The following is a 53,267-nucleotide window of genomic DNA, read 5'->3' on the forward strand; positions in this document are numbered from 1 at the left end:
TCACCGGGGCTGACAGGAGAGGCCAATATTCCTGACCAAGCACCCCCTGAACCACGATCTTGTCCTGTGATACTGACTGTTAGAAGAGGTCATTGTCTTACTGATTTGATCAGTGCCTTTAAGGACTCAAACATTATTTCATCTGAGGTCAATATCAAAATGTTGTTACCAAATGGAGAGCTTGAACAGGGGGAAGGAAGTGGTGTTTTGCGGGACTGCCTGACAGAATTTTGGATGGATTTCTATGACAGCTGCACATTGGGAGTTGAGGTGAAAGTCCCATTCATCCGGCATGACTTTCAGTGTGAAGAATGGCAGGCTATAGCTAGAGTGTTTGTTGTAGGGTGGAAACAAGCTGGTTACTTCCCAGTGAAGCTTGCAATACCCTTTCTGGAGGATATATTGTACGGCTCGACAACCAGTAGTTTAAAAGATTCCTTTCTTTTGTACGTCTCACAAGAAGAGCGATCTGTTCTCCTGAAGGCTTTGGATGACTTCAATTCAGTGGATACAGATGAATTGCTGGAAGTACTTGATGCACATGAGTGCAAGCAGGTTCCTACCAAGGACACACTGCTCCCTGTTTTGGCACAGATAGGACACAAAGTACTTATTCAGGCCCCAATGTTTGTAATCAAGTGCTGGCGTCCCGTTGTGGGTTCTGTAGCTGGTTTACTCCCACCAGAAGGACTGCATCATTTCATTGCAGAAAAAAGCCAACTGTAAAAAAAAGTGAAGGAGCTTCTAATCTTTCCAGAGGAGATGACAGCTGCCCAGTCAACAGTTTCTCGTTACCTGAAAAGGTACATTGGAGAAATTGATTTCAATTATCTTCAGCTTTTCCTGCGGTTCTGTACAGGATCCAATCTGTTGGATAAAGCCATACTAATTGAGTTCATAGAAACTACAGATTTCCTCGCAGACCACAATCCCACACATGTGGATGTGTACTAAAGCTGCCCTTGGTTATCACAGCTATCCAGACTTTCGCAGTGAATTTAACAGCATTCTCGCAAGCTCTATGTGGGTGATGGATGTGGTGTAGGTCAGTGTTACCCAACCTTGGTCCTCAAGGCACTCTGCCCTACACGTTTTAGGTTTTCCACCCTAACAGTTCATAGAAACACGGGTGTAGTTAACAGTAACATGAAGAAATGATTGTGAATGTTCAATAGACTGGGTGGTTAAGTTCTCTTAACAGTGCAGCCCGTTGTGCAACCTTTTTTCATCTGGTCAGTATGTGCTTTCTTAGTTTCTCCCCCCAATTAAAATAGTAAGCTAAAGGGAATGTTCAGGTTTTTTGAAGTGGAGTTACCTGTAGTAGACAGCACTTAGCACTCTGACTTTGCAGAAGCAGCAGTGAGTGTTGGGGACAAAATAAGGCAACAAATTGCTTGATGAATGAGAAAAATACCTATACATATTTAAATAATATTTTCAGTGCTTCACCTGGTGGGAATCCGTACACTAAACGTAGAAGTGCATCTGTTCCTGCTGCACACATTGTTACTGTGTTTTTGGCTAGTGCCAAAATCAATTACTAATTTTAACATTCTAATACTTTTTTACTACAGGAAGAGAAACAAATATTTCCAATATAGCATACAGTAACAGTTCTACAAGCTGGAAGATTGCTGAGTGCTGTCTACTGTATATGAAAAGATAAGTACAACACCATTAAAAATACCATATTCCAACTGATTAAGCATGTTCTATATTAAAGTATTTCAGACGTTTGCAGAAATCTTAATAGAAACAAGAATGTGAACCTTTATGTTCCTAATGGGTTTAGAAGAAAAGTTGTCAATTACAGAGACTGATTGTAAAGAGGTTTGTATAACATTTTAGAAATAACTGTTATTTTATCCTGTTATTATATGCAAAATACAACCGGTTTTTGAGTATGGTGTATTTTGAAAGACACCAGTAAACCATTCTCATTTGTACAAAACATTGTCCTCTCTGTTACATTCTATACATCTTTATACATGAACATGTCTAATGACACCCCTGAAAGTTATTTAACTATTCATTCTTTAATGTCATACACGTGCTGTGATTTTTAAGAAAAGAAGTCGTTCTTTATCAAACATGGGATTGCTTTAATCTATTCCACAATAACAAAATTATAGGCTCAAGAAACATTTGGAGCATTGGTGACACAACTATGATTCTACACTTTAGCCTACTTGGTCTTCTTGTCTAATTGATCACAACATTAGATATATTGCCAGTCTATGTGGTTGTTATCCAAGGTGCTCTTGTTTTTGTTAGAAATGAACACATTTTTGCTACCAAAAAAATATTATGAACAACTTTTGATGCTTTAACAGTGTGATAAGTTTAACTCAATCCCAAAAGGATTTATTTTTTTCTAACCTGTATCATATTTTAGTTTAATACTCCACGCTTTCTAGCTACCAAGAGCAAGCAACAGTTCATGATGAGTTCATTTACTGACATGGATAACATGAAAATTATGTTATACAGTCTTTTCTGATAATTTTGATACAAAGACAAGATAAATACACACTGGAGAAAAATAATTACTTAATAATAAGTACATTAAGCTGTAGGAATACGTACTAAAGTACAAAATGTACTACATTTGTATGTTTGTGTCCATTTAAGTAGCCTCAAATAACTGTGAACGAACTGTATCCCTGAGATGAAAATATAAATCAAGGGCCTGGGACATGGTAGATGGGAATTCCAAGCTTGATTCCTCCATTATTATTGTGCACAAATCAAACACTTGCACATCACATGGGACGGAACTAACAAAAGTGCAGCTATTTTTACACAAGGTCAAATCTTCTGTCAGTGGAACGAGACAGTCTTCTGCACCCCAAAGGTGAGGGGCCATGTGCATGACATCAGGTATCCCACAGGGCACGTTGTTATTCTTTGAGGGCCTTATACAGTGAGCATTCCAAACACTCCGGATGTCATTCAATACCTCCTGATGAAGAAACAAGAATTAGGTCAGAGCTGTAATGCAAGGCCTTTTTAAAATGTCATTATGGCATAAAATAAGTGTACTGCATCCTTAAATGAATTGTAAAGCAGCAATGTTTGGATGCAGTTTAATGAAAACCAAAGGAAGAGGGAGTGATGGCAAAAAAAGAAAAGAAAGAACCACACCAGACAAACCACTGAGTTGTGGGATCTGGGCTTTATACTAATACTAATACTAATCTTGGGGCGGATGCGCAAAGCTTTTCAACTTTATGCGCATAATACAGGTGACAAAATCAATATTTTTCAATCCCATGAGGGCGTCCAATATCATCTCAGACCTGAATGTACCAATGATAGAGCGCTGAAGAGTTACTGATGCGTGAAGCCTCTGACTGCTTTTAACAGACTGGCAGTGACAGATCGGTAGCTGCAGCATAACTGCTGATGCAGAATGAGCGCAGACAAGCCCCCCCCCACAACATTTAAGTTGTGCTGACTTCTGATCAGTTCAATTGACGAAGTGTTCCCTGATTTCAAAACTTTGGCTGGGTTGATGCTTCAGCCTCCATTACGCACATACAGAGCGCAGTTGACATACTTCCACAACGTTAGGAATACTTTGCATTTACAGTTCGATAAAGGTAACGTCGTTTTAACAATGTAAACGGTAATTTTGTTACCCTTTCTGCTAAAACAGCGTAATTTAATGTAATTAATTACCACCACTGGTTATCATAATATGGGCCATTTACCTGAATGATTGGCATGAAGCAGAACTGTGACAGAGCTTTGTCAATGAAATCCCCAAAGAAGAATCCTTCGTCCTTCAGTTCTCCTAGAAGCGTGATCCATGTCTCGACTCCTTCTTTTCTCATCACTCCCCACCAGCTCTCAATTCTCTGGTTTGCGGCACTTGCTCCTGTGACGTAGCTTCTGTCTCCTGCTCTATCATCCCCGTCATTTCTCCGTAAATAACGCTGGAGGTCTCTGACCAACACGTTCTCAGTGCCCATGTCAGTTCGTACGAGCCTGGGGAACCCCCCACGACTCTCCACTGCTTCCACAAAGTAACCTCCGATAACCTTTGGGTCACTGTTAGTGTGTGCAGCCTGCAGCCAAATGATGTTGCATGAGAAACCGTCGATGCATCCATTAATACATATCCCATATGGCTTCAGTTTGTCATAAGAGTCTATGTGCCACACAAAGTTAGGCCCCTGAGCAAAATATTGCCTCCTTCTGAGACGTCTGGTCTGGCGAACCTGGGAACCTACTGGGTCCAGTAAAGAGATGAGGATCCTGACGTCTTCTTTCCTGATCGCAATGCCGTGTTGTTTGCACTTTGTAAACATCCACCGATAACCGTGATTCTTCCCAGGCCCTTGCAGTTGGTTTACAATAAAATCTATCCCGGCGTCCAGGTCGTACTTACGTCTGTAAAGCGACTTGGCTCTCAATATCCGATTTAAATGTCTCTCCGTAATAATGGTTCCTTGCATTGCCAGGCTTTTCAAAATGCATTTGTAGCTCATTCCCAGCCTAAAATAAAACTCAATCATACTGTCTCTGTCCATAGTGTATAGGTTTAGCCTACTCTTATGCTTGTGTCTCTACGCAGCTGTCCAGGAATTGTATCAATATGATGTGCCCACGTTATCTATTTCGTGGCCACAAATGCGTTATTCCTTGCCACGTTATACCCAATTCGTGCCCACAAATTAGCATTTCGTGCGCACAAATTAGCATTTCGTGCGCACGTTATACGTATTTCGTGGCCTCGAAATAGTATTTCGTGGCCACAATTTATTTATTTTTTGGACCATGTCATCAGAGGGGCTCCGTACTATATATATAGCGCAGCGGTGGTATAAGCTACATGTGTAGGACACATGTAGCTTTGGAAGATGGGTGCAACACTGAGTGTCCAGCTCAGCACAAAGTTCAGTGTTTAAATTGTTTTCTAGCTCTCCGATCTTCTTCATCTTCATCCTCCTCCTCCCTTGGGCTGCTCTTTGAACCTCCTGGTACTGGGCTGGGGGGCAATAACACAGAAGCATCCTGACCATTGTCTCCGTCGCTGTCATTGTTATCTGTGTCACTGTGGCTGTATCCCAATTCAGGGTCTGCAGCCTTAAAGGCCGCATTTTAAGGCCGATTAAGTCACAGCGACGCGACAAAGGCTGTCCCAATTCAAAGGCTGCTCGAAATGCGGCCCTCAAATCCGTCCTTCATTTCCCTGAATTTTAAGGATGGGTCGGTGTATCCTTCATGGCCCAACATATCCCAGACTTCATAGCGCGGCGGTGGGTGTGGATAATTTTGCCGAAAAAAACGGCGGACGGCTGAAGCGGGGCGGCCGAACAGTAAACTGTTAAAAGTAAGTACTGAATAGTATGTCACTTATTTATGTGCAAATATTTAATAACGAAGACCATTAAAACATTACTGTTGGCCACATGTCGGCAAAGTTATGTGACATTAGCGATGTTAGTACTAACCTGGTTTTAAGACTTTAAAATATACGCAGTTCAATAGTTGACCTTAATCTTACAGAGAATGTGATGATTTTATGGATAATTAAAGTCAGTCATATATCCACAAACACAACAAACTGAAAGTCAGTGATACTGCTCGGTTTGCAGTCCTGAATATGACGGCACAAGCAGGATTCACTGCACTGTTAATGTTAACTATGTTATATTGCTGCCTCTGTTCGGTGGTGTCGAGCCAAACGGACTTTAACGTGTGTTTGAACGAGCTGACGGTTCACTCGTTAAGCTGAAAGAAAGATGCTTTAATCACAGGAGTCACACATGTGTCCACTGGACCATCTGGGAACTCTTCTTGTTTAGCACTCGTAATAACACAAACACTAAATCCTCCTTCTCTTCTGCTGTTTTGTAGCAGTGTATACACCTGAGACTGTCACCTGTCTGTCTGTCCTGCACTCTCTCTCTCTGTTTCTTTCTCTCTGATTGTGGAATAAAAGTACGAACATGTATTTATAAGTTACACTTGTGTTTGAATCCTGCAGCTTATCACACATTTGATTTCCATGTGTGACAACTGCAAGTGTCCAGAGTGAGGGCAGACTGAGGGACCCACTGCTGCACATCATCTGTGAGGCTTTGCACCCCTGATGATCCACCAGGACAAACTCAGCAGTGTGTGAGGAAGAGGAGGAGGAAGAGCCAGCAGCAGCTGACAGATGGAGAGAATAGACAGACTGTTCCCTGTTTGTGAAGGACTGCTAGGAAAGTTTAACATAACTAATTGTCTGTCCTGAATCAGTCTTATTAGGTAATGTTAAAATAATTGTATCATTCCAGTGTTTTCAGTGTGGTAGAAAGTGCTCAGGGCCTTCAAGTTAAACACTATGAAAGGCAGCAACAAGTTTAATGTTCAGAAACCTAAAGTATGTATCAGCAGCAGAATGGAGCTAAAAATAAATGTCCATGTTTTTTTTCAGTTCTATGAAGCTTTGAGTATTTTGGATTAGTAGCACTGCTGTGTTTGTTGTATCATATTGCTGTAATTGTTTATATGCTTTATATATTCTGAGGTAAGTTGATCTATAGTGTTGCATGATATTCTAAAAGGATGTTATGTGTTTGTATACTTTCTGCCCAGTTTGACCCATTTAGCAGAAGTCAGCCTGTTTAAGGCTCTGATATCTATTCTGTATGACTTAAAGCAGTTATGACATGGTATGATTTTCTCACCCAATAAAGGAATATTTAATATATCAGTATACTCTTCATTTGATCAGAAACAGTTATCACAGCTTGTACATTTTCTTTTTACACGTATATGTAAGCATTCAGACAGATTTAGTGATGCCAACATAATAAAAGAACAATATTTGTCTCTTATATATAATACATATATATATACACTGTCAAAGATACTTGTCTTCGAGTGAAGATTTAAGGTGATAGGAAATACAAATAACTGCAACTTGAATCTTTAGTTAAGCTCAGTATTTGACACAGAGTTCAAGTTCACTGCTGTAATAACTAATAATGATGAATATAATAACTATAATATTGGCCATATTATATTTACATTACCAAAGTGAGATGACTTTAGTCTCATGAACAACATTAGCTAATTGTTATTTACTAGCTAATCTTAAAATGACTGTTCAGTACAGAAATGAAGCCCAACAATCATGTTTTACAGTCCCGTGGTCTCAGCCTCAGATACTTATCAAATCACACAAAGCTCATGTAAAAACAAACAAACAAATGAAAAAAAGATTTCTCCTTCATTTCTGTCAAACAACGCTGTATGAAACGTTTCCATGGTTGCTAGGCAACCTGGGCGGCACGAGTACCATTTTCATGGACCCTTTCAGTGTCACTTTCAGACTCCTCATCTTTCCAGAACCATCTCATTTCCTCAATTATCAGATCTTCTGCTTGCTCAGCCGGTTCTGACTCTTATGACTTGTGATGGTATTTCTTTTGATGTATCTGTATTCTATAATGCTTTGGTGCGACTGGGCCAGACATGCAAAAAAGCATGTCTGCTCCACACCCTATTCATGCCGCTAAACAGATGCTGGGAGCCGAGTGAGTTTAGCTCAGGAAATTGGCGGGAGGGGAGCATTTCGCACACAGCGCTCACTTATGGTGCTTACAGTCTACAGACAGCGTTTCCCAGCATGCACTGTTGGAAATATCAGAGAATAGTTTCTCTAAAATCAATAGAAACCCAACATTAAGTTCAGCTGAACCCATATTAGGTTAAACTGCAACAAAAAACTCTTTAATCAACAGTTTACGTTAAAAACTGCTTCTTTTTTTTTGTAAAAAATAGACGAACAGAAATCCCAATACACTACAGTTCCTTTGTATCGTGCTGCTGCCACCTGCTGCTCTGGGGTGGGAACAACAACACTTTGGATTTGCATTTGTTATCAGCAACAAATGAGTTTTACTTTTGAGGCTGTAGTTTTTAGTTATGTTTATTTGTTGGAGCCCATCAGTTTTTTTTCGAAGACCCGAAAGACTTTCAGTAACTTATGATAAACTATTTGTCTTATACAAACAGATAAATACTGAAAACAAAGAAGTAAACAAAGCTTGTATTCTATTTGATTTTCAAGATATTGAACTTTATTTTTTCTATTTCACCGAGTTCTTTTTTCCATGTAGTTTTTGTCCAATAAAGTTTTTTTTATAATCAGATTGTTTGTTTTAGAATGCAGAATTCTTTATATTTTTTATATTTGCTATATACGGAAGCTTATTACAGCCACTGAATTGTTTTTGTATTTTTTTGTCATCTGTAGGAGAAAATTTCAAATTAAATTAGCGTTAGGGCTAATCTGAGACTTACTAACTCGAAACACTGAGAAAAAAAAAAGATTTTGACCTACAAATAACCCTTTTTTTCAACTTCCATGCCTGTACTTATGAAGTCAGTAAATAAAAGCAGGTGCTTTTTAAAATTTTTTTACTTGTTTTATTTACAGCGACTTGGTCGGAGACTTAAAATGGAGCTGAAACATCCTTCTGTGCAGTCATGTAACACATTATTTTAAAATAATGGCTTTTAAACAGGTGGATGCAGAAATTAAGAGTTAAAACAGAGTCTCGTTCCATTTAAGCTATCTTTATTTCACATTTATTTGTACACAATAAATACAGTTAAACATCCATGGGTGTGTAAATACGACGCCTGGCAGCCTCCGCATAGCCGACGCTGTAAAATGTGGGAGTTTTTATGTCCTTTTTAAAAAAAATGAATTTCAGATTCTGACTTGATGCATAATCAGGACCAGTAAACAGGTTAACAAAAAATTCTCTAATGGAAAAGAAACTTTAGTTATTCTTTTAATAATACAACAGGGTAAATGCAAACTTCAAAAATAAGTTTGATGTCATTCAGATCTCAAGGAGATCAACGAGAATGCAGCGTCACGGCTGACGGATAACTCTTTTCCTCTGATCAGATTCAGCTACAGTTTAATTGTTTTTGTTTTCTTAAAATCCTAATTCTAAAAACAAAAAAGGGGAAAAAATCTGTGCCATTACTTGCACAGATATCCATCTCTAAGCTCTCCATAAACTATCAATACGATCGATAAGTCATATCTCAATCAAAGACACTACAATGGCTATTTAAGGCTAAATAACAGGAAGTATTGATACCAATACGGCTGGTAAACAAACATCAAACAGGAAATATTGAACAAAACATCCACAATACTGAAAAGGAATAAGAAGACATCAGAAAGTGCTTCACTATAGATTTTAAACTGGACAGCTAGCAGCTCAGGATGGTTTCCTCCTTAAAAGTAAAAGGCATCTTTAAACTGCACATGCTCAGTGTAAACTGTCCTCCCCAACAGCGACTGTTACTGGCATCATTAGTGTCGTAAAAACAGTTTTTTTCTGTATTATGCAACATAAAAACAACAAAAGAGTTAGACTGTGTGTTTGTGTGTTTACGTGCTATGTTTCCCACTTTAAACTTTTCCTAAACATTAGAAGGGGGAAAAAAAGGAATAAAAGATAAGGGATCCAAAACAATCACAGGTAAAAATTGCCACTTTTCCCTTGTTTGTGTAACCGCGAGCGGTCACGCGTGTCGGCGGAGAGGACCAGCCTCTTTTCGAGACTTTTGGTTTGCTCACAAGTGCAGCTCTGTTGCATAGACGTGAATCTGATGGTGGTAACAAAGAGCTATAATGTGAGACACAACGGGGGCGAAATCATAACTATAACATTAAAAATTCTTTCTTCGATCCATAAACGAGGAGAAATTCTGCAGCTAAGGCATCCATAACACGATCAGTTAGAAGTGATGTTTTCGGACGAGCTGAAGGAAGAACTGTTTTCTTGCAGAGCGTTTAATGTGAAACCGGAGCCAGGAGGCAGTTTATCTGAAACATAATCGACTAATGAAGCCAAAAAAGAAGTGAAAACATGCACAATACCCGTGTGGAGCACGGGCAGCCTAAAGATCGCTCAGGTGGGAACAGAAAATTAATTTATGGTTTGCTGATGATGTAATTAGCGACTCTCAGACTATTTTTGCTGATTACTGCTCACAATTTCTTTGTATTTTGACCTCAAACAACATTTTTTGCAATTTAGTGTCAACAGAGATACAGAAAAGTGGTTACACCTAAAAAACAAGGTCACTGAAGGCACCGGTGTGGTTGTGCAATGGTGCTGTCAAAATATCTGCTGTTGTCTTGTTGGCCCTTAGCTTACGGTGCATTCCAGATTGAGTCGGAAGTCAGAATTCCTGAGTTCCCAGTAGTAATTTTCATCCGGAACTCCCCCTTAACTAGTATTTCCTCCTTGGAAAGTCAGAGCAGCCTTAACAATCCAAGATGGTGACAGAGAACATCTGCTCTGCCACTCATCTGTATTTGTGACTTGCGATATAAGCCACACTCTAAGCACTGACCACATTCTATTAATGAACGTGCTGCAGCTAAAATAAATCCCATCTTTCTTTGCTTTCTGACTTTCCTGCTGGAATGCACAAACTCGGGAATGACGTCACTGCCAAAAAGGCCCACAGACATCAGAACATTGACACAGCTGCCAGTTTGGAAAAGTTAAGCAACGAACAATCCTGTATTCTATTTACAGGCCACCAGGGGGCGACCCCTGCGTCTGTAAAAGACTTCTGGTCCTATAGAGGTCTCTGGGACTTCTGTGAACAGTTCCCTGATGTGTTCACGGGTTCAGTTGCTCATTTCAGATCACAGCTGAAATTATCAAGACTCACTGAGGGGGTGTGAAATGTGTCTAAATCTAAGGAACAGAGGCCTGATCGACAATATGTTCTGCAGACTCGTGTCTTTGTTCATAAACAGAAAAATGAAGGTAAAACACAAACGCTTCCTTCAGTTTGACCTCTCAAAGGTCAAGGTCAGTTCAGTCTGACATGTTTTACTTTAACATGAAACGCTGCTATGACCGAGTCTCAAACAACAGAAAATCCAGGGTCTGCTCATCAGCTAACGACTCTGTTTTATGCTGTCGGTGCGTTAAATATCTTGAAACGCCTCATTCAGTCAGCAGCACGTTCTTTAGAACCAAACTGAGTCCTCGAACTGATGAATGATACCACACTGAGCTCTCTGCAAGGGAACGAATGAGCTTGGCTCCCTAAAATATCAGCCAGCGAGTCCAAACACACTGATTTTTACTAACTGATAAAATGATGTTAACTTTTCTATCAGCTTCTTTCGCTCGTTATCACTTTATTAACTGTTCGGGGCTGAGAATGAAGCCTTGTACAAACTCTGGGTAAAGTAGTGTTGAGAAACGAGAACACTGAACAGGAAGTTAAAAGAAAAAGGCGCAGCGGTGTTCCTTCTCCGAGTGGGGGGGGGGCTTCTTCCGTCTCCAGGCGTCTTCGGGAATTTTTAAGTTTCCTCGGGTTTCCTTTGGGAGTGTTTTTACGAGTCCCTGCTCGAGGGGGTGCCACCTTCACACCAGCGTGATCTCCACTTCCTCCCGCCGCTTCACCTGCCCGCGAGGATGCTGTTTTGGGGGCGGAGGTGCGGCGCGTACCTGTAAAAATCCATCGGCTCAGTTAAAATGAAGATGAAAAAGGTCTGCTGTCGTTTACGTCACCACTGAAGGTTTTACTCACGGGTCGGATGGTGCCACCGCCGCTCTCCGGGTATTTGGGGGGTTGCGGGGAGCTTTGTGCTGGACCTGAAGAGGGCAGAGGAGGCAGATTATTATTCACATCAGCCTTTTTTCTTACAGATAAACACTCTCACAGACAAACCAGAGATTCTTACTGTGAAAGGGGCTTTTGTGTGGAGCCGGCGGCGGTCTGTGGTGTCCGTTGTGATAGGAGGGTGGTCGGCCAATGGGAGAGGCTGTGGCGCTGCAGGGACTCGACACTGGAGAGGACACGGTGGGGGTCTGAAGGGGGCTGCTGTGGAGAGGTCCCGGCTGGAAGGAACCACGAGGGGAGCGCTCGCACTGAGAGAGTGTGGACGGGGAAGCCTTCAACACAAACAGTGGACAGGTGTGCAAACTTAATATTTTATAGAAAATAAAAAGAAATAAATTATTTAATAACACAAGACTTAGTGTCATAAATAAGATGCTACAGTAGATTTGTACTGCGCTAATGTAGAGGCAGCTAATCCGGAGGGGACACAGTGTGTGTGCGTTCAACCAGAAGAATTTTAATTGTGTAGAACATGAAATTTAGCGGCTATGTCAGCGTGAGCCTACCTGTGCGCTGCCGTCTCTTTGTCCGTCTCCATTCTCGCTGGTCACAGTGAGATCCTCCACCAGAACTGCGGGGAACACACCAACGACGCCGTTAAACTCGCCCTCCCAGAAGCCATCATCCTCGTGGGTCTCTCTGCTCAGGATGCGGATGATGGCGCCTTCAGGGAACGACAGCTCGTCCTCCGTTTGTCCCGCGTAATTGTACAAAGCCTTTGCGAATGAAACTGCAACACAGCGGCAATCAGGGTATCAAACAAAGCGGGAAATCAAAACTCTGATATTATTTGGTGGAGGCGCATCTCACCACTGGAGTCTCCATTGACGGAGCCGGTTGGGAGTTCGGTTTCAGGTTCGGTGGAGTTGCTGGAGGAATGGGATCGGGCGTCCAGCGCGGCCAGAGACTGCAGCATGCTCAGCAGGCTGTTGGAGGAGGGCAGCTGCAGGTATTTCTCCGGGACGTAGCCCACCTGTCCGCTGCGGTTTCTGGCCTGGAAACAGAAAATGCACACAGACGGTGATGACAGCCAAAAATGTTTCAACAGGAAAACTCATAATGAGAAAAAATAAATTCAAACTCAGATGTAAAGAGTAGGGATTAAACAAAATCACTGCATCGTCGCCAGAATTTAATAACAGCCACAAAGAGAATAATAGGAAAGCATTTGTTCTCTCTTACTGACTTAATGAGACATCTAAAATACTAAACGAGCCTCTGCTGACTTCATGAAACCTGATTTCATGAACACCGGTGGCCTCCCCTCCCTCTGCTTGCTTATTTTAGTTCAGATTTAAAACACTCAGAGGTATTGGGATCTCTGTTAGGGCATGCTGTGGGGAATCACAGCACTCAAACAGATCTATATAAATTATACTGCTCACATTTTTATGTATGATTATATTCATTAAAATAAATACCCTAATAAAAACACTATATCTGTATATGAAAAGATAATCACGTAAGTAAATATACATAAAATATTGGCTCAGCACGTGGAACATTTGCACAATGGCTCACAGGAAAGCCAGACTTAAACGATAAACAAAAGTAAAACAGCAACAATGCACAATGTTACTTCAGGGAAATGATCTGAAAACAACCACACACAATGACTACACACCAGCAGCTCTGCAGAGGCTTTTATAAAAGAATGACTTCACACAATGACCAGAGCATCCACACCTGACATTTCTACATTTAAGTGTACACCATTGACCACCCTAAAAATGTCCTCAATGACTTCTCAAATTTTCTCCCAAAGATCCAAGTAACAGTCTGTATATCAGACTGTAACAGTCTGTGACATACAAAGAAAAATGATAACTAAGTAGCTGGGAGATCATCAAATTAACATTTTCTATCCATGACCAGGACGCTCTGCAGATCTAAAACTGATCGAGAGTCCACGAACCGCTGTTAAAAAGCCGAAGCTGACAAACTGTGATCAAACCGGAGCGCTGCTGAGGCAGGATTGGATCACCATCAATCAGGATTTGGCCCAGATTTTCAGTAGCTGCATGTAAGGTATGAATTTAAAAACCGCCTCATTCATGAATTATTGCATTCGCAAACTTGGGTGCCATGCCCGCCCACCTGCCCGCCTGGCTGGGTGACGACAATCTCCTATCAGCCCTTTGCGGCTGCGGGGCAAAAAATGAAGCAGAGAACTGTGTATTCGTACATTTTTTGATTTGTATTTATGTTCAACATAGCTTCTACCACCCAGGCCAACCTAACCGCATGCATTTTATTTGAATTATCCTAAGAGAAACACTGAAACATCCAGCAGATACTCTGTGCGATTCAGATCACTCAAAGACGCCAGCATCTCCCAGCGTTATAAAACCTCGACCAAACAAAACTGTTCAGTTCTTATAAAAACTGAAACTAAATGTTTGTCAAACAGTCTAACAGCCAGAGAGTGAACTTCTAATAATATAATACACAAAACAACCAACCCTCAAACATGAGAGTGCTTCTGCTACACAATTGTGTATGTGTTATTTTTGTACCTTGACCCAGTCCTCCATGTCGCCATCATCGATGACCTCCAAGATTTCCTGCTCCTCGATGGTCAGCTCGTCCGGCTGAGAAGCCTGCAGACAGACAAACACGTTAATTCGAATTAAAGCTGCGATGTAACAGTTTAACCTTCTTCATTTCACCTGTGATGTATATATTTCAAATACCGCCACACTGGTGAACAGACAAAAATGCTCACTGTGGCTTCAATAACATCAGCCAGAACACTGAAGATGTATTAAGATATGTATTTATATCTTAATACATTTTATGACGACATCCATCCAGCAGAGATGGAGGAAATCCCAGCTATTACAGGGTGACAGACTGAAGGGCTCCTTTTCAGGCTAACACAGAGATCATCTACATGCACCACACGGACGGCGGACTTCAACCACACTTTCAGCACCACTGTACAGCCCATTAAAAAAATTAACATAAAAATATTTTATATAAAGAACAAGTCGCTGTAAACCTATATAACAGGGACACTTACAAAGATTCAAATATTAGTCATATAATTGCCGGAAAATATGGTTAAACCTCCAGAAACTTAAAAATACTTTTCCTTCCAGCCGTTTTATGTATTCTGCATGAAAATGAGGTTTACGGAGGACAGAAAGTGTAACTCTGCAAGTCACTGTTCTTCCAAAAACACATTTTTTGTGGCTCCTGAATCTTCATCCATCAATATCCAGCTACGCCAGCTTCCTGCATTTTCTAATAATGACTGCTTCTGTAACTCCCAACACGCACTCCCAGTGCCTCAAGCTCGAGGCAAGGCCGGCCTCTACACGTATTTTAATGAGTTGTCAATACAGAAAGCACAGAGATGCTGCAACAGCAATCAAACAGTGTTTTTTTCCAGAGCAGCAGCACTGATTGTCTAGAAGACTAAACTCAGACTCATGAGGCTTTGTAGATGTCACCATTTCTCTGGGCACTGACCGACTCATCGGCTACGACCCTGCTTAAGCATGTGTCGTTACCTTGTAAGAGTAGAGCACTTTGCAGGTGAGTGGATAATTTTTCAAGGTGCTGGAGGGGCTGGAGCTGCTGTCGTCCAACACTTCACCGCTGTCCTCCATCTCCTCTTCATCCTCTCGCTCCAAATCTGCTGTTACCTACGGATGTAAGACCGACATCTGTGTGAAGGGCACAAATCTACAGCGCATATACTTTAAAACTACAGCACTGTGGCATCTGAGTTTTCGTCTTACGGAGAGTGAAGGATCGTGGGTACTCAGGTTGTTCCAGCGCTCGTTCTCCAGCTCCTCCATCACCTGGTTCATCGCACTCTTCAGCCACGTTTCAACCGGGACTCCCGCCTCCCTCAGCAGGTCCAGCCGGGCCTCGGCTTTCGCTTTCACCGTCTAGCAGCAAAAAACAAACACGAGTTAAAGACCACCAGACTTTCACAACCCACTGACAACCGTGTGTTTTAAACACCTCTCCTCTCTTCTAACAGAACATGAATCCTTTAAATCTGTCACTTCACCTTTCAAACCAGCAGGTGGCGTACTGGGGCAACTTTAAATAAGGAGAAACTGATTAAGAAGATGGAGAAATGGCTGATCTAGAAGTTCAAAGGTTACCTCTGCCCTCCGGAGACTCTGCCTGGCCACCTCCATCTTGGTCTCCAGCTCGCTGTTGTTTGGCTCCGAAGCTTCCTGGGTCCCGTACTCCTCCAGGGCCTGAAACCAAAACAATTACAACCATCGTGGTGACGTATACAAAGGAACACATGGAATAGATGGAAACGGTCCAACAATAAAGCCATCAACATAACCAGCGACATCTGGAAACAGGTCGCTGCACGAGCTGGGCTCACTTATCTTAAACCGGCTTTCGCAATAAACCAGTGAGACGGAGCTCTTATCACTTTCATGCCACGGTAAAATATGGAGGAGTTTATGATGCCGAGGTTTATTATTATCATCCAGCTGACCGGCTTCGCTGCATTAAAGGCCAAATTCCAGTTTAATGGAAAAAATATAGTGACACATCAGTGCATTGTGTACACTTCCTGCAAAGATTTTCCAGGGAATGTGTGAGTAAGGGGTGACAAACCACATCAGAATAACTCCAAACCCAAACACAGACACAACACGCATGTTTAGATTCAGAGACTTAAACTTCCCAGAGGATTTCCTTCTCTTTGCAGAACGCCACATTCATCATGTCCAAAGGGTCATTATGACTCCTCTGGAATTGTAAAAACTGTTAAATTAAAATCCCATGATGATCATATTTCATGACTTTTCCTTATATGGGTTTATTCATCATATAGTGAAAGCAAAAGCAACAAAAATTACCACCACTCACACCTTTAACTGCTGAGGATATCATTTTGATAGGCATAGAAATTTATGTCAATGCCAATTTTATTTATAGAGCACATTTCATTACATGCAAAATGTGCTTAAACAGAAGAGACTGAAGGCAGTGAAAACAAGAAAATAAAATTTAAAATAGAGATTGCAAATGCATTTTGATTAGAAGGCTACAGTAATGTGAGCCAGAGCTAGCTTGACGTGACTGATGGATGAATATATTGCCTCAACTGCTGCTGTTGCAGGATGGGGGGCAGGTCTAGCATTAAATTTTTTCTCAATATGAAAACACGGACCAGCTAATTTTAACATATTTTTAAATCCACAGATTCTCCAAAAAAGCTACAGGATCTATTTTTAACAATAGAGGGCTCAACAAGTAATCTGTAGCTCTAAAACTAGCAGATTTTTACACCCTAAAAGAGAATTTAAACATCAACTTTGTGGGACTTTTTTAAAAGTTGCTTTATGTTTTAAACCTGAATTTGCCAATTTTTTTGCTTAGCTTTATGAATCTAACAAACAAAACACAGGAAAGTTGTTTCTGTTGTGAAACAGCAGATGGTGCTACACTGGCACTGACCGGATTGTAACAGACGGACTTTCAGGACGTTCCTGTGTCGAACAGCCGTCCAGTCAGATCGTCTTTTACACAACAAGAAATGAACATGCTCGTGTCATTGTCTTTTTTTTAATATAACATCTATTTGACTGACTGATTGGTTCGATTTGAACTAATTTGGTTACTGGATCGCTGTGAATAACGATCACACAAGCTTTACTTGGGGTACAAGGACCAGTGTTACCTGCTGTGTTTTCAAATATCAACGCCATGTTTTAATCATTTACATACACCATGTGTAACTTAATTCACTGCACGGTGTCTGGACTGTTACACCACGTCAGCATTATAAACCCTTTCTTAGTCATCTCATGAACGACATGGTTATGTTGGTTTCTATTTTCTTCTAATCAATAAAAATATAATTAAAACAATTTCACCGCCCCCCCCCCCCCCTTGCTAGAAAGCACAATAAGGACATGAAGCAAGGAGAAGTTTCTGCATGTGGCTATGTTACGTCACACCGTGGCACGTCTTTCACTCTGGAACTAGTTTATATTTTTAATTCTTAATTAATTATTTTTTTCATTGTCAACATCTAACTGTTTGCTTGGTGTTCGAAGTATCTCAGGTTGATATTTGCACAAGTCACATTTAATCTCATTCTGATGTTCTGGTTCAAATTACAAAGGATATGATGAAGTGTTTAATATGATAACATGATTTATGTCCTAATACTTTGCCTGTAGAGTCAAGGGGCGACCTCTTCTTAGCCTTTAACAGCCACGAGTTTAAAAGTGTTCATTAAAACACCTTTGAACTTCTCTCAACATTAACAGAGGCCATTTATGGCCACAGAAAAATAACACAAAAAGAACTCAATAACAATTACTACCTCGCAGCAAACATGCACTACAACTGTAAAACTGCATGACCTGCTGCATTTTATGAGCCATTTGCACCACATGCATACAGAACAGAAAATTTACACCCTGCTTACTTATTATTTATTGTAATATAATGAAATAATTGTATTACAGGGAGTAGTTATGCACTGGATATGTGAACAATGAAAATAAAGTACTTCAGTAAACACACAGACTGACATTGTGACACCATCTTTGTCCTGACACCTGCAGAAACCGTCTGGGTTTGATGAGGTTCTCACCTTCTGAGTGTGGATGATGCTCTTGTATTCTCGGGCCACGCGGCTCGCCCACTTCCTCGCCTCCTTATCCAGAGTGTGCTCCTCCGCCGTCCCGCTCTCTTTCTGCAGTTGCATCATCTACAGCGAAGACAAACACACAAGCATATAACAGAAAATGTCTTTACTAATAAGTAAATATCATAACATTGTCATTTAGACAGTTTTTGAAGTGTTTTATTCTTCACTGGATTTTAAATGTAAGTTACAGCTTTTTCCCCAGTGATACAGATACAGGCTTTAAACTAACCGCCCTGATTTGCTCCAGGATGGCTGGTGAGTTTCAAGACTTCTGACGAGCCAGTTTTATATTTGTTGACTTTAAGGTGTGATGGTCTTCAGTTTTTATTTTCTTCTAAGCCCCAACAAAATGAGTTAAGCCATTTCCACATGACATCAGCTGTGTGTCTGAATATGGAGGGGAGAGGCCGGGTGGAGGGAGTGTGGGGGTCAGTGCACTCTGGTGAGGCCCGCTCACAATGCCTCCTTTTCACAGATGGGCTGTTCACAGGGCCCAGCCTACCTCCTGCCCCTCCCTCCTTCCCAAACTCAGCTCTATTCCTTACCGGATCCCTCCGTCTGGTGCAAGTGGTATGGAGGGTGGGTGCAGGGGGAGGCAGGGGAGGCTCTCCACCACTAATGTTTTCTTTAGGAACAGGCTGCTGCTTGTTTGACTTCCAATGAAAACAACACCAGCGTTTGCAGTTTGAACAAATTGTCCAGTGTTGTCCGGTGGGGCAGAGGAGAAAAGGAGCGGCGGAGCTGGGCGGCAGACTCGGACTCTTTTAAATCCATGAACGATAGTTGTCACACATCGCTTGGCAGACCTGCGGCGTCACCTTACAGCCTGATAGGAAAATATTTTTGGACCAAAGCTGACATTTATATGAATTTTTATAGTGGGCAAAGAATCCAATAAAAGCCGAATGTGGCTATAAAATTATTTAAAATAGACTTCAGGCCACAAGGAGACACTGCGGGCTTCATGAGCAGGTGCACCTGAATTAGCACCCATGTCTGCAATGGGACTCGTAAAGGTGTTTAGGATGTGCAGTTTATATACACATATCTACTTTTATCACCTAAAGTGCTCCCAGAGCAGATTTTGACCACAGCAGGGGTTTCAGACCTGAACTGACACTGAAAAACAATCCAGGCAGTCAAGTTGAACTGAGAAATCCATAAAGCTGAGAGTGTAACAAAACAGTCGGAAGGAAGCAAGGAAGGAAGGAAGGAAGAATTTAGCAACTCTGGAAAGTTATCGAAGCAGCATCATTTCACCAGCCATATTGTGGCAATCATAAGGTGAACAGCAGCACTTGATTTTCTGTAAACTTCTTACCTAACTTTAAAGGCCTGTTACATGTTACATGGCCTGTTACACAGGGCTATCATGTAGAAAGAGAGGTTCAGACCTGCGGGTGTTTTCTAAAATAAAAATCCTGGGTCATTCCATAAAAAAAGCAAAATCTGAAAAAGTTCCCACATGACCCCGTTACAATCAGCTGATTATCTATGTGTAATAACTTTAGTACATTTAATGAAGTCATGCATAAATATTACCTTCATTCTACTTATTTTTTATGAATTATAGGCCCAGAAAGTGCATAGTGGTGGGTTGAAATTTAAAACTTTTTTTTAACTGTGCTTTTGAAGATTCATAATTTTATAAGTACAGGAGATATCCATGTGAAATTAACAGGGCTGGAAAAACACATTAAAGCTCTGGTAAAACAAACAAACAAACAAAAAAACTGCAAATAATGAACTTTAACCCACTCCTCAATCTAAAGCCAAGATCTTGTTTCCTATAATCAACTTTGAGTTGATTATAGTTTCAATCCTGCACTAATTTAATCTATGATGTGGAGAAACAGAAGCAAACATCGGTGCAGCCGGATGTTTTGTGTGTTTTCTGATAATTCACTGGCGAAAACTGCATTTTGGGTAAAACTCACAAAGCTCTTAACATGTGTGCTACCAAGTGAGTGCAAATGAAACTTCTCCATATTGATACCAGGCTCATCTTCTAGCTGGCATCTGTCAGATATCAGTCAGGTAGATTTTGCCTGATGCTGCCGGATGGATTTTGATGGCCTCTAAAATGATCGAAATAGACCAGGTAACCACAGACAAAGACTCTTTTCATAACCTTATGGCTCAAGATGAATAAACAACAAGTGTTTGGACTTTTAAAACGAGGCGAAACTCTTTGATTTAAAGCACAAGACAAAACGAGAGCTTGGTAGCAAAAGTAAATAAAAAACAGTGACAGACTTTTCCAGATTACTTTGTCTGTATCTTGTCTTATAATCACTGGTCATTTAGCAGTGAGGACAATGAGTTGAGACAATCTTTAAAGCACACGTATATCTGTTTACACTTCCTGAAAGTGTGTGATGACAGAAATAAAGTTCAGAGGAATAAGCGTGTGGTGTACATTAACAATAAAAAAAGGAAAATCTCATTATATTGTGTAGATATTCCTCTATGTTTAGGACAGTGACTAGTTAACATATGCTTTTCAAAAGGTGCTAATATACATATATATACATATATATATGTACTGAAGTGCAAATTAAAAGCAGAGGTTGTGCATTTATTTAGGAAGTTAAACAGTCTGATAAAGTCGGAACAAACACGAGCTGTAAATAGTCCCACGTTGAGGAAATGAGACGACACATCTGTAAATAAAAACTAAAAATGGGAAATAATCTAAGTTCCTGTGCAGGGCGAGGAGTACAGTACAAAGTCAAGAGTTCACTGTTCTGCCTTCAGGCTCATAGTTCAGACTAACAAAGATAAAGACCAATCACGCAGGACTTATTATGTTTCCTGATTTGACTTCTTACCCAGACTGTTCCATAATGTGTGTGCAGCACTTTTGTGATTAAAATCTATTTAAATTAGTCATTTATTTCAGTGGAGACAGATTATTGACACTTAAACAATCAAGCTACTTTGTCTGTTACTTACAAATTTTTAGAAAATCAGAAAAATTTGAACATTTTTTCCTGCTTGTGTCTTAGTTTAGAGAAAAGGTCAAGATCGCTTCTCAAGCTTCATCCTCCACTGATCATGAATGTCTAAAAACAAAAATCTTTTGTGCATCTGGTACTGTTGAGATGTTTAACTCTGGACCAAAATGGTAGACCTGATCTGCCTAAAGCCGCTTTGAGCATGAAGGTCCTGAGCCGAGTCCAGTCCGTGCTTTTGTGGCCACGTGGCTCGGCCAGCTCAGCTTTCAGGATGCCCGTGAGCTGCTTGTTCCACTCGTCTGATTTTGTATTGATTGTTGTCTAAACAAATTAATCTGTCATCTGTTGAGCTTTGTTCCACTTCTCAACAATCTCCTCTTATCTGTTTTCATTACAGCGTTTTATCTGTGGTTTCCAACCTGTGCAGTCCAAACCTGAAGGATCCACATTTTCACTTCACTTTTCTGTAGAAATTGATTTTCCGTTAAACTGATTAACACCTCGTGCCAACTAAATTAGTCAAACACGAACCTTATTTTATGGTACAAAATGTGTAATAAAAGCAACCCAAACACTTTGAGATTTGGATTTTAATGGTTTCAAAAATTATTCTTCAAGTTTTACTTGAACATTTTAGAGAAATCATGTTGACTTCTGGATTTTTTTGGTAGGGGATTTCATTCCATGCATAATAGATACAAGTTTATCTTCCCCAGTAATAACTAAAAGCAATCGCAGGTGATATTTTATGCATTTAATAATGAATAAAAAGAGAAAAAGATCAGGATTTACCATGTCTGAGTCGACAGGCTGAAACATGAAGTCTGGTGCTTGCTGGAACGCCAGGTTCTTCTGCACAAACAGCTGCTGGTGAAACTCCTGCAGGACCTGCATGTGTTTCAAGGGAACAGACAAAAATATACATGTATATTTATTTAAGGTTTATCACAAGATTACAAATCAGCCCATGTCTAAACCTGCATAATTAACACTTAGTAAAGCCTTTAGGGTTCAGGCTTTCTCCCTATTTAGTTTTAATTTCTTGCCCACATTTTTTTCTATTTAAAAATAACTTTTCAAATATAAAGACCTCCAGCTGAATGAACTGTGAATTGTGGCCAGTGATCTGTGTAGCTTAGGGCCACATTCATAATTAAATTTTCCATTACTCTGTCAGTTTATTTCTGTCTTTTTCAGTTATTTTATTTGCTTATAAAATGAACCAAAATCAGCTTTTTATTATTTTACACAAGTCAAACAAAAGAAAACGCCAATAACAATTAAAAGAATGACCATAAAGCCGTTTCCGGTTACTATCAGCTGATCTGAATGCTGATCACCACTCTGGTGCTTGTGGTCACAGCCTGACATTAAAAACGCATCACAGGCTCGAGTTCACCGCCTGCCTATTTTCACACAGACTATTTTTAACAAACGCTCACCCTCCAGCTGCTGAAAGCGAATGATTCCACTACCAAGTCCGCTTAAAGAGACAGTTAACAAATTACATAACATATCCCTATAAGTAACACAGCTGAAGGTACAAACAGTTTTAATTCTAATTTCAGGTTTTTTCTAAAGCCAGCTGAAGCAGCTGGGGACTGGACCACCACCTGAACCACAAAGCTCTCTGCCCACCCGAGGGAGGACGAAGTACCTGTGTGGCTATTTTAAGCTGAACTCATGGGGCACAGCTATCAGCTGTTCTGGGAACCCCCCCCCCCAGTACTGGTTCCAGGCTGGTAACCTTGGTCTTTTGATTGTACTTCAGTTTGGCCCCTCATCAAGAACCAGTTGACTTGGGGAGACCATACCAGGGGACAGCAAAGCTTCTCCTCCTCAACTGTGATCATTCACAGAAAAGAAAGGAGCCAGTGTAGGTGGTTTGACTGGCATCTGAAATGGGAGGCCTCCAGAATGTCTCCTAGATGAGGTATTTCTGTCTGGTAAGGGCAGACCAAAGACACATCGGACACATTAGGACACATTATGTATCTCGACTGGCTCGCCGTGGTATCCCGGTATTCGCTGCCTGTCTGTTGTCAGACGCATTTGCGTGACCATAAATACCGCTTAAGTGAGAAAAGGAACTTCTGGACATCTCTGCTTGGACTGCTGACTCTTATAAGTGTCAAATAATGATATGATAGAGGAACTTGTATTGGACAAAAGAGGAGCGCGGTATTGATCCCTGTTGATTTACCCGTCAGTCTATAATCAAACCTTTACCTATGGCTAAAATCTGACACAAATGAGCATCTTCTGAAGGATGTCTGAGCTCTGCCTTAGAGACATGATGAAGAGCTGAGTTATTTGGAAAGCTACTCGTTTACACTGAAAGGCACCAGAGCGGCGCCTCACTGTTCTCCAGGAAGAGCAGGAGTAGGTGGCTGGGGAGGGGGACGTCTGGGCATCTGCTTAGATTGCTGCCCCATGACCGGACTCAGATAAGCAGCAGAAAATAGATGGAAGGAAATCAGGTTTAGTAATATCAGTTTTATATTCTTTAAATCAAAATCTCTGATGTATCATGACAAATATTTCTTATTAAGGTCTTTATCCACTTTTATCTTTATCTCCACACAGTAACATTACATTATATTTTCTCATATCAGTATGAGATTACAACAACAGCTTTTTTTGGCCCCAAAACTCCAGATAAACAGGAAAAAGGAGGATTTGGACAGTCGTTTGTCACAGCTTGGGTCAAATCTGGACAGAGCAGGCGGTGTATACACAACATTCTCAGTTTACTACTGAACTGAAACTAAAGAGGAGAAAGAACTGGAGTATAAAAAATGAAACATTAATGCACTGTTGGGAGTAAACTGTGATAATAGTAATCTAAGTTCAACAATTTTATTTATCTGAGAGGCATTACTTTCCTCCCATCAGTACCGCAGAATACAATTTAAACTATCTCAGTTTAAACATGCTGTTGTGCAACCGCTGCTTTAAAAAACCAAGCTTAGATCCTTCTGTGAAATGTCAAACCAAACTCCAAACTAACTTTTCAGTCTAAACTAGTGGAAAAAAAACCCTTTTAGACCCAAATGAAGTCCTTCCTGGATGAACAAGCAATTTTGGAAGTGTTCCAATCTGGCACTAAAACTCACCGCAGCACTGAGTCCGCTCTGTTAAGACTTTTTAAATACATTTTTAGCAGCTGCCTCGGGTGACTGTGTGCTGCTTGTGTTATTGGACTTAACAGCTGCCTTTGACACCGTGGACCATGAGATCTTTATCTATAGGTTGGTGTGATTGGTGGGCATCACTGGCTAAGCCCTCTGGTGGTTTACATCCTACCTCTGTGATAGAAGTTTCTGTGTCACCACTGATGATTTTACCTCCACCTATACTGCCCTCCCTGGGGTATGGGTGGGGGGCCACAAGGCTGAATTCTTGGACCTCTACTTTTCTCTCTGTACCTGCTGCCTCTTATTATTTTTCAGAAACACAGCATTTCTTTTCATTGTTACAAGGATGTCTGTCAAGTTCATTTCCCAGTTAAGCACAGTGCTGTGTTCCCTGTTCAGCCTCACCTTGACCTCCTTATTGACATTGAGATGGAAGGCACAGTGTTTAAACCATCATCACATATTTAGGTGATGATACCCAGTGGTAAAATACTGTCAAAATTAAGACCCTTCTCTTTAAATGCAATCTTAAAACAGTAACACTTAACATAACAGTAACACACATAATCTCCTCCCACTACTGCAATATACTTCTTATTGGAATTAGCCAGGCCTCCTTTGCTCACCTACAGACGCTCAATTTGTAACAGGTACAAGTAAAGAAGAGCACATCACTCCAACTTTGGCTTCCCTTTACTAGCTTAAGGTTGATTTAAAAATGAGATGTTGACTGTGACCTTAACTTTCTTTTTAAGCACTCCTTTATTGTAAACTTCTACATCTCTTATGTATCTTTTACTCTCTGGCCTGTGTTTGTCTTTCATGTTTGGTTTTACTGTGCGGCACTTTGGTCAGCCCTGTTGTTTTGAAGTGCTTTATAAATAAAATTGGATGCTATGGTATATTTAGACCACAGAACTGAAAACAAACAATAAAACATTCATGAGAGTTTCGTCCAGTCAAATCACAGAACGTCACTTTACGCAGAGCACACATGAGATCTGTTTCTGTGTTGACACAGGAAGCACATGGGCTGAAATGTGAGTCCTGCCGAAATCCGCTGCACCCACCGCTTCCCTCTCTTAATGATTTGTTCAGATTCAGGCCTGAGCAGCAACAAGATGCCCCTGTGAAGGTGACCTGAGAGGCCAACGGGAGCTCAGCAGCGTGTAACCAAGGAGCGGCAACGTAACTCAACCCATTTAAATTAATTAGCAGTTGGTGAGGCGCTCGACTTCAGCTCTTCTAAGGTTCGCAAAGTAAGTTACTGAATTTTGCACTGGGATCAACAATGTGATTGTTTGCATGAACATAGAAAACTGGGTCATCAGAGAAAGGTCAAAAACATAGACAGTATCTGAGAGATGGACACAGCCACCCATTCTCTTTGGACTTTTAAAGACTCAAAGTGAGCTTTTGCCCTCTGCCACGTTACATTTCTGTAGCCAGAAGTTACCAAATTCGGATGAGAGGGTGGACTGCTATCATGCATATAGTGCTAAGTGGCAGATTAAAAGCTATAGAAGTATAGACTTCTTGGATGGTCTGTGTCAGGGTTAAACATCAATCAAAGCAGTCACACCCCTAACTCCAGTCTCTACATGGATGGCTTGTGGAATAAAGTCACCCCTACCAGAGTTCTTCGAAAGGGAGAAAATATCCATAAAGACCAAATTACTTTATATACTAGGCTGTAAACACGTGTATGGGGACTGACTCATTTACTATGAGACTGACTCCAACAACCTTGTGACATGACTGGTGAGCTTCCCAGTGTGTCAAAAGTAGGCATAACTAGTGCCAGTGTTTATTTTACTCCTACATCATAAGTGTCATTATTGCAAAGCTGTATCAAACACAGCTTGTTCAAGTGTAGCTATACATATTTTTGGTTTTGGTTTTGCCAAAATTACGTTTGTGTCCAAAGTAACCTGTGTCCAAGTAAGTTTTGAATTTTAGGACCAGATGCAGTAAACACCTTGAGGCTTAAACTGACTGACACAAAATATTTTTACACAGAAAGCCAAGTGGTTTAACAAAACCCAGTCTATTATACACAAAAAAGTGCTGCACATGTTCCAGCTTTATTCCAGGAAAATGTGGTGGGCACAGGTTAAAATATAGTCTGACTCATGTTTCATTTAATATGTGTCTGTAGTCCTTTGCGGTAACTTTAAACCTTACTCTAATGACATACAACCAGAGCGTCCGGGCCTTTCAAACAACAGCTGAAGTTACAGAAAAACAAAACAAACATGCAGCTGCACACCTGAAGATACTTTGATATCTTTGGTACAAGCATTTATTTCAGGATAAAATTAAAAATGTATTTATTTACAGAGTGATTTTCTGGTCTTACTGACCCACTACAAGCCACAGTCACCCTTTTTTTGTCACAGTGCTTTATCTTAATTAACACTGGGTTGTGGGAAGGCTGGAGTCTATCCCAGCAGTCACAGGGTGAGAGGTGGGGTTACACCCTGGACAGGCTGAGAGTCCAGTGCAGACCAGCCCAGTTTTTGCAAACCACTTGGAGTCTACCTAAAAAAATGGATGCTTAGCTGTTACATCTGACAATCAAACACTCTCACATTCACACCTACATCCACAGTGTTACTGTTAATCACAGCACCACCATGCTCTCTTACTCCATATTCAGCTAGCAGGTTAAGCAGGTTAAGTAACTACAAACTGGACTCTGTACCTGCCTATTTGGTACAGACATGGATGTGAGCTGGTGGATGTCCTGCAGGCTTTAAGACTCACCCCATTTGAGCTGTTGAGGATCTGGTTGAAGATGTTGTGGACAGCCTGGTAGGCTTCTAGCTCCGTCTGACACAATGACACCAGGTAATCCTTTACCTGCTCGTAGATCCTTCCATCTAAAATCTGTATATAGAGATAGAAAGGTGTGTTTAGATTTACACCATGTCTTCCTTCACCCACCAATTCAGATGTATATATGCTCACCTTGATGCAGTCAATGAGGTCTGTGTTGTAGTAGCGCTGCTGGTGCGCATTCGCGGCCGCAAGCATGAGAAGGTAGTCATTTCTGGCGTGCGTGGCTTTGGAGTTGCACTCGCTCCGCTTTGCTTTCAGCTAGAAGAGGAAGAAAAGTTTAAACAGCTCATACAACAAAAACGCCACTAAACGTTGGGCTCGTGGGCTCAAGATCTTATACCTTTACGCTAGCCCTCTGAAGACTGGATCTGGACTGGAAGAGACTCAGCTTTGACCTGCAGAGAAGATACAAAATCATTTCTCTCCAGTTTAACCAAGTAATCAAATTTAGGCTGACAACTTCAAAAAGGAGCCTCAGTTGGATGTGCAATTACATTAAAATGTACCAAAAGGTATCAACACCACACACAGAGGAGAAGCCGAGTTCAGGGACAGCAGTTATTTAAGGTGAGCCCAACAAGTGCCCATGTAGAAACATCTATCAATCAAACCGGCCACGCCCCTAAATCCAATATCCAGGTACTTACAAAACAAATAAATAATTAAAATAAAATAAAATAAAATTCATTCTCTATGCTGTTAGGAAAAGGGGAAATACCCACAGAGGCAAAAACTGTGAATGGCACTTTACATTAGTCAGCAATCAAGTGTGTAGATAAGCTGAGGTTGCAGTAAAGTAATTAATGAAACAGAAGAGTGGTGATAAACTACGAAACGAGCCCGACTCTAGAAGGAGATTATACTCTGTGGTCATGGATGAGAGGCCTTTCCTTTTATAATTTTATCAAATCTGCTTCACGTCTGCTTGAGAGACACAGGAGCAGCTCATGAACTGTAGCGTTGTATCTTATTTGTCTCATTATGACAAATTAAAACCTACGTTAGAAGGAAGTAAAAATCTAAAGACAGCAGAACAATCAAATAATGGAACCCTGCCTCTCGCCCTATGACAGCTGGGATAGGCTCCAGCGCCCCCCGCGACCCTGAAAAGGATAAGCGGAAGCGGATGGATGGATGGATCATTAACACTATTACAGTGACACGTTTAATACCCATGTTACTCTGCTGGAACCGGATTGTTTACAAAATTAACATATGTGCAATGTTAACATAATATTCCCTTTTAATTTTAATGCTTGTTTAATGTTTGATGGTAGTTACCTTTGTCCACCTATAGTAAATCAAAAATTAAATTCCATGCACTTGTTTAATCAGGTAACTCAGTCAGATGACTTTTATCTAATAAAGTTTGAGCCTAAATATTTATTTCCAAATACTTATTGGAATTTTAACCTCACGGCACACCTGCAGTAATGTCGAAAACTACAAGAGATTCCCTTCCACAGTATGACCACGAACAAAGATATCACTATAGTCATTTCACATTGCTTCCTTTTTTCCTCTGATTTACAGTTTGAACCCAACTTTAGACATAATGTAAACAAGAAACACATAATCCTCACCTGTTTAACTCCTGGAGAATAACACGATATATATACAAATAACCAGGTCTCTTATCTGATCTGACAGTAAGAAGAGTAAATAATCGTTTCCACTTCTGAATGTTTAAACCAAGCTGCTATCATAATGCCTTTAAGATAATAAGAGATCCACTTCCATCCATCCATCCATCTTCATCCGCTTTAACCGAGGCCGGGTCGCGGAGGCAGCAGCCTAAGCAGAGAAGCCCAGACCTCCCTCTCCCCAGCCACCTCCTCCAGCTTATCCGGGGGAACACCAAGGCGTTCCCAGGCCAGCCGAGAGATATAATCTCTCCAGCGTGTCCTGGGTCTGCCCCGGGGCCTCCTCCCAGTGGGACATGCCCGGAACACCTCACCCAGGAGGCGCCCAGGAGGCATCCTTGTCAGATGCCCGAACCACCTCAACTGGCTCCTTTCGATGTGGAGGAGCAGCGGCTCTACTCTGATCCACTTTGATAAAAAAAATAAATCTGAGCAAAGGCTGGAACAGATTACAGACCTGCTGCTTCCAATTTAAACCCTGACGATGTGCAATAACAGCTGCATGAGTGTAAACATTTGTGAGCAGAGCAGTTTGTGTGAAATTATTAAACTTTAGTCTTCTCTTCTTACTGGAGTGTTTCGTTCTGCATAATTTCAAAAGGCAAACCTCAGAGGAGTCATCTGTGAGTGTGGGTGAACACAACAGACCAGAAAAACAAAGCATTTATAGTATTATTTGTAAGTGATGGCCCAGCTATCAATCCTCTCCGACAGCCTGGTAATAAACTTTCCTGATGAGCAGAAAAATGTCTGCTATGTGGTGAGTCAAAGTGCCAGCTGTTCATGTCGTGCCAGGCCAAAGTGCCTCCGTCGAGTCATGCAAAGAGCCTGAGAGCTGCTTGTTTGATAAAACTAAAATATGTTGTTGTTGTCTTTTAGAATTTTCGACTAAAATGTGCTTTGATTTTCGTTGGAACTTTTGATCCACTCAGAGCAAAATAATGTTCTCGCCTCAGATCTGAATTTAAGAGCTGATTTGTGACATCTGATTTGGAAACTATTCCTGTTAACTTAAACCTTGGAAATTTTTCTTGTTTTCAGTGAAGTAGGAGAGATTATTTGCAAGTTTTTAATATGAAGGAGTTTTCAGTGACAGAAGGAAGGCAAATCAATTAATTTACAGAAGAACCCCTGTACATACAAGTGATAATTGTTTGCTGTGCTTTTCAGCACATCTGGAGTTTGTTTTAATTAACTGATCTGCAAACAGGCGTCAACAACATCACCATCATATTATTAATCAGTTTATTTCCAGTGCAGCATGGCGGTCTGCTTTTTCTGACTCCCTTTGAGTGACTTCAAGACACTTTTCAATTTAGTCAAGGAGAAATGATTGTAAAAATACACAAGAGGTTTTTATTTCTGATCTGACTGAGAAACTGAGAGACTCTCCGCACATATTGGCTCACAGGTTGTGAAAAAAAGTGGATAGCCCATGAGGATACTCCTTTCTGACTCTTAGGATCACTGTAATTTACCAAATGCACTTTATGTTTCATTCAGTGTGATCTAAAATTAGACACTGAGCCCATAAACTTGTCAGGAAAGTGCTTACAGAGGTCACAGAGCAAAGGGCCATTTTCCCATAGCCATGTGTGGATCTAACATTACAGAAAGAAGCGCTGCCAATGAGAGAGTGGTGAAAGTTCTTCAAAATAAATGACAGAAAGTCATGGATCTGTCTGATTTTTGGTACAGAAAAGAAGAAAGATACTGCACAGTTTTTTACCATTGCTACCCTGATCTACTGAGGACATTTCCACAAACAAATACTTATCATTAAAATGTAGGTTTTCTTACATCATATCTGTCTCTACAGGCAGCAGCAGAGGCAGATCTGGTTTTACCTTAAAATTTAGCATAGTCTAACAAAGACAGCAGAGTAATTTGGATCATACTTTGCGTCCAGCTCTGCCTTCTCTCGGACTGCCTGTGCCATCGTCTCGGCCTCCTGGTACTTCTTCCTGCTCTTGGTCAGCTCCTTCACCGACTCCTGCAGTTCAGCTTGGACCACAGTCAGCTGCTCAATACACTGATGATGTCAAATTGGAGACACAGAGAACAAAAAACAAAACAAATAAGGGCTTTTACATCTATGCAAATTCTGGCAATGCAACCGCTGAGAAATATGCAAATGCCCTTCAGGCATATCTACACAACACATGGAGTGAGTAATGATGTCATGCCACAAGCTGCATACAGGAGCTTTGATGGAAACTCCCAAAAAGCTGAGGCCAAACAAGAGCAGCACTGTAGGCTGCAGGCAGTGGAACGTGGCCAGCAGAAACCAGAGCGTGGCACAGAGGCGTCAGACATGATGAGGAAAAAAACTCCAGACATGCAGAGCCAACTGCAGAGCTGATAGCAGCTCTAAATGATAAGAGGAGACAGTACTGTGAACTCTGCCCTTCAAAGGCTGACTGTTTATTACACCGTTTACAAGAACCTGCGCACAGAGTTTCCACTGGGTAGTAACACTGACCTGAAGACGAGGAAGATGTAACTATGTCTACTCTGCAACGTCATCGTTGTGATGGACTTTTACCAGAAAGTGACGTTGCGTTCCAGGAGCACCATAACGGCAAGCCTGTCTGAAGTTATGAAGTTTCTTTTTTAGTGACTCGCCTGCTCAGATGTTTGCTCCCTCCTGTAAGCACTCTTTTCCCATTAACCTTCATTTTGTGTGTCTTGAACAGTCCTCCTTTCAGTACATATAACTTCTCGTCTGAAAGCCTGCCTGACTTTCAAAATAAACTTTAACTAGGAATACATAAAGTTATGTGAAAATACAAAATTTTGTGTATCAGAGCACAACAAAAATAAAGAAAATCATCTGGTCCTTACCAAGTCCTAATAATTTAGGTAATTACAACCTCAGATGAATAATAATACATGACATATTCCACTGTCATTTATTTAAAAAGATCTAAACACATCCTTACCTCCTCTGTGCGAATTAAGAGGGTAAGTAGTAGCCAGGTGCTATTTAATCGACTGTGATCACCTCAATTAAAGCAGAAGTTTTGGCAGTTTGCAGGTCTGAAGCTTTCAGGTGTGTGATAATACAAAGCCCCAAACTTGCCTGGAGTCAGTGTTTCAGCAAAATCACCACAAGGTCAGACTATCAGCACAAACACCTCAAACCAACTTTCAGCACAGAAGTTAAGGGGTCATGATCTGGGCTTGTTTTGCAGCCACAGGAACTGGGCACTTTCCAGAACTCCTCTGTATAACAAAGTACTCTAGATTTAGAGCTGTTCAATAGCTAAAGCTTGGCTGAATTTAAATCATGCAGCAGGACAATGATTATGAGCACAGCAGTAAATCTACAATCGAATGACTAAATAAGACAAGAATCATAATGTTGGAATGGCCCATCAAAGTCCAGACCTCAACCTGACTGAAATACTGTGGTGGGAGCTTAATAGAGCTGTGCATAAATGAATGCCTGCAAATCCCAACTTTTCAAGAAGAGAGGGTTAAAATTCCCCTATGATGTGAGAGACTGAGTAATTCAGAAAACAATTACTTCAAGTTATAGAACCACCTTTAACAGCTACTGAAGCACGCGGTGTCCCTAAGTTTTTCTACACACTTCATCAGCATGTTGACTTAGTGTTTAGACAACGACACAGTTCAATATGATTATTTTTGTATTATGTTTTCTTTCAATTTTGGCTGGAGTGACATGGTCACCATATGGGCAAACCCATGTGTGTCTTAAACCACATCTGTGTGGTCCTGTGTGTAGCCACAGGTTCAGCCATTGGTAACTGATAATTACCAATGCCTGCTCCTTATCAGACACTTTCACATAATGCAAACAGTCAGGCAGATTCTGTTGAAGTTGGCCATGGTTCTCTCAGAAGTGGCATCTAGCTTATGGCACCACAACCTAATGTTAGCGTCAGCCAACTTCTGCAGACACTCAGGCTGAGGGCTGTTGAAGCCAAACGTTAGGAAGCTTTCGGTGTTTTGTTGTCCTTTGATTTGACCATAAAAGAAAGGGATTAATTTTCCATCTTATCAGCCTTACTGATGTTAAACAGGGCCTTTCATGTGTCACAATTAAATAACCCCCACCATGCAGAAAGTACATAAACAAACTGGGGTTAACATCACATTTTTAAACTATTTTTCAGGAGAATTAGTACTATATAGCAATTTAACAACTTCATTTTTTTCCCATTTTGTGCTGCAATCATAACTGATGCAAACTATCTGGGGATGACAGCACTAAACGAAATGGAAAAAAGGGCAGATAAAAATGACATCAGGGAAAACTGCAGTCGAGCAGTCTGTGACTTCATCATTGTTTTACAGAAACAGTATGAAAAGCAGAACTTTATCATTAGTGTGTGGGCATGTCACACCATTTGTGTGTTGTGTGTTAAAAGCCACTTTGTTCCTGTTGGTGTGCATGAAATAGGAAGCCAGCCGATCACTTGACTTCAGCTTCCACTGTCACAAATTTCAGGCAGTTGTTAGCGGACAGAACGCGTCTTCGGACTTAGTTCATGAGAGCCGTTAACATCTGGTTAAACAGCATCATTTAGTGTCTAAAGGTCTAAACAGTAACCATCATGTGAGCATCATGCTTCTAAAACCATCAACTTCTCTTTTGCCCTTTCGGGAACCGAGACAAACACCCTGCATTGCATCAGTACAGCAGTCCATGTCAATGTAGGGACAGAAGTGAGACCCGTATTACCTTCCTAAGCTGCTGCTCCTTCTGCAGTCGTGCCGTCTTGGCTGCGTCGGCTACCTGGACTTTGTAGTTGTCGCAGGTGCTTATTCTGGACTGCATTGCCTGGACCATACCCTCCAAATAGGCCCTCCAAACACAATACATGTTCCTAAAAACAAACAAACGAAGATTGATGCAGTGAGACATTTTGTCACCATAATGAATGCTAAGTGAGCAACTAAACAGCTAGAGATGCACTATTAAACAAAATAGGATATGCTCTGACGTAGGGCTGTTCGATATAACGATATATATCGGATGACGATATAAAAACGTCTATCGTTTCATTTTACGCTATCGTTTGTTTCGTGTTTCGTGTCGCAAAATAAACTGTTTACGGCAATATTTTTTCATTATTTTGATGGTCACTGTAGTGGCTATATTAATTTCCTAAAGTTCTCTCTTTCTCTTATATTTAATATAACCACACTACAGACGGACAAGCGCTTGTTTTTATGCGTTGTTGTTAGTAACAACGACGGTAAAACCACCTCGTGTCCGCTTGTTTATTTTCCACATAAACCTTTCACAATAAAGCTCAAGATCCTGTTGAGACTTTTCAAAATAAACTGAATCACGTGAAAGATGCAGAGTATTTACGGATGAGAAGCAAAAAAGAGCCGTCAGGTGCTAAAAAATAAACCTTAGACTCAAACGTTAGAACAGGCTTTTCCCCGCAGCACGCTGTGTAATAAATACTCACAAAGAAAACGGCGGCCGTTACAACCTATGTCTAAAAATGTATCGTTTCATGCATCAGTTAAAACACTCGACTCCAGGTACGCGACGCCCAGCTGGAAACACTTCACGCAAGTCGAGCTGCCCGACATTCACAGAATTTACAGAAAATATTACATTTTTGTGATTTATATCGTTATCGGACGATAGATGTCTTAATATCGGGATATGAGATTTTGGTCATATCGCACAGCCCTAGTCTGACGTCCACTCGGGCTATTGCGTGAACTCAAATGTATGACGACCGTGCCACGTCTCCATCAGCAGGAAAACAAACAATCCAAAATTCTCTCCGATTTGCACCAACAATGACAAATGTGTGAGTAAATACAGGCGACAACCTGTATACATGAAGGATGGAAAGTCAAGGCTTCATTATTTACTAATATAATTATTTAAGACTAGATGTTTAGTCTGTTTGTGATTAATGAGAAATGTGTGTTATAAATTCCCACAGGCCAAAATGACGTCTCGAGATGCCGAGTCCATGCCCGATATAATCAGCTCCATGTTATGTGACATTTGAAAAGCTGGATTTCAGCGTTTCAGACGCCCAGCTGTTTTAACCACCACCCAAATACATTTTATGTTTCATTTTTTTCAATCATCCGAGATAACATCATCATTGACTTATTGTTGAAGAATAGCCTTGCTTTTACTTTGAAAGTTCAGCCGCTGCTATCAAGTTGTTGGAATGCTGGTTAGGTCACTGCTGTGGCGGTCTTCCGTCATATAAAGGAGGATCAACTTTAACTACAACCTTAAGCAGGTGGAGAGCTGGTGATATATCTGATACCCTGAGCTCAGAGCAGAATAAACTACTGCAAAAATGAAACATATTTAGTGTTCTTTCTGTATCTGCTCTCAGAGTTATGAAGTAGAGTAAAGACAGTTTAGCTATCTAAACCAAAGGGATGGAAATAGGAGTCTGAGGCAGGCTCTTAAAGCTGGATCAGGTATCAGTGACAATGGTCAGATCTATTTAATTCAACTCTATGCTGTTCTTTGTTTTGTGTGCTTACGCTGCCGGGCAGCTGAGTAAAGGATGGAGGAAGCACAGCATGGCAACCTGCAGGTATTTCCTACCTACTACAACAGATTTTATTTCTGTTTTTTAAAATTTAACTGCAAACTGTGGTCGAAGTGAGCTGACACGACGTAAAAGATCTGGTGACAACAATGCTTTGGTTCGCCTTCTCTCCCTAGTTTACTTTCACTGTCATTGTGTTCGACCAGGTAGACTCTATCTCTAGACTATATTCTAGACAACGTCATAAAAGGGAAAAAAATGTCCTATTCTGATTGCACAGAGTTAGTGTTTCCACTGATGACGTGAGATCAAAGGGTTAATGTCAGAGGTAGAATCGAGAAAGGCGTTGGCGTGTTGTAACACTTGTTGTGAAGCTTTTATTGCGCTTACTGTATGACATGTTGTCACCTCAGTTAATTTCCTTTCAGCTGTGTCTGTCAGCTTCACACCCAATGCATGAATGTGAGAAAGTTCAGGAAAGGGAGACCGTGTGGCCGTAAATGACAGCAGTGTGCAGCAGCCTGATGACTCTCTCTTTCAATTTATTGATTCTATATAGTTGGATGTATTGTTCAGTCATATCTTATTTTACAAAGTTAGGAAAGCCATTTTATGTTGCATTACATGTAAAGGAATGATTCACAACTTAGCACTAGTTTTAGATCAAATACTCAAGGCGCTGGTATCATTGCAGTAAAGGAAAATGTTGGACCTGTGTATGTCTATAATAATAATGAGAGCAGAAAAGACTAAATTCAAGAGAAATTATTGTCATAGTATGAGATGAGCTCGCCATGTTTTATCTTTTCTTGATGTGACTGAGAGCTGCACAAAATTTTAACAAGGACCCCTCACCACAGCTTAACCCCTCCCAACCCCCCACCCCTCCCACACACAAAAAAAACAACAACAATAAACAAAATCAATAAACAATAAACAGTCCAAAGCAGCATCTGTGTGTTTTGGAGAAGGAATTTACCTGTGGTCTGACGGTTCTTCTGTCTCTGGCCATTCTCTCTTTAAATACTGATTTGCCAGCTTCTGCAGGGCCTGCAAAAGAGGAAGTGAAAAACAAAAGCAGCGGTGACCTTTCACCTTTGACACCACTCCACATTTCACACGTCTCTTCTTCACAGAAGATGCACTCAGAGGACTGTGACCCTCCCTGACCTTGTCCTATAAACCAGCGGGTGGGCAGAGCATGAAGAGACAAACTCTACTCTACCCTTCAGGCACAGACAGAGTAAAATCAGTAAAAAAAAGCTGTGATAAAAGTCAGCCATATGAAACTGTCCACAGTCACTATAAAGTACGTTGTCTATGGAATGACTTCACAGTGCATGGACTCGTTCACCTGTCAGCCAGAGCCTCGTTTGGATGCTGGCTCACTTGCTGGTTTTTATGCTGACGTGGGCTCTTTTTTTTAGCAGAAAAATGTAATTTATTTAGACCACATTCAGCCCTGGAGATATATCAGGTTCCTCTACCTCAGCCAATGGTGAGGTTAACCTTTGAAGGGCCAAAATAGCAAGAGAGGGTGAGAGCAGGAGAAGACTGAGTATGTTTGGTATGTCAGGGAGGTGCGCTAACCTGAATAAACTGACAAAAAGCAAACATGAATATCTTTAGCAGTGAGCAGCAGACATATAATGTTGGAGCGACAGTATTCGCATTAAAAATAATCAACGCTTTAAATAATAAGGCTGGAGTATTAGTACTAATTATTGAGACATTTATCCTACAAACATATCTGTGTGATGAGAATCTGTAGGCGAGTAGCAGCCTGAGCTACACTGAAAACTGGCATTTAAGTGAAATATGAAGGAAATTCAGCATATCCAGGTCACCTTATCTGGCTTCCCTTAACCTAACATCATCAATCAGGCTAAGTGGTCACATGCAGGTGGCTATCAACTGAATAACTCAATGCAATGTTTCCCAATTTGGCTACAAGCGAGTTAAGATGGAAAAGGCGCTGTTGGCAGCAGAAACATGGATACGTCTACTGGGCTTATATTTATTTTTATTGTATTCTTTTAAACAAACAAAGATAAAACTGTAATTTTAGAAAAATATTTGGCAGTATAACACATAATACAGGCTGAAAGCAGCACAGCTGCTGCAGACAAAGCAGCAGGATGACTTAGAGGAAAAGCGTATTATTAAAAATGTTGTCTAAATGTGTGTAAGCCTTAATCAGTAAGGCTGGAAAAGTGCTCAACTGTGTAAGTTAGCAGTCTTATCACAGCTCTGTCATTAAAGACAATGGATAATCTGATGTATAATTACAATTTTTATTTTGTTAAATTAATGTTTACACGACTGTAAGATCATTTCAATCTTCCAGCTCGGTAGCATTTAACAGTCTGACACAGAGTAAAGAATAGAAAACAACATTAAAACACAGGCTTAGACTGCTTCCAAATTTAATTTAAGATCTATGAGGCTTATAGAATAAAACTGTTTTAAAACTGCAGCCAACAGGAATACGAGAGGAATAAAAGAAGAAGAAGAAGAATTCATGTTTCATGCTGATGCTCATCAGGGAAAGAGCCTCTCACTATCTGCACACAGTGGTCTGAGAGATCTTCCTGGATTGGATCGATATTTTCCAGAGATTTTATTGGTCAGTAGTAGGTGGTTTTGTACCTGCTGACCTCTAATCCTGAACACAACCTGTTCCACAGCAGGTTAGGTCTGCAGCATGGCATGGCAATCTAACATGGTAAAAAGTGAGCTGCTTTCTGAAAACTGAGGGTTACGCCTGAGGCTACCTTCACTAAGCCCCAATTCTTGCCTTGTACTCCAAGGCTTCGGTTTTGTCCCATGTAGGTAAACACTTGTGTGGAGAGCAGAAAAGGGAACACATTTCCCAAAATACAACCTGGGAAACAAATACAATCTCAGCCTGGACACAAATGAAAACCCAAATATTGTCTGTTGTCTCCACATAACAGCCTCAGGTAGCCTGTTAGTGGTGTACTTGAAGCATATGCTACTGTTTTCAAATGGTATGTGCAGACATTTATTCCATATAGCAATATATGAATCCCACAAAAGTAAAAAAATACCTAAAATTTATTAAACGTATTAATGTCATGCCAGAATTAAACTCATTATATTCAATGTAGTGACGCATGTGAGAACACCAGGAGGGAAAAAAGCAGCAAAATTTCATTTATAAATCAGTTAAAATAGTAATAACAGGTTGGCTTCACTTGCTTTATTTTGTGAGGATCACAGGGCTTAAACTGGGGAACAATACCACCAGTACACAGTTTAGAGTGGATAGATCTGGGTGCAGACAAACAGTGGATCATTACTGAAGCTGACTTTCCACTTCATGTCAACATTTTCTTTTTATTTAACTTTTGTGACTCGTGCCTATCAAGAATGTGAGCCCGTTTATCCTCTCTCTGTTCACTGTGAAAAGACAGGCCCTGTCATGCGCTCCTGAGGCAGGCTAGGCCGGGGCTCTGAACCCACTGGTCTTGGTGATCTTGGTGCCAAAGCTTCAAAGGCACTACAGACCAGGCCATTGTGAGCTGCAGATAGAGAGATTCGCCTACTGAGCTAGCATCGCAGACACGCCTGAATGGTGTGATGGGAAAAAAGACAGGGGAGGAGGAGGAGGGATGTGAGGATGGCAGAGGAAGAGCCACACAGAGGGGGACATTTAAATCACACCGTGTGGTCTGAATAGCAATCGGCTAATGGCTATAGCAGCTTGCAGGTGTAAGAGACCAAGAAAAAGGCGCGTAAAGAGAAGAGATTTGGTAGAAAAAACTGGAAAGAGGGGGGTGTTACCAAAAGGAACAAGAGATCCAGAGACACTCTGACCCACTTTGATTCAACCATTGGCAGCGGGTCTCTAACTGATCACATAACTGAGAAGCAGCGCAACCTAGACACACAGAACACCTTTGAACCTAATGCAGCACTCAATGAAGACATTTACTTCATTTCAGGCCTGCAACGAAAGATTAATGAGTCTGCTAAATTTACAATAGTATTAAGTGTTTAGTCAACTTATTTTTCTTCTGTTTAAGGCTCATTTTTGACATGTAAAGAAGCAAAAGATCCAACTCCATAGAAACGTCATATGATGTTTAAACAGGGCACAAAACTTTGGACTTTTGATTACGGATGTTTTGTGCTGTGGTATCTTCTGGTATCAGTTAATCTAGGGATCATTTTCTCCATTAATTGGTTAATCCTTTAGCCTGTAAAACATCTGAAAATTTGAAAAACAGCTTATCAGATCATCTCAGAGCTCAAGGAAACGATTTCTACTTATCAAATACTCAAAGGAAAATATGATGCCGTCAGTTGTCTTATTTGCCAAGTTTGGCTGATAAATAACATAAAGACACTGAGAAAAATCAGATTATGCATACAGTTAGTGAAGAACAACTGATTATCATTTTGGAGACACGGACGCCATAATTTACTCCCCTACAAACAGACTGGGTTTGATTACTGTTCTCCTGTTTACGGCTCAAAGTAACATTTCATTAAGCGTCTGATCCTTTAAATCTTTGAATACAGCAAAAAATAAATGCCCGATTCCCACGCAGACATTAATCCAACCTCTTTTTTCTGTCTGATCAAACACTTTAAACCCAAGACATTTAACTTACTGTCATAATATTTACTAATATCAGACAAAAAAAAAGCTGAACTTTGCACACCTGAGAATCTGGAACAATCAAGTTTTAAAAACCCAGGTGATTCATTATTAATCAAAATACTTTCTCACAATTAATCACAGTTATGTTATAAAAGACCACCTGATGTCCTCTCATCTGACAGAGATCTGTCAAGGTCTCGTGTTTATTAAACATGCGAGGATAAAATGTTTAAAACGTTGTGGCATGCATATCCAATAAAACACACATGCACCGGGTTACTGAAGCTCATCTGCAGCCTGAGCTCAACTCTCAGCTGTCTCACATGTTTCTATTTGAATGTCCTCTCTGCATTTGTGTCAACAGGCATTTTTATTTAAAAGCTTCACTTCCTCTTAGTCTACTTACAGATCAGCTGATAAGTACCTTTAAATATTAATATCACATGCACACAATTTTAACAGCCTATGAGACTATAAGCCCAAATTCATTTTGTGATGTTATAGATGAATTTATAATTGGAGACACATTAATCTATTGTTTTTCAGTGGTTTTGAAGTTTGCTATTTTGTCACCTCACATAAAATGTATTTTATGTGAGGTGACGTGTCCTCTTTTACAATCTGTAAAGAACAATATGTTTGAATGTGTGTGTGTTTTGTCCACATGACAGGTATTGAAGCTGTGTAATTCAGAGTGGCCCGTACACACCTAGTACATTTAAACCTGGTTTAGTAAGTCAGGCTTATTTCAAATACTCATCTCTCACAAAGAAGTTTAAATAAATATTTCTCTTAATTCACCACAAAAATATTCACCTTCACACTAACCCGGTCCTGTTATCATGCCTCTTACAATCAAGTTCCTCCACAAAAGTCCCTTTTTACTTCTGCATTGTTAAAAAATTGTGTGAAGCCAATCAAGCAACTATTATGTACCCACACTGGAAGTTTTGACAGCATCAATGGAGGAAATTGGTCCATAGACCTGCATTAACAACAGCAACAAAAAAACCCCACACAAACCAAAACTTCAAACTTTAAAGTCCAACCAATCATTGATTAATCTGGTAATAAATAAATAAATACATACATACATACATACAAACATACATAAATAAATAAATAAAATCAAGCGTTTATGTGCCTCAACCAATCTGACCGGATTACAGAATCTGCAGAGGATCCCAGCATTACTTTTTGTCCAGTAATGCTGAAAATGTGTAGTTTACCCAGCCTTTAAGATCTTAAATGATTCCATTTAAGATCTTAAAGGCTGGGTAAATTACACATTTTCAGCATTACTGGACAAAAAAGATCAGGTCTTCCACTTGCGAGTGAATGTGTATAAAAGCCAAAGGTCAAGATTCACCCATTTGTACGCACATTAATTAAGGGGAGAGCTACAGGTAGGGTTGACTGATTATGGGAAAAATCTAAATCCTAATAATAAAGATTTACTTTCTTTTCTTTTCTTTTTTTCGGGTCAACACAAAAACCGAGCATTAAACACTGTGATCTCAGTACTCACACCTTCTGATTCTCTCCTTGAGGATCACAAATAGGATACAGGAAACAAGGGGTGAAACTGGCAAAGTCCAACAGCCAGTGAGAATGTGCTTGACTCTGTGCCAAGGACACCAACACAGCTCACACTTAAGTTATACAAAGACTGATGTTGTGTAACACTGACCCCAGTACCCTGTAGCCCCGCAGTACTCCCGAAAAGATTGCCTGGGGAAGCTCACAGATCCATAAAACGCATGCAAACTGTACAGTCAAACGCCTATGACCCCTCCAGGAGTTCTGCAAAGGCAATGAGCGGGGTTCACATATTTCAATTAACTGAACAGCCTTGGCTGGAAGAGTGAGTGGAAGAGTTTTTTCCTTCTACAGAGTTTGACATAACTGATGGCCAGTAAAAAAAAAAGGTTTTTGGGCCAGTGATGGTGTTTCCACTAACTGCAGTTATGTGTTCACCTGTGAGACAAACAGCTTTATGAATGTTATTTTTCTGGCTGTTGATGCTGTCATTTAAATTAAATGAAGCATTTCAGGTAATAAAAATCATGTTTTTATTATCATGGTCAATGACTCCGGTCATACAGCATTTCACTTTCATTTGAGACTGTAAAACATATTTAAGAGCATGTGTGAATAAAATTATTCACACAGGGCCACACATATTATTGAATACAACCTTATTAGCCTGTTTATCTCTACGAAAAAGCTGCTATCACAGCTGAAGTGAAGATGTTACTTCTGCAGCTTCTCGTCTCTGACATACAGCGGGCAGCAAAGATGCAACAGCATCAACAACAATGAACCCGGGTGGAGTGACAGAAAACACTAGAGTCGACAACAGCTGTGATCACAACCAAAACCTCTGTTAGTAAAAAGCCAGTGGGGTTCTTAATAAAACCAACTTTTCAATGGAGTTTAAGGGAAAAGAAAAACAGTCTTTGGTTAGATTGCCACGATCACTTTCATTGGCATTTCCCTTGTAATTTTTCCAGGCTAACAGTGTACATCCTCTCCGCAAGTCAAAAAAGGGGCACGGAGTACACTCCATTCATTTCAAAGCTTGATCAGCTTATTTTACCCAACAGTGTATGAAGTAGGAGAAATTAGCTTCTTAAACAAAAGGCTAGTAAAGTTGACATAAAATACTGACACTGCACTGTCTAGTGGAATGTTAACCAAAGCTCTGTAAGGACGGTAAGCTCTTGAGCATGACAGAACAATCAGGAACAGATATACACACTGCAGAAAAGCATTAATTTTCTCTTCTTCTGCTGATGTTCTTTCCCTTCAGCTACAAACTGGGCTTATGAAACAGATTAATCCTGTTTCCGTTTGTTTGACTTTTCACAATAAACCTCTTGAGCACCAGACACACATGGGCAAACACACATGTAAGGTTGCTGGTTAGATAACTACAGATGAGTCCCCTCTTTTCACAGAGCTGGTGGACATTCCTCACAGGGCTGCAAAACCTGAACAGAGAGGGGATTTTCAGACATTCGACTGGCGTCTCTAGGAAGCTGTGGGCAAAAACAACAGAGCGAGGAGGAAACGAGCCAGCGGATGGCTGGTGGATGCCGTTCTTCTCTCTGTTGTGGTGTTTTTTTCTGCGGCTGGTTTCCATTCATGAGCTATCTGGCCACATGAGAACTAAAAGCTTTTTTAGGGCCACATCCTCAACCTCACTGTCATATGGTGTGTTTGGTGGGCTGCATCGTAACAAATAAATGTATTTTTAGCAACAGAAATGACAAGGCAGCACAGCAGCGATGCTAACGAGCATCAGTAGTGGCGTGAAAAAGACGACAAAGAGATTTACTTACCTGGGCGTAGTCCCGCTCTATAGCTGCCCTCTTTTGGCTAAAAGTCCTAAAGAGAAGAAAAGGGAGTACATTTGTAAAACAGCACAGCACAATTATGGATAGGACAACATACAACAAATCTACTGTTTTCATCCATAAATAAAAACAGGATTGCAGAGGCAGAATGAGTTGTGTTTACTTGAACTTCAGATTTTCTTGCCAGTATATACAGATTTCAAGTCAAAATGATCTTTCACTGTCATCTAATAACACACAGACATACATTGCTCTCATAGCGTGGTCAGAATGACACTTTGAGGAACGTGCCAGTTTGCCTTCTTCTTGTTGAGTGTATGTACCTGTCATTGTGGCAAAATGTGGTTCTGGAGAGACCTACTACAGTGGGAATTACCACAAAGTATTATTGGATTTGAATATACAATAGACTGATATATCAGCATGGCCAATATGTTGGCTGATACTAGCTATACACCTATATATTGGTATTATATTGGTATCCTTTCCATTAGTAAGCACTCGGCTTGGCTTGACTCGGTTTCAGTCATTTTTTCATTACAATTGAGTACCACCTGAAGGTGGATGGGGTCGTCATAGCAACGCAGCCAAAAGTCACCACAATGGAGGACGGCAAAGCGATGGTATACTTGCTGCTCGCTCTAAGCCTTTTTGTCAGATCGGGCGTCAACAGAACACATGCCACCGATTGGCTAGTCAGTGGCGTCACACGATGAGTCATGAGAGCCTCCTACTTTTGCAGAACACAGACTCTCTTAATATTGCACCTTAAAATCTAGAAACAATAATGTAAACATCAGGTAGCTTCTACTGTTGTAAGACACATTTCTACTAGATATATCAGACAAGTTCACTCGAAAACCAAAAAAAAAATAAGTCCACAGCTAGACCTGCTAATTTTAGCCACACTAACATTAGCAGTAGCTCATAATCAGACATGCAATATTTGTACACATGTACAATTGAATGAGTTGACTGATTTTTTTTCTTCAGTTTAACTGGCGAGTTGAGGAACATTCCTGTTCAAGACAAAGTCACGACACTTGACAATAAAAGTCAAAGAAATCATTAAGAATCTGCTGATGTGAACGTATCCCACATATCCCATACAAAGTATCCCATCCAGCATTTTGCAGGTATTTTATACCCACATTACTAGAGTTGGGTACAGGAACCTGGTATTAGGCAGGTATTACAGACTAAAGCACTGATCAGTTTTGACCTCAGTATTGAAAAATGATTGTGGATATAGTGAACTTTGTCATCCACGTGTGAACGCAACATTCTTTTGAGCTACTACACAAGAAATGCTAACATAATTGCCTCCTGAGAAGTCATTAAACCTATATAAAGATAACAGTGGCAATAACATCAGAAACCACCAGAATCTGAAAACATACTGTGATAAAAAAAAAACCACTCTCAAACCTAAATGACCACGCTTCCTGATTATTCTTAAGCTTTTATTACTCCCCCCATTCCACGCCATCCCCTTAGCTGCCGCCCTCTTTCTGTGATAATTAACATGGATGTTTCTAATGACACCATCTAGAAAAAGCCCTACATTTGTATCCTACATATCAGAGGCGCCGCTCTTTTTTTATTGCTTTTTCAGTTATGGTTTTCTGTGAGATGCTCATGGAAAACCAGCACTTTTTACTCACAATAACAGGAAGTTAATCACAATTCAACTTAAGTTTATGCAAAGTCTAAGAAAAGAAGAGAGGTCAGTGCCCTGGGAAAAATTCGAGTGCAGCAAAATCATCATTAAGTCGTTAAACATGTCGAGACTTGACTTCCATGCTCCACCCTGCCTCCAAACAATCTGTTGTACTTCCTGGGAGCTTCCCTCTCTTCCTCTTCACTGCATTTTCAAGGCTCCCTTTATCCACTGACCCCCACACTTACTTCCTGCCATTTTCCCAACCAGAGCTTTTGCTGACAGTCAGACGTAATTTCAAGTTTGCTGAATCATTTCTTGTCAGTGATTGAGGAGCGACCCTTAAAAAACATCTGTACCAGCAGAGTTTCACATTGTTCCTAGCTGAGTAAAGTTGCTCACCCTCCCACAGCGAATGGTTCAGGGTAGTCAGAACATCTGGCAGCTCTCTGTGACCTTGACTTCCAGCTGTTTGGAGGTCCACAGCTCCACCACCAACCACAGACAGGAAGCGGGGAGCCAGTAGGCTGTCAAATCTAAGGCTGATGATACAACCACAACCTTTGGCTTTTAACTTTTAAAATGCCTACGCATCTGAACACAGAGCTCTCTGTGTCACTATTTGTTTACTTGGCCCGATCCTCAGTTTTAAAGACTAATCCACTTTGACTTTTGGATTTGGTTTCTTTAAAAAGTGAAAAACAACCTTCAAATAGCCTCAGAAAAACGTAAGAAGAAATAATTGGTTTAATTTCTACTTTAAGGTATGTAAAACGAAAACATGAGAAAGATAATACAGAATAAAATCATATCATATTGTCATTTTGTAGGTAGATAATGGTGCCATTATCAAGAGATTAAACAAAAAAGAAAGCAAAGATTAACAAAAACAAGGCTTTGGCTATAAATTGATTTAAATTAGTTGCAGCTTTTGGCAGAGCTAAAATGTGCTTAAATGTGTTCTGAGGGCTCAAAAAAGAGGAAAAAAAGGCAAATAAGAAAAGCAACACATTTTGGCCCACCCCTCTGTGCTTTGAGAGACTGTAATTTCTAAAATGTTCATAGTATAAAAAGAAAACTTGCATCCCACGAAAAGGTCATTGTTCAGAATAAATCTGCTGATTCTGAGGAGCTTTGACTGACTTTTTATGGACACTTATTCATTCACATATTTACAACAGCAGATCCCTGAATCGGCACTGAATAATGGCTTACAGTTATGTGTTTTTGCTGTAGCCCGTACATGAAGCCAGAAGTTTGCTAACTTAGCCAAGCACAAAGCTTCACTTTGTCCAAACATAACCACAAACAGGCTAATTTTAATGTTTATAGACACCAGCTTTGACTAACCAATCCTACGTGCCAGGAAAAACTATAAGGAAAAATTAAAAAATACAATGCAAATTTGTGTTTTTAATTTAGTGCTTGAACTTGTGGCGGTAGAAGGAAGGAGGCTGGGTATGTGCACAAGTGTGAGGGTAAAGCATGAATAAATGCAGCCATATAGATGGTGATCCGTTGCAAAATATAGGCAACAAGGAGACCACCTTTGTAAAATAAAGAAATAAATAAAAAAATTAAAAAAGCATGTGAGCAGCAATCAGCTGTTTCTCCAGTCCCCATTTGGGAGAGCCAGAAGCACATGAACCAGCTCTCCAACTGCTGCAGGGTCTCGTTTGTCAATCTCAGGGCATAAGAGGGACTACCAATACCAGCTGTAGAGCAAGGATGGGAGACCTGCTGGAGAAGCAGCTAAGAAGCTGAGGACCTGAGGAGTGCCATAACAGCAAACGAGTCAGATGTTAAGGAAAAAAGAGATGGGAAAGGTCACAGCAAGCTGTTTAGCCGCGACTGAACTCCCTACAATTTTTTATTAAGTAAACGTTGAACAAATGAACTGGAGAATCATTCACATGGTGGGGAATTAAGATAAACTCCATGAATTGTGATACACATAACAGGAAAACCTGTGTCCTTGTTTCAAATATCAAGACCCTTCAGTGAGAAAATGATGAGTTTTTTGAGTATATGGCACTATATATCCCCAGACATACTTGAGCAGCCTGGTCAAATAAAGTCTGTGTGTGCAAAACACTCCTATTTCACTATTTCATTATTTCATGCACATTCATTTCATTTCAGTGCAGTGAGTCTTTTAGTTTCCCTCCTTTGTTGTCATTTTCATAGAGAAATATGGAGCAGAGAGCAGAGGAGAAGCTACAACCAAAGCCAAAGATTTTGACCCTTAAATACTGGAATTTAAACACACCCTAAAACTCAGGCAAGGATGTTAGAAGCTCTGTTCCCAGCAGCAGCTCTCTCGTGAATAATGCAATAGCTTCCAATTAGTAAATTATAATAAAATACCTCTTTTTTAACTGAGTGCTGTCACTTGCTGTGATCATGTTAACGGAATTTTTTGGGCTGTTTCTAAGGTTGATGGAAAAGAGCATGAGGCTACTAGATTAAAAGATTCATGGCCATGTTCGTGGAAATGCTGTAATTACTTTTAGAAGACGAAGAGCTTTGCATATGAGGACCAGTCTGAAACTGTTTTACCTCTTCAGAAAAATCATCTTGGCATTTAATAGGTACCCTGTGATACACCTGTGTTTGCTTACCTCAGGTCTTCGAGCAGGTCACACTCTGTCTGGTGTTTGATCTGTAATCTGCTCATCTGCTCAGCATGAATGTGTTTCAACTCCTGGGTGACCCGGACCTGAACAGGGGAACAGAACAAGGCTCATTAGAAACACCTTAAAGCTGTCTTCTTCTTCTTCTTAACCTCATACAGGGAAACCAAGGAGATTTCATCTGGCACAATCACAACAGGAGCACCTCTAGAGGGTAGATTCAGCTTAATTATGAGCTGATTCAGCTTAGCTCATAATTGGCATTACTGGAAGTGATAACCATCGTTATCAAGCAGTACCTGCGACCAGTGGGAATTGGTCTCTCTGGGTTTCTAATTGGATGTGAACCAAGAGACCAAGAGTCTCATTACTGACCACCAGGAGTGTTTTGAACTTGTCGTATAAATACATATGAAATGTACTTATTAATATCAACTGATTTGGAGGTTTTGTCTCATTATTTTGGTCAATTTTCCACTTTTTTATTACAACTCAAAAGTGAAAATCTGTTAAAAAAACAAATCAAAAATCATTTTATTTTAACATTGTATGATGTTCAAAACAATATGCCCAGCCGAAATACAAGAAAGCAACAACGAGAAACCTGAAGCAAGATCAATGGGTTAGCAACATATGTTTGCTTAAAGTCAGCGTTTTCGGAGAGTTCTTCTTACCTGGCCAGGTCACCATGACAACTGAAAGCATAACCTACTCCGTAAGAGGTTATGTTCAGAGTTTTGGTGTAAAACTTTTTGGGGGTTTTTTTAGCTTACAGCATGTTCTCAGTGTGTTATAGATTCTCTGTTGCAGGACTGCATGCAACCTGTTGAGCTGTATCTTACTAATGACACAGGAGGAATGCAGTTCTGTAAAGTTGCAGAAAAAAAAGCGTGTCGCAGAGTCACTGGAATCTGCATGCATCCAGTTAGTTAAGAAAATATACATGTTCTTAACTCATTCCCATCCCACATAATTCACACGACCAGTCACCCCGTTTTCATTTTATAACAAAAACAAATAACTGAAAATATCATAAGTAAGTTTAATAACACGATGCTTAACACATCTTGCAATTTAATTATAAAGAAATGACTTACTGAGAGCTAGTAAAAGGTGGAGAAATTAGTTAACTATTCCAGTCATCAGGTCGAAAAGCAATCAACTATTCTGATGATCTATTTTTGTTTAGTCTGCGAGCAAAGAGACAATAAAATAAGCAATCTGATGATACAATGTAGGCTTTGAGGCACTTCTGATGGATATTTTTGATTTTTTTTTTATGCTTTATGGACCAAAGTACCACACAAAGGTAGCATACTGATCAATAAAGAAATCAATGTTGTGTCTTTAGTCTAAGATAATTCTTTAGATAAACTTTTAGCTAACTAAGAGTCCAAGGAACAGAAGATAGAAAGCAAAGCCTCATTAGTGTCTTGTTTGTCCAAAAATGTCAAAATAATCTGCTAATAACACAATTACAAGCAGAATTACATTTGTTTTATTATACATTTTGTGGCTGTGTGAGAATAAATCATTATTATTAATTAATATCTTCTTACAGATATGATTCACTATCTTTAGGTTTAACCTCGGGTGTGAAACTATTAAGTACAATAAAAGGGAGAGCAGGCAGGTGCCTTTATTCCTTTATGAGCGAGTACAGAGGCCAAGAACCTCAGCTAAAATAACATAAACTGGATAGAAAGTCGTCAAAGATGCTTTACCTTAATAAACAATTTGCAAAAACATAGGAAAAATCCAAAATAATCAACACTGCTGCCACTGTAAATGATATTTTCAAGCTATCAGTATGTTAAACGGACTGCTTGTGTAACAGTTAAAAAGCCTTTCCCTAGGGCATCAGCAGGAAAAACACAGAATTTTACAATTACATCACCCTTCATGGGGGTCATGCAAAATGTCCAAACACATTAAAAAAAATCTTTAAACGCTCCATAAAGCTCCAAATACCAAACAAAAATTAACCAAAAGCTAACAGCTTTATATTTACAAAATGTCCTGTGGTTAAAAAACTGCCCTGCTGTTGAGTCTTGTTATTGAAATATGATCCCACATGAACATTTTTTCGCATAGAGGCAGACTTTGCTGAGATTTGTTTGCTTTCATGCTTATTTCTGTAATAAAACACTTAGAACTAATCTATACTTTAACACCTACTGAGCTGTTTTAAGCTTTAAATACACCCTTTTAAGCCAACGAGTGCTTTTCTTCCGCACACAGACTTTTTGTTAGAGAGAAAAAAATTCCACAAAACTCCGTACTAGTATCTGTCAACTGACTCTCCCGGAGCTACAGGAATATTTGCATCATAGTTCTTAACTTGACTTGTAAGTTTTACAATAAGGTTAGTCTTCCTCTTAAAATCGGCACACATAACAACACAACTTATATCTGCGTTGGATAAAATGAGAACCTTCTTCCAGCTTTTCACCCCCCAACTCTGCTCCTCTTAACTAGCGGGTGGCAGCGGGACAGGAGGGAGCCAAAGTGGCATTTACTTGAACTTAAGCGTTGCTTAGCTGGATCAGTTTTGAGCCGATGTAAAACAAAATCTCCGTAATATTATTTATTTGAACAATACAAACTTTTTCTTAGATGTGCGCACCTTTGCGGATGCATTTATTAATTTTAGCTGTCACTTTAGCAGGACCCTTTCTCCGTTCGAGAGGGAACGGGGCACGTTAACGGGGCTATTCTCCCTTCTAAAAAGTGGCACATGGGAGTCTTTTAAAACAAGTTTTCCTCTTGTGGTGGTATTTATAGAGGTAATGAAAGCAAAATGGACATATAAGCAAACAAACAAGGACATATTTGGAGAATAAAAAGGGAGTTTCTTCATTTAAACTGGGCGAAGAGCAACAAAGCATAAATTTCCAACCATTAAATATGCACCAGTCCGTCGAAGTAACGTTAGCTCAGGGGGCTACAACGGCAAAAACTCACCTTTCTCGGCGGAGGCTGCATCCTTGTTCCTTGACATAAAAACTACGCAAAAGAAGGCGAAAGTATGTCTGAAAAAAGTCTGTCCAAACGCTACCACCAAATGATAACGGAAGAAGAATATTTTAGCAGGCTCAAGCGGCCATGGCGAGTCCAGCAAGTAGTAAGTTGAGTCCCGTTGAAAACACTGTGGCCCCAGGGCGCAGAAAACAGTGCAGCGAATCAAACCCAGCGCAATTAAGACACACTTCCCGGCAAACTTTCAAAATAAGAGCCCGGTTCTAGGAAACATAGAGGCTACTTCCGTGTAGAATCTCGAAAATAAAAGCACGCTCGGTCAAAAGTGTGGTTTTGAACAGATATTTTAAGGTTTTATGTAAGTTATTTTGTAATTAATTAACACATGCTTAACACATAAGACACGTTAAACATGGGAACATAAGATTTTTGCATATATATCTATATCTTCTTCTTTCAGCTGCTCCCTTTTGGGGGTATCTATCCATTTACCTATCTAGCTATTCGTACGTGTGCTATAAAAAAAAAATTTTTCTCTAATAAATAATGCTTAAAAATAATACTACAGTTTGTACCATAATTATTATTATACTTAATAATAAGATTACAAGCATATAATTATATATTTGTGTAGCAACAGCTGATTTGAAGGCTCTAGATAATTGTCTTTGTAAACACTGACATTTCTTTGTAATGCCAAGGAATTAAATTTCACTTTAACTGAACTTTTCCGGTAAGGAGCTGAATAAAGGTTTAAAAAGCCAAACATTTTCCATAACGGCCTGTAAATTAGGTTTAGTATCTCTGATACTAAGAATACGGTTTAATTTAACAAGCAGCCAAAAGGCAGATTAAAGCAGAGAAGGAAAATAGTGTTGGCTTAAGGGGGTTTAAAAATGTCTAATTACAAAATATTCTCTAAGAATTCATGAGGAAGATAATGTTTCCATTGTCAGTCTAACAGATTTCAAACTTTTGATAAGCTTTAATATGCTGCAAAGACATTGGCATATCCCCAAATTTGTCTTGCAGCTTGCAAAATATAAGAATGCGCTCCAGGGAGAAGAAATGGATCCACTCTCTCCTTTCTGATTGGTCCTCTTCACTCACGTGGCAAGCCACTGCCTCTTTGATGATGAAGATCGCGCCTGCAGGATCATAAGTGCGATTTCCTGTGAAGTTTTCAAAATAAAATCATGGTTTTTTTGCACCACGTTTTGTAGGAGCGGCTTCAGTAATGTATGAATTTTAAAATAAGAACGAATATATAAATATATAAAAACAAATGTGGAGTAATATTTAAAAGTTATAATATGTAAAAAAAAAAAACACAAAAACAAAGCAAAACTTCGTATAGAAATAAAATGTGTAAGAAATAAATGTTTCAAAAGCCCTCCAGCTCCTGAGTCTGCGACATTTTTTTTAAACATACACATTTTACATTTAAATTTCTTTACAAACATACTGCGCATCAGGCTGGATTATTACCATCAATGTATACATTAACATAATTAAAATGTATTAAAAAAATTAAATACTATATAGGCATGGAATGCTTCACATTACAATTTATTTAAAGACAAAATGAGATATGTTTTATGTTTCTTTCATTGAAACAGGTGTATACCTAAATAAATTTTATAAATCTATTCAGTTATTTAGTAAATATTTGCTTTCTGATTTTACATTTTTCTACACAAAAAAGCTGAAAACATAAGATTTGAAAGTTTGCTGATTAAATGTATCTTAACAGCGATGACCCCAGCATGTATTTCTGAGAATTGCATTTAAGCGATCAGTTAATTAATAGATTAATCAATACACGATTATGCTATTGTACATTTTATATTTTACATTTTTGTGTTTTGGATCACTGACTGAATCAAAAAATTACATAAAAAATATACGTACTTATTAACTATCAGCAGGGGATAATTAGCTGATAACCATAAATGTTATATAAAAGCTATATAAAGTTTGTATATTCATGTGTGGGGGGGTTCATTTAAACACTGGACACAGGAAAACATCAGCATCATGCACATTTCCTGGATTCAGGTGACTTTTTCTGCTCCAGTGTGTGGATATCAGCATCAGTTTGTTGTGGAAACGCCCTCTTTAAATGGGCATCGGTTCAGATTCATCTTAAATTTATTCAGTTAAATTATATTCCTTTGGACTTCCAAAATATATCAGACTTTATGCCTGTGTTGTGGAGCTAAACCAGTGGTTCCCAAACTTTTTTTTGCCAGGCCCCCTTTTTACAAGAAAAATGTTCGCCCCCCGCACAAACACATCCTCCAAACACACACACCCATATTTTGTTTACAAACTCCATTGCGGTTTATTTCACACCTCAAACATTTAGTAAACAATTAAGCAAATACAAGTAAACGGCAATAAATTACAGGTAGTAATAAAATATACTACTAACTCTTTTACGCTGCGTCCGCACCTACACGGGTATTTTTGAAAACGCAGCTGTTTCTATGCGTTTGGGCTTTTCGTCAACACATAAACGGCGTTGCGATTCACCGAAAACGGAGATTATTTAAAACTCCTTTTTTTAAGTTTATGTGTGGACGAGG

At 40.0% G+C, this 53,267-nt stretch overlaps 1 protein-coding gene across 1 annotated transcript; it reads right to left on the bottom strand.

Annotated features, from left to right (window-relative positions):
• Nucleotides 1-8,564: 8,564 nt before the first annotated feature.
• Nucleotides 8,565-50,900, bottom strand: LOC116328514 (F-BAR and double SH3 domains protein 2-like). Its single transcript, XM_031750325.2, has 20 exons — nucleotides 50,665-50,900; nucleotides 47,689-47,786; nucleotides 43,393-43,438; nucleotides 36,398-36,468; nucleotides 33,615-33,759; nucleotides 30,802-30,935; nucleotides 27,601-27,655; nucleotides 27,390-27,518; nucleotides 27,186-27,308; nucleotides 22,075-22,170; nucleotides 18,269-18,385; nucleotides 15,801-15,899; nucleotides 15,426-15,578; nucleotides 15,195-15,329; nucleotides 14,196-14,279; nucleotides 12,490-12,673; nucleotides 12,186-12,409; nucleotides 11,741-11,951; nucleotides 11,587-11,651; nucleotides 8,565-11,504 (listed from the first exon to the last, which is right to left on the bottom strand). The coding sequence occupies exons 1-20, from the start codon at nucleotides 50,683-50,685 to the stop codon at nucleotides 11,421-11,423; spliced, it is 2,274 nt and encodes a 757-aa protein (XP_031606185.1). The 5' UTR covers nucleotides 50,686-50,900; the 3' UTR covers nucleotides 8,565-11,420.
• Nucleotides 50,901-53,267: the final 2,367 nt, after the last annotated feature.

This window comes from Oreochromis aureus, linkage group 10, assembly GCF_013358895.1.
Source record: "Oreochromis aureus strain Israel breed Guangdong linkage group 10, ZZ_aureus, whole genome shotgun sequence".
In the NCBI taxonomy this organism is placed as follows: domain Eukaryota; kingdom Metazoa; phylum Chordata; class Actinopteri; order Cichliformes; family Cichlidae; genus Oreochromis; species Oreochromis aureus.

What these genes read in the sequence shown, in the direction of transcription:
- LOC116328514 (XM_031750325.2), bottom strand. Translation starts at nt 50,685, where the DNA reads ATGCAGCCTCCGCCGAGAAAG. An exon ending in CCCACGATCCTTCACTCTCC is followed by an intron (nt 15,330 to 15,425) that starts GTAAGACGAAAA and finishes TTACATCCGTAG; the next exon opens with GTAACAGCAGATTTGGAGCG. An exon ending in AAGTGCTCTACTCTTACAAG is followed by an intron (nt 14,280 to 15,194) that starts GTAACGACACAT and finishes GTCTGTCTGCAG; the next exon opens with GCTTCTCAGCCGGACGAGCT.